Here is a 60,475-nt window from a genome sequence, read left to right as displayed (position 1 = left end):
CCATACTATTATTATATAAAATGTTCAAAAGACTTATTTAATAAAAAGAAGATCAAAACTATGAACAATGACAAAAATACATATCTATCAATAGTTGAATTTAAAAAACAAACTAAACAAACAAGAAGAACAGAGACAGAATCATGGATATGGAGAGCATTTTCATGGTTGCCAGATGGGAGGGGTGTGAGGGAATGGGTGAAGAAGTGAGAGGATTAAGAAGTACCAATAGGTAGTTACAAAACAGCCATGAGGATGTAACGTACAGTGTAGAAAATGGAGTAGTCAAATAATTTATTCACAAATGGAGTAGTCAAATAATTTATACACATGACCCATGGACATGAACAATGGTGTGGGGATTACCTGAGGGAGTGGGGGGCACTGGGTGGAGTGGGGCAAATGGGGAAACATCGGGACAACTATAATAGCATAATTAATAAAATATAATTTTTAAAAAGTCAATGACTTTCTTGGACAAGAGTAGTTATTTATAGCCATTGCCCACCTCTTCATAAAGCTGAAAAAAATTTCTTAACATAACTGGCAAGTATTAAATGCTTCTCTTAAATCTTCATGTGTAGCTCAGGTGGAAAGGGCTTTCCTATGGACAACAATGGGTGGCAGTGTTAGTTGGGGTAGATTAGACTCTGGTCTGATATCAAATAAACCCTGAAATTTCACTGATTTAAGACAAAGGGTTATTTCTCACTCAAGCAAAGTCCCATGAGATGGTTCCTGTCTGAACAACTCTGCTAGATAGGCTTCTTCTATGTGGTAAACTGAGGGGCTCAGGTTCCTTGTATTGTGCTCTGCCATTTCAGAGTCCAGCAGAGAGATTCAGCCTGAAAAATTATGAAGACAACTGTATGGGTTAGGCTGGAAGTGATAGTTATCAGTTTCACCATCATTTCATTGGCCAGAACAAAATTACATGGCCTCACTTGGCTAAAAGAAAGGCTGAAAAATACAGAGGAGAACACAGATATTGGTGTACAGTCTCTGCCATAAAGACTCTGCTTTTGGTGTAACAGCTTAAATACATGAAGCAAGCTTTCAAGTTGGATTTAACATAGCTTTAACAACTTTCCTACTTTATCTTTGTATATCACTTTCAGTCTAAATTATTCTCATCAAATCATTGATACACTTATAGTCTTTCCCTATCTCAGTTAATTGCATCACCACCCAATCATTTACTCAAGTCCAAAATTTGGGTTTATTTCTGGGTTCTCTGTTCTATTCCATTGGTCTATGTGCCTGTTTTTATGCCAGTACCAGGCTGTTTTGATTACAGTGGCCTTGTAATACAGTTTGATATCAGGTATTGTGATCCCTCCTACTTTGTTCTTCTTTCTCAACATTGCAGCTGCTATTTGGGGTCTTTTATGGTTCCATATAAATTTTTGAAGTGTTTGTTCTATGTCTGTGAAATATGCCATTGGTACTTTAATAGGGATTGCATTGAATCTGTGAATTGCTTTGGGTAGTATGGACATTTGGATGATGTTAATTCTTCCAATCCATGAACACGATATATGTTTCCATTTGTTTGTGTCTTCCTTGATTTCTTTCTTCAGTGTTGTGTAGTTTTCTGTATCATATAAAATGTTTCATTTTAATACAGCAATAGCAGAAACAAATTATTACAGTAATATCTGTTTTGCTCTTTTTGAAATCTAGTTATTCAGAAATGTGAAATGTAATATAATACCTAGTCAGCTAACACAATTTTAATTGTCTATTATATCTTCTTTTTATCCTCTTCTGTGTGATTAAAGAAATTACTTTAAAAAAATTTGGAAGTTATCCTAGTTTCCTCTACATGGAAATTAGAAAAAAAGAGAGAGTCAAAGAATTCAATGCATAGGTGATTCCAGAGCAGCTTCCATGATTGGACTTATTACAGTCCAATAAGAAGGCATATTCCTTCAATGAAAATGGATTAATACCAATACCTATAAAAAGTGTCCTAATATATTTCCCTAATTTCTCATCATAGTGTGTATTTCTCATAGCCTATTAAGATTCCCCTAAAGGAAATGTGAGTAGTTAGGTCTGCCTAGCTGTCACAACTGATAAACAGACATTCTGATTCATATATCAGTATCTTATAAGTTAGATAATTTATTCATTCATATATTCAATAAATGTTTATTGAGTGGATACTAGCCTACTATGTGTCATGACACTATTCTACATGCCTGTATAAAAAAACAGGCATGTAGAATAGTGTAAAGTATAAATATTTTGTCTGTTTTTTAAGTATAAAAAAACAGACAAAACCCATGACCTCAAGCTTATATTCTGGTGGGCTAAAGAAAGACAGTTTGTTTAAAGGAAAATATACACGGTAGAGGTTCAAAAGAGTCTCCCCAGAATGTGCCACCCTGGTAAGCAGATTATTTTAAGCTGAAGGCAATTAAAACTCAACAAACTTAAGAAGAGTGTTTTTTTTTTATCTGCCCTTTTACCTGCCTAAAGAAATTCAGATAAAAAAACCTGCTTCAGGAAAGAAATCTTAGCATATCCACCTTAGCATATATGAACTAAGTGTGGCAGACAGGGAGGGTCCAGACAAGTCTGTTTTTAAGACTCCTCTCTGTGTCCCATTGTTTGAGGGTGCCCAGGCAAAGACTTATTTACCACATGTTTTCTCTTTTGTGTCTACCTGTGAATTGCCTACTTTCCCTCTGAAGTCCCAGACGTCTACTTTTCGATCCTTAGTCCAGAATATACTTCCTCTTGCCTCATTATCTTTGTAACTTTCATGTTTATGTGAGTTCCCAGTGCACATGTATTAAAACTTGATTTTCCCCATTAATCTGTTGCGTGTAATTTTAATCATTTAACCAGCATGAAGAACTAAGAAGGGAAGGGGGAAGTTTCGCCATCTCCCACCAATAGTATGTCAGATAGTGATAAATTATATAAAGAAAATGAAAGCAGGGAAAGGGACAATGGTGGAAGCAAAAAGACCTGTTGAGAGAAAATTCCAACCATGTAAGTGAGAAGTGAGAAGTTTGAAAGAGAAAAATTAATGTCAGGCATGACCATAAGATTTTGGCCTGAGTTACCAAAAGAACCAAGTTTCCATTTACTGAGATGGGGAGGACAAGGGGAGGGGCAGATTTGGTGGGAAAGACCAGGGGTTTGGTTTGAGATGTATTAGGCTTGAGACATCCATTAAATGTCCAACAAGAGCTATTAAGGAGGCATCTAGGTATGAGAATCTAGAAGTCTAGGGCAGAATTCCAAGCTGGAAATATATATTTAAAAGTCATCAGCACATAGGTGGTATTTCAAGACATCAGACTAGATGAAATCACCATGGAAATCAGTTTAAATAGAGAAGAGGCTCAAGGACTGACCCTGGAGTACTCCAATACTTAGAGGTTGTGGAGATGCAGAAGAAGTAGCAAAAGAAACTGAGAAGGACTGACCAAGAGTCAGTGTCCTCAACCAGCTCATTGCAGGGTACACTGATAAAGCTGAATTTCTGGGTCTACAAAGCCAAGAAATAAATAGCAGGGACCCCCACTAAGGTACAGCTGTCCTGTGAAGTCTGGCTAACTAGTCAGTCTGCCTTCCTTTTGACATCTTTTAGATACAACAAGCCTCATGCAGTTTATATGCAAAATAGCAACTGAGACAGGCAATAAGCCAGGACAAGTGGAATAAGAAAACTGAAACAGATGGCTAAACAAACTGGCTGAGCAATTTACAGCCAGGTAAAGGTCACCTCCTCAGAGATAGAATCTAGGCCTCAGTTGTCTTTCAGCTCCAGGCCCAAAAAAGCAGCAAAACCAGGTGGGTGATGCCAGAACCCATTGGAAAGACTGATGACCTTCTGCCACAGCACCGACCAATCCGTGGAGGCCACGACCCTGAAAGGGCACACCTGGAGAACTGATGGATATTCTGCTGAAACTCTCCTCTAAGATTCCTGCCTTCCAGACAAAGATAAAAGCCTCCAGATAAGGGAACAGCCGGCACCATTCCCTTCCCCCACTTCTTCCCTCTCTTCTTCCTCTGCAGGCATGCATCTCCTAAACTCTAAGGTCCCCCAGGGGAACCTTAGAGTTCCCCTGAACTTAGAGTCCTCCAGGCTAACCCCCTGAAGCTGTCTCCAAGATCCCCTTATCTCTGAATTCCCAGGGAGCTAAGGAAGCCCAGCCTAGGCTCTACTGTTGCTTCTTTTATGCTGAAAAGAAGCATAGTAAACATATACTCATAGTAAACATATACTCCCCAGCTTTAGTAAACATATACTCATAGTCATCAGGCTTGTGTTGTGAAATCTTTTGTACAATCAAAAACCCACACACTGCTGGCTGGCTCTAAGCAGTTCCAATCAGGGCCAGATCTCTGTTTGGTAACAGCAATGACATGGCCATATTGTGGTAGATATGGCAAGTCTCTGGTCGGGGATGTCAAATACCAGAACTGTAGATGCCACTTTTGCAGGAGGAGCTCAGCCCTATATCCTCAAACGGACCCTCAGACCCAGTTTTGGAGAACATTCAGAAGGGACACTGAACACATTCCCAGGGCCCCAATAGCCCAGGGCTCCATGGCTCACTGCAGCCAGCTGCTACTTGCTACCTTCACTATCGCTGCCAACACCAGCTGACCTAGAAGTAAAGGAATACTTTACACTACAACACCTGGACCTTACCAGCAGGGTCCAGGGTCAGGATGAGGGTTAAGCTAGGGTTAGAGTTGGGTTAAGGTTAGAATTCCCAGTCCCTCAGGGTTTAAGTTCTAATAACCTCAGATGTTTCCTCACAAGTTCCCTCCATATCCTGCTGTAACTGACATCTTGCCTGTCTGCTGGCCCCTTTAAAGTTCAGGCTATTTTTCCTCTCATTTCCCTGCAGCTAAATAGCTTAGAGTGCAAAGAGGTGGAGCTGGAGGTCTCCTTGCTCCCCAAGGCCATTTTCTGACCTTTGCTCCTTCCCACTTTTGAGAAACTTCTGGCTCCTTCTCAGCTCACACCATTACATTGTTTCACCCTCTCCCCATCCTGGTGGTAGTCCTTTATCACTCTCCTGGTCATTGCCCTCCATGAAGGCTTTAGTTCTTAACTCACTGTCTGTCCTCTTTGTCTCAACTTCTCCCATTATTCTCAGTGATTTCAACATTCACTTGGCCAACCACCCAGTACCCATGGCCTCTTGTTTCTTCCATCAGCACATTGCCAATCATCACTGCCATTTTACAAAGCATTTCACAACCCAGAGCACCACTATGGGGCCTTGTATCCTGAAGGTCCCTGTACATCAGTGTATTTATATGACATTCTCAAAAGGCAAAACTATACAGACAGAGAACAGATCATTGGTTGCCAAGGGCTGGGGCTAGGGGAGGTCGTGACTACAAAAAGGCAGCACATGAAAATTCTGGGGGCTGATGGAGCAGTTCTGTATCCTGACTATGGTGGTAATAGTCACACAGATCTAGTGTTAAAACTCTTAGAACTCTACACTAAAGATTACAAAGTAATTTTTCCATACATAAAATGCAAAACACATACAAGTGAAGTGATTAAAATATGAAGAGTTTAGTCCTAGGTCTTCAGCTAGGTATCAGAAATGTATCATTCCTCACCTGGATCATCTCTTAGTGTTGTAAAAATATCAAAGGCAAAGAAACTAAAAGTATCATGTGAGTATCATGAAAAACCATTAAAATTTGTATGACCATAACCTGGTAATAGGAGCAAATTAAGTTCCATTAAGTGGTATATGTATCCCTAGCATAGTTCCTGATATAGAGTAAGTAATCAATAAATATTTTTGGAATGAATAAGTCAGTGAGTGAATGAAAAGACACATTTTGATATGAAATCTTCTTGTTTCGAACATCAAAAAAATTTTGAAGCAGAGTAGAAGGACATTCACGCATTGCCTAAAGTTAAATACAGTGCACCAAGGATAAAAATGAAAAAGCTATGTAAACCATATTTTATAGTGTTGTATTTAACTGCAACGGTTAGAGCTACTGAAGGCATTGTTCACACACTTGCCAAAACCGCAACTAAAGACATGGTGAAAATGATAACTGGGGACAAAGCAAATCTTTCTGTTAAAAGTCACAGTTCAGGAGGACTTCCGGCCAAGATGGAGGCATAGGTAGACACACTGTGCCTCCTCACACAATCAAAAGAAGGAGAACAACAATTTAAAAACAAACAAACAAAAAAAACAACCAGAACTGACAGAAAATTAAACTGTATGGAAGTCTGACAACAAATGATTTAAAGAAGACACATTTGTACAGACCAGTAGGAGGGGCAGAGATGGGCAGCTGGGCAGTGAGGACTTGTGTCAAGATGGTGTCTGGCCAGCGAGGCAGCGGCTGGTGGAGTGGGCAGTCCCATGTTCACATGTAAAAAAAACTGGGAGGAACAACTGGGGAACAAAACACACTGCACAACCCAGGGCTCCAGCATGGAAAAATAAAGCCTCAAACCTCTCACTGAAAATACCTGTGGGGATTGGGGCAGCAGTGGAAGAAACTCTCAGCCTCACAGGAGAGTTTGTTGGAGAGACTTACAGGGTGCTGGAAGGTACACAAGCCCACTCACCTGGGGAACCAGCACCAGAAGGGTCCACTTTGCTTGTGGGTAGTAGGGGAGGTGACTGATATCTAACAAGGAGCTGAGCAAGCACCATTGTTTCCTCTTGAACCCCTTCCCCACATACACCATCACAACACAGCCACATGGGTTACCCTGCCCTGGTGAACACCTAAGACTCCACCCTTCACTACGTAACAGGTGTGCCAAGACCAAAAAAAAAATGGCCCAAATGAAAGAATAGATCAAAGCTCCAGAAAAAAAATACAACTAAGCACTGAAGAGATAGCCAACCTATCAGATGCACAGTTCAAACACAGGTAATCAGGATGCTCACAGAATTGGTTGAATTTGGTCGTAAATTAGATGAGAAAATTAAGGCTATGCTAAGTGAAATAAAGGAAAATGCACAGGGAACCAACAGTAATGGGAAGGAAACGGGGACTCAAATCAACAGTGTAGATGAGAAGGAAGAAAGAAACATCCAACCAGAAAAGAATGAAGAAACAAGAATTCAAAAAAAAATGAGGAGAGAGACTTCCAGCCAAGATGGAGGCATAGGTGGAAATACTGTACCTCCTCACACAACCAAATTTTAGGACAACAAATATTTAGAAACAAAACACAACCACAACAGACAGAAAATTGAATTGTACCAAAGTCTGACAATGAACCATTCATCCCGACTGGTAAGAGGAGCAGAATCGGCAGCGGGAAGAGCGGGATCCCATAGGAAAAGGTGGTGGTTAGCGGACCCAAGCAGGCTTGGGGATCAAACAAGCAAACCCAGTAAGACTCACAAGGCGGCTGGCTGACCACAGACACATTCACAGGCAGATAAATGAGGCAAAAAAAAATGGGCAGTGAGACAGATTGTGCATTTTTTCTCAGATAGACTGAGACAGACTGTCCAGGGCCCCAGCGACAGGAGTTAAAGCCTAAAATCATCAATTGGAAAAACTTTCGGGGGTTGAGGTGCTGGGAGAGGCTCCCTTCCTCACTGGAGAGTTCATTGGAGAGACCCACAGGGTCCTAGAACATACACAAGCCCACATACCCAGGAATCAGCACCAGAAGGGCCCAATTTACTTGTGGAAAGTGGCAGAGGGAACCAAAATCTGAGAGAGAGTGGAACAAATGCCATTGCTCCCTCTCTGACTCCACCCCCAGCCACAACCCAGTGACTGGGTTGACCCACCCTGGTGAACACCTAAGGCTCCACCCCTCATACATAACAGGCATGAACAGACCAAAACCTTATGGCTCAAGCAGAAGAACAGCTCAAAGCCCCAGAGCCAATACTTCTAAGTGACAAAGAGATAGACAACCTATCAAATGCACAGTTCAAAACACTAGTGATCAGGATGCTCACAGAACTGGTTGATTTTAGTTGCAAATTAGATGAAAAAATGAAGGCTACACTAAGTGAAATGAAGGAGAATGCACAGGGAACCAATAGTGATGGAAAGAAAACTGGAACTGAAATCAATGGAGTGGACCAGCAGGAAGAAAGAAACATCCAACCAGAAGAGAATGAAGAAATAAGAATTCAAAAAAATGAGGAGAGGCTTAGGAACCTCCAGGACATGTTTAAATGTTTCAACAACAAAATTATAGGGGTACCAGAAAGAGAAGAGGAAGAGCAACAAGTGGAAAACTTATTTGAACAAATAATAAAGGAGAACTTCCCCAGTCTGGCACAATAAATAGACTTCCAGAAAGTCCAGGAAGCTCAGAGAATCCCAAAGAAGGTGGACCCAAGAAGGAACACACCAAGGCACATCATCATTACATTAGCCAAGATGAAAATGAAGGAGAGAATCCTAGAAGCAGCAAGAGATAAGGAGACAGTCACCTACAAAGGAGTGCCCATCAGACTGTGAGCTGATTTCTCAAAAGAAACCTTGCAGGCAAGAAGGGGCTGGAAAGAAGTATTCCAAGTCATGAAATCCAAAGACCTACAGCCAAGATTGCTTTATCCAGCAAAACTTTCATTTAGAATGGAAGGGCAGATAAAGTGCTTCTCAGATAAGATCACATTAAAGGAGTTCATCATCACCAAGCCCTTATTATATGAAATGTTAAAGGGATTTATCTAAGAAAAAGAAGTTAAAAAACATGAACAGTAAAGTGACAGCAAACTCACAATTATTAACAACCACACCTAAAACAAAAACAAAAGCAAACTAATCAAACAACTAGAACAGGAACAGAACCACAGAAATGGAGATCACATGGAGCGTTATCAACAGTGGAGTGGGCAGGGAGAGAGGTGGGAAAAGGTACAGAGAATAAGTGGCATAGAGGATAAGTAGAAAATAGACAGGGGGAGATTAAGAACAGTATAGGAAATGTAGAAGCCAAAGAACTTGTATGTATGACTCATGGACATGAACTTAAGTGGGGGAATGTGGGTGGGAGGGGGTGTGCAGGGCAGAGGGGAATAAAGGGGGGGAGAATAGAACAACTGTAATAGCATAATCAATACAATATATTTAAAAATAAAATAAAATAGAAACAATAAAAAATATAAAAAGTCACAGTTTACTTTAGAATTACAGATGTGGCTATAAACTTAACATGGCAAATATTCAATTTATGACAAGGTTAATTTTATTCAGTGTGCATTGATGAATCCACCAATTCTTTGAATTAGTTAATCTTTTGCTAGTTATCACATATGACCTAAATACAATAATTTCATGAAGACACTTGCTCTACTAATCTTTTCTAACTTGTAGAACTGAAAAGAGATTTCCTCCCTTCCTTTCTTTCTTCCATCCTTCCTTCATTCATTCGTCTAACTAATGACTGCTGAGCACTAACAAGGTGCCAGCCAGTGTTCCAGGCTCAAGGGACACAGTTGTGAACAAGAGACAAGATCCCTTCCCTTATGAATTTCACGTCCAGGTAGGTGGAAACAGACAATAAACAAAGCAAAGAAAGATAACAGAGATAAGTGCTATACAGAGAATTGAAATGGAGTGATGTGGTAGTGTGAATGGAGGCTTTGTTCGTTGGGTGGTCAGGTCAGCCCTCTGAGAAAAGATCATTGAAGCTGACCTCTGAATTACAAGAAAGAATGAGCTCTACAAACATGTGAGGAAAGAACTTTCCAACCAGGAGTGGCTAGAGCAGTGGTTCTTTAAGGAATGGCACTTGCCTCCTACGGGGCATTTTGGAAATGGGGTGGGAGCAGAGCTACAGTGATGGGGCACTGTAGTGGTGTTTAATAGGCCAGGGATGCTGCATATTTGCAATGCACAAGACTGTCCTTTAAACTTCATAGCTTTCAAAGATCCCACCAGACATCTGTGTAGATGGAAAGGCTGTTTATAATTATCAGAGCTGAGAACTTAACTCTGCTCTACTACTAAAGACAAAACATTTTTACACAAACCCCGGGTTAACTGTAGATTTTTAGCCTGGTGTCTCTGGAGTATTTCATTTTCTTTCTGTTTCACTAATGATATACAGCTTTGTGAATCTATTTTTGCTGTTTTGATTAATTTTATGAATAAAAATTGGAAATACTGCCCTGGCTGGTGTAGCTCAGTGGATTGAGCGTGGGCCTGTATGCGAACCAGAGTACCGCGGTTCGATTTCCAGTCAGGGCACATGCCTGGGTTGTAGGCCAGTTCCCAGCAGGGGACTCACAAAAGGCAACCACACATTGATATTTCTCTCCTTCTCTCATTCCTTCCCCTCTGAAAATAAATAAATAAATAATCTTTTTTTTAAAGTTTTTAAAAAATTGGAAATACTTATTAATTCCACTAAAACTATTTTTCACAGTGTTTATGGACATAGAATTGTCCAAAAATGCAAGTAGCATGCAAATAGAAATCATAATTTATTTTACTTCATTCAGAACTTCACTAAGAGTTGGTCAGCATTTCAAAACTAACATCTCCCCAATGGTAAGACCATGACACAGAAAACACTGCACCTTAATGAGAATACTTCACAGAAAATCGGTGATAGTAGAGAGATTTTTTAAAAGATTTTATTTATTTATTTTTTAGAGAGAGGGAGAGGAACATTGATTTGTGTGAGACAGATCAATTGGTTGCCTCTTTCATGCCCCCAACTGGGAACTGGCCTGCAACCCAGGCATGTGCCCTGACTGGGAATCAAACCTTGACCCTTTGGTTCGCAGGCCAGCATTCAATCCACTGAGCCACACCAGCTTTTTAACTGGAGAGATTTTTTTTTCATTGATAATATATACCTATGGTAAAAAGATAAGAGGGGGACTTCTGGCCAAGATGGAGGCGTAGGTGGAAACACTGTGCCTCCTTGCACAATCAAGTTTAAAGACAACAATGTTTATTAACAAAAATGCAACCAGAATACAGAAAACTGAACTGTATGGAAGTCTGACAACAACGAACCATTCAGCCAGACCGGTAAGAAGGACGAAGTCAGTGGCTGGTAGAGCAGAGTCAGGCAAGCAAAAGAGGCCTGACCGACCCAGAAGCACAGGCGGCAGTTGGCAGATCCCACATGTGGGTTGGCGGTGGGCAGACCCAGTGGGGGTGCAAGGTGGCTGGCTGACTGCAGTCACAAATTCGAGCACAATAAACCAGGTGAAGGAATGAGCAGTGAGACAGACTGCACAGGGTAGGGCCCCAGAACCGGAAGTTAAAGCCTGAAAGCATCAATTGGAGAAACTTTCGGGGTCGAGGTGCCAGGAGAAGCTCCCAGGCTCACAGAGAGTTTGTTGGAGAGACCCACAGGGTCCTGGAGGGTGCACAGGCCCACACACCCCGGAGCCCGCACTGGGGGTCGGGGGGCTGGTTTGCTTGCTGCAAACAGCAGAGGGGCCTGAAATCCGAGAGAGAGTGGAACAAACGCCATTCCCCCTCTCTGACCCCACCCCCACATACAGCATCACAAGCCAGAGACTGGGTCACCCCACCCTGGTGAACACCTAAAGCTCCACCCCTCCTATGTAATAGGTGCAACCTGACCAAGACATTATGGCTCAAGCAGAAAAAGAGCTCAAAGCCCCAGAGCCAATACTTTGAAGCGACCAAGAAATAGCCAACCTATCAGATGCACAGTTCAAAACACTGATGATCAGGATGCTCACAGAACTGGTTGATTTTAGTCACAAATTAGAGGAACAAATGAAGGCTAAACTAATTGAAATGAAGGGAAATGCACAGGAAACCAATAATGATGGAAAGGAAACTGGGATTCAAATCAATGTAGTGGACCAGAAGGAAGAAAAAAATGACCAAACAGAAAAGAATGAAGAATCAAGAATTCAAAAAAATGAGGAGAGGCTTAGGAACCTCCAGGACATCTTTAAACATTCCAACGTCTGAATTATAGGGGTACCAGAAGGGGAAGAGGAAGAGCGACAAGTGGAAAACTTATTTGAACAAATAATAAAGGAGAACTTCTCCAGTCTGGCACAATAAATAGACTTCCAGGAAGCCCAGGAAGCTCAGAGAATCCCAAACAAGTTGGACCCAAGAAGGAACACACCAAGGCATATCATCATTACATTATTCAAGATTCAAATGAAGGAGAGAATTGTAGAAGCAGCAAGAGATAAGGGGACTGTCACGTACAAAGGAGTTCCCATCAGACTGTGAGCGGATTTCTCAAAAGAGACCTTACAGGCAAGAAAGGGCTGGAAAGAAGGATTCCAAGTCATGAAATCCAAAGACCTACAGCCAAGATTGCTTTATCCAGCAAAACTTTCATTTAGAATGGAAGGGCAGATAAAGTGCTTCTCAGATAAGACCAAGTTAAAGGAGTTCATCATCACCAAGCCCTTATATGAAATGTTAAAGAGACTTATCTAAGAAAAAGAAGATGAAAATATGAACAGTCAAAAGGCAGCAAACTCACAGTCATTAACAATCACACCTAAAACAAAAGCAAACTAAGAGGACAGCTAAATCAGGAGCAGAACCATAGAAATTGAGATCACATGGAGGGTTAGCAACAGGGGAGTGAGAGGAGAAGAAGGGGGGAGAAAGTACAGAGAATAAGTAGCATAGACAGTACGTAGAAAATAGATAGGGGGGAGGGCAAGAATAGTAGGGGAAATATAGAATCTAAAGAACTTGTGACACATGAACAAACTAAAGGGAGAAATGGTGGGGGAGGGGTGTGCAGGGTGGAGGGGAATGAAGGGGGGAATGGGACAACTGTAATGGCATAATCAATAAAATATATTTTAAAAAAAGAAAACAGGGAAAAAAGCAAACTATACCATAGGGCACGTAGTCAAAAGTCAATCATCCTTCCACCTCTGTTCCCAAGCCTCCCAGTTTCTTTCCCTGGAAATAACCTGATTATCAGTCTTTTGACTATTCTCCCAGAGGGATTATCTAATTTTTTGTTTAAACAAAGGCAGGTATCCTGGCCAGTTTCCTCTGTTGGTTGAAGCATCGTCCCATACACTAAAAAAGGTTGTGCTTTCAATTCTCAGTCAGGGCACATACCTGGGTTGTGGGTTTGATCCCTGGTCATGGGCACATACAGGAGACAAGCAGTTAATGTTTCTTCTCTTCTCTTCTCCTCTCTTTCTCTTCTCTCTCTTCTCTCTCTCTCTCTCTCTCTCAGTGAAAGTATCCTTGGGTGAGGATTACAAATAAGTAAATAGCCCTAACTAGTATGTTTCAGTTGGCTGGGCACTGTTCTGGAAAGCAAATGGGCACTGGTTCGATTCCCACTTAGGGTACATTACCTGGGTTGCAGATTCTGTCCCTGGCTGAGATGTGTGCGAGAAGCAATGGATCAATGTTTCTTTTTCACATCAATGCTTTTCTCCCTCTCTTTCTCCCTTCCTTTTCCTCTCTCTAAAAAATAAATTAAAGAAGTAAATAAATAAATAAATAAATGGCAAGCAGGGAGGGAGGGGAGGAGGGAGAAAAGGGGGGAAAGCTATATAAATAAATATTTATTTGTCTGAACATGTCCTGGCTGGTGTAGCTCAGTGGATTGAGTGCGGGCCTGCAAACCAAAGGATCAAGGTTCGATTCCCAGTCAGGTCATATACCTGGGTTGCAGGCCAGTTCCCAGCGGGGGATGAATGAGAAGCAACTGTGCATTGATATTTCTCTTCCTCTCTCCTTCCCTTCCCCTCTAAAGATAAATGAATAAAATCTTTAAAATATATATTTATTTCTCTAAACATTTTTTTCATATGTGAGGAAGGATGTACACGTACACACCAAACTCTTAATGTTGGTTACCTCAGAGTATGTGCAGGGGAACACCCTCAATGATTGACTTCTATTTAAGATTGTGAATAAAAAGGAGGTTCTATGGAAAGTAACCTCACAGAGTTATATGATCATAAATTCCTAACTGGGTAGGTCATGTTGGGTAGTCACACTTCTTTAGTAAAAAGCTTATCTGCCTTAAGCAATCCCTGTTCATTCTTTCTGTGCATTTATGTTACACACCTTTGAAATGCCTCTTTTCAGAGTCCTCCTTCCAAAACGTGACCACCCTCAAGAGAACAAAATCTTAATGATCCTGTAATCTGATCTCTGCCTTGCTTTCCCCCATCTTCATGTAATCTTTCTGTTTGCTTTTTAACCTCAAACGCATAAAAGAAACTGGAAACTGTTATCCTCTGGAGTTTTTGAGATCTTCCTCTATGGCATATGTCCTCAGTTTGGTTCAAATAAACTCTTATATACAGGTTTGGACACATCTTACATGGACATTTATTTAAGGTAGTATGGCAAAATTCCAAAGAAGCTCACCCAGGAGCATCCCTCAGATCCAGGCCCAGTGCTAAGTACCAGCAGTGACCCACTGTGCTCCATCATCCCCCGCTTCACATCAGGTGAACCTGAGTGAGTTTTTTTCTTGGAATCCTGATCTTACCTGTTTAGGTCACAATTTCCGACTTTGAGCAGTTCCTATGTGAATGTTTTTAATTTCAACTTTTTAAAATTAGTTCAAAAGAGCCCTGGCTGGTGTAGCTCAGTGGATGGAGCGTGGGCCTGCGAACCAGAGTACCGAGGTTCGATTCCCAGTCAGGGCACATGCCTGGGTTGCAGGCCAGTTCCCGGCAGGGGACTCACGAGAGCCAACCGTACATCGATATTTCTCTCCCTCTCTCCTTCCCTTCCCCTCTAAAGAAAAATAAATAAAATCTTTAAATTTTTTTTAAAGTTAGCTCAAAAGAAAAATTAAAATTAAGATGGGAAATCATGCCACTGAGGCCAACAAACTCCACAACAGTCAGCCTCTCTTTGTTGTTCTGGCATTTCTTATGTACAATATCTACAGAGCCTCAACTGGTAAGTGTCTACAGAAATGGGGAGGTTTAACTAAAACTGATATCAGCTGACGATGGCCAAAATAGAGTTGTTTTGAGGCCTCAAAATGAATTTTTCTGCTGTGCTCAGTTGGAAAAAGCAGGCTGTAAAATTGAACGGAATAAATGGGATGCTTCCCTTGACTGGACACTAGAAGCCTCTAAAAGGAGCATAGATAAACTTTCTTCTTTTCAGGAAGTTAATAAGAAAATTTTAATGACTGTCTTTGAACTCTCAAATAGAATCTCTTCTCTTCAGGAAGTTAGTAAGAAACTTTTAGAAACTGTCTTCTGAACAAAAGAAGATTCCTGAAACTGCTCAAGGCCAATACCCCACCTCCCTGCTTCTCCAACGGCCCACTACTTTCCGAGCACCCTTTTTTGAACTCATCCTCCTTTCTACTCCTCCCCTTCTCTCATCTCCATCACCACCCTCTACTGACTTAAGGGAAACTAAGGACAGAAAGCCACACCAGGGAAGGCTAGAAATTCTGGCATGCTGCCTTTTTAGAAAAAACAGTCCCAAGACAAGAGGAATCAGCAATAATTTACTCCCCTTGGACTAAAGCAGAATTAAGGAATTGAGCTAAAAATGTTCCTGATTTTCTCCAAGACCTTGTTGGATTGGCAAAAGAATTTTATTTGTTAGAATATATGATCCTGGCTATTCTGACCTGTTCCAACAAATACATCTATTGGTTTCTGAGAGCAAAGAAGCAGAATGGCTAGGTAAGGTATGCTAGAAAACTCCTTTAGAGGATTTTTTAAAACAAAGAGAAACAGATCTAGAAAAATGCAAGGAATTAGCCTGCCAGCCTCACCAAGCCACCCCTGAAATTTTCCCCTGGAAAATACATTAGACAAAAGCCTAGCAATGAAGACAAAAACCTGATGAAACCATACTTGCTTTCTTTGATCCTTTTGAAAAATCTTTCAAACAATATTTAGGATTTTCTCTAGACACTTTAAAGAATCATCAAAATGATTATAATGCTTCACTTGGCATCTCTGGAAGGAGTAGATGAGGAGTAATTCTGATTAAATAACATGAAATAAACTGAGTAACCACACATGCTGAAAAACTAGTGACTCTGGTCACTCAATTATTTAAATCTATTCAAAAGGAAGAAATTGATTAAGCTCCTTGAAGCATTTATCTCAGTCTGTTGAGAGCTTGCTGCCACATAGTATCCTCTGTTTGGCTCAAATAAAGTCTTACAAAATTTTTCTACAGGTTTGGATATTTCTCACATTAACACCCTAATTGTTGAGAGCAAAGCAAGGCTTCTGTAATTAGAGCAAGTCCTCTGGATCTAAACCCTGCAATACCTTTTAGAAAAGGTTCCTTTACCATGTGTGTCATTAAACAGAGAACATGACCATAGAAGTCTAAAAGCAATTGTGTACCCAAAATGTCTTACACTAACAAACTGCTGACTGCCCCTGTCCTTTTTTATTCTTATTATAGATCGATTCTGGTCTCTCTGCCCTGGTCTATACCATAAAAACCACAGTTTAGAGCATCTACCACTACCCCTCACACCACCAGGGATCAATACCACCCCTGCACTCACATATGTGGCTAAAAAAAATTGGCATTGGGATAGGTGATATATAAGGAAGACACTGGGAAAATGACCAATTCTAAGTTTTACATGATGCCACACTCTTGGTGATGTTAAATGTACACAAATGTACCATGTTCTACCAAGCCAACATCACAAGATCTAAATACATGTAAAACACATTTGCAATCCCATTTATTTGCTATGTAGTCCTACGAAACATGACTTATGTTTTAATTGATATAAAAACACATTTTTAGAAATATATTCATACTGTTACCACATCACCAATGGACCAACATTAAATTCTGTATTTATTTTTTTTCAGAAGGATAAAAACTTAAAGAGACAGAGAAATTCAGAATTCATTTTTTTTTAGATTTTATTTGTTTATTTTTAGAGAGAATAGAAGGGAGAGAGAAAGATATGGAGAGAAACATCAATGCAAGAGAGGAACACCGATCAGTTGCCTCCTATACACACCCCAACCATGGGACCAAAACTGCAACCCAGGCATGTGTCCTGACTGGGAATCAAACCCGAGCCACTTCACCTTGTGGGATAACACCCCACCAACTGAGCCACACAAGTTAGGCCACAAATTCTTTTTTTAATTTATCAAAATCTGTCTTGGATTCTTGCCAACTCACTCTTAGCCCCCTTTCCCCACGACTCTCCTTTTAGCTAAGAGATCCATTAAAAATGTCATACCCGAGTTACACTCTACAGTCAGGTGGATGTATAGTGTAGCTGATAGTGGGCGTTGGCATAAAGCTGACTTAAATTTTACTCCTGACTGTGTGGTAGTAGTAGCTGTGTGACCTGGAGCAAGTGAATCTCTCTGTCTTGGTTTCCTCTGTAAAATAATATCTAATCATACTTAACATACATATATGGTGCTTACCTGTATCAGTCATTATACATTTAATCTTTGTAACACCCCCTAGAAGAAGAAACTATAGATGAAGCAACTGAGGCACTGGGAGGTTGAGTGACTTCCCCAAGGACACACTGCTGATGAACTGCAGAGCCAAGATTGTAATGCAAGTTCCAGAGTCCAGGCTCTAACCACCACATCTACAGCCTCTCCAAATGAGGGCATACCTACTATGGGCTGTAGGACTAAATGAGATGATCTATATAAAGCCCAATACCTGTACTTGACAAGTGTCTCTGATAGGTAGCAGCTGTGTGTGTGTGTTACAGACTTTTCCTTTTACACTGAGAAATCTGCGAGGCTTTATCTTGTGGTAGAAAAAAAAAAGAGGTTGGATGAAAGAGAACAAAAGCCTGGGGAGAAAGGGTGAGGCAGAATATGGAAGGGAAAAAGTGGGGTTGTGGGGGAGAAAGAAACTTCCCATTATCTTTTAAGGCTGTTTTTGACTAGTCTAATAATCAGATAGACATAAGACAAATTAGCAAGAGAAAAATGACCAAATTTAATTACATACATATGTGTGGGACCCCACACACACACACACACACATGAGGCGTCAGAGACAGAAAGGGAAAATGAGGTGTATATGACACTCAGAGCTCAGGATGAGGTAAGGCTCCTTGGGGTTTCGGAGGGGAGGAAGGTCATTCCCAGGACACTAAGATGAGCAGGTATTCAGTGATTAGACGTTTGCCCTGCCGTGTAGATACATCAAAAAAGTCATTTCTGATTAACTCAGTATGGGCAAGGGCCCTAATTTAAATTCTTTAAGGGAAAGAGAAAAGTTTCTCACGAGCCTGCAGGATCCGGTTTAGCCTTTATCTTAAAATAATCTGCACACCACAGAGGAACATTTTAGGGTGACTGGTTCTGAACCCCTACTGGATTCGCAAGAAGACAGGAAGGGGTGAATACTTAGGAAACAAGAAGTCTAGCTGGCTGGGCCTGGAAAGAGCACAGTGACTCTTTCTTCAACAGCAAACAGAAACTTGCCAGCTGCAGAGCAGATGGCAAATCCGGGAGGCCTTGGGCTGTGGCGGCCTCCTCCGCTCCACCCACCGCACCCCACCCCGCCTAAGGCCGCCGGGGCGGGATAGGCTTCCCGGGTCGGCCGCGCGTCCGTCCCCCTGCGGGAGGGATTCGTCGGCCCCCTCTGCCGAGAGCCCGGGAGCCCCAGGCCCGAGACACTCCAAGTCCCGCTGTCCCGGGCCGGGGCTCGGCCTGCGGGGCGCGATGGCGACGTGGCGGCGTGACGGCCGGCTGACCGGCAGCCAGAGGCTGCTGTGCGCGGGGCTGGCTGGGGCGCTCAGCTTGAGTCTCACCGCACCACTGGAGCTCGTGACAGTGCTAGCCCAGGTTGGCGTGGTGCGAGGTCGCCACCGAGGGCCATGGACCACAGGGCTCGCCGTGTGGCGGGCCGAGGGGCCCCGGGCCCTATGGAAGGGGAACACGGTGGCCTGCCTGCGCCTCTTCCCTTACAGCGCCTTGCAGCTCACTGCCTACCGCAAGTAAGGGCCGGGCCGTGCGGGGCGGGTGGGCCGGGAGCCGGGACCATCGCAGTTCCCGGGGTCAGGGCCCTGCCGTAGGCCCCGGCCGTTTTCTTGATCGCATGGGAGACCCTTGGGGCACTTTGGCCGACAAGAAACATCTACAGCCCCCAAAGCGCAGCCTCCAAGTTTGTCACGTACTCTTGGGATTTCTTCCCGGCCAGAGGCAGTTTTGTGGAGACAGCCCTAACCCAGAGAGGCTCACCGGGTAGGACAGGTGAGGGGGTGGCATGTGGCAAAAGGGGATTTGGGGGATGGAATGAAGAGACCTCCAGAAAGATGGCTCCTAACCATTCCCACCGTCCATCGACTTGGAAACTGTCTTGACTAGCCTAGGAGAGACAGACCCGTTTGAAGTGTGTATGCAACTGTACCTGTCTGACTAAAGCCCCCAGAAAAAAAGTGTTTGGTAGAACCAGAGGACTCTCTCCATTGCCACAAAACAGGCTACAGGTTTCTACACACGCACGCACACACACACCCCTAAACGAAGCTTGCCTTTAGGGTCCAACACCTCCCCATGCTGTACTGCTTACTCCACACTCACTGCCCACCAGCTTTGGGCTTACTTCAACAGCTGCTTCTTAAGACTGGATAATGCCAGATGAGTTTTCAAGCTTCCTCAAAACTCACAGATATTTATTTTAGCTGGAAACAAAGCCTAAAACAGTGATGGAATTTCAGGAAGAGGAGATGTTTGTATGCTTGGAAGGATGGTCCCTGTGTTCCTCAGTGGGGATCACAGTGCAAACTCTAAAGACTGGCCTTGGCTCTGAATTAGATCAACAGCCCACAGCCTTGACCACATTGTTCAGCCTTGAAGGCTAACAGTCAGAGAACTTTGCCTCTGACTCTGGGAGGCTAGAGCTGGAAGGCTCCTCTGGCAGCTGACAAGCAAGATGGAATCAACCTTGTCACTGAGTCCTGCAGGCTAGTAGAACTCATTCCGCTTATCTCCTGGGAATAGTCTACATCGTCTTCCTCTGAGAAGGGAAGGTACTGAGATCACCAGGCATTTCCATCAGGCTCTCTTTCCTCACTAGCATCCCCTGGCCCTCATCAACTTCTGGCCTAAAGTCTGTGTAGACAGCTCTCTGAATTTTAATGACCCAACTTCTCCCCACTTCACTCTCTGCTCCACCAAGCCGGTATGGATATCTTCCTTTGGAATGTGTACCAGAGGAAGGAGACAACTTCAAAGGCTGGTTGAAGTATCGTGGCTTTTCTCGTAACCACCTAATATATACATCATTAGATTTTTAAAACACCGTTATTGAGAAATAATTGACATAAAAATTGTATATATTTAAGGTGTACAACTGGATATGTTCATATACATTGTGAAATAATTATCTCAATCAAGCTAATTGATGTATCTATCACCTCCATATAGTCATTTTATCTGTGTGTACATCAATGAAGTTTTAAAACTACTGCCTCCTACCCTGTAAGGTTCATAGGGTGGGAAATATGTCCATTTTACAGATGCAGAATGGGACATAGACTGGCCATACCATTCATCAATGACAGAGCTAAGCGCCACCACCTGGCTTTCTGATATCAAATCTCATACTCTATTACAGCATGCTTCCTTTCTCTCTGCCTCTATCTGATTTTAATGTACTGAGTCTTAATTAAGTACCCACTGTATGCATGATGCTGGGGATGAGGTAAGGATGAAAGGCACATGGTCCCTGTGCCCCGAGCTTACAAAGTAATAGAAGAATAAGACCAATGTGTCCATGTGTGTGATTTCCATGGTTAAAGTGCTATAGAAATAAACACTTCTGATGAGGGATGAGGAGGAAGAGAAGTGAAGACTTCTCAGGGGGAAAAAAAACCATCCGAGTTTGGTCTTAGGAGAATGAGTAGGAGTTTGCTGGCAAAGATGGAGAGAAAGATATTGCAGATAATGTCAAACACAGGGGTGGAAAGCATGCAGCGTGATTGGAGCATAAGGTGTGTCTACAACTGTAATGGGAAATACAGCCAGAAAAACAGGTTGGGATCAGATGTTGGAGGGCGGGGTTAAGGAGTTTGGACTTGACTTGGTATGCAAGGATAGCTGTGGGAGATTTTTGGTGGTGGGGGGAAGTGCTGTGATTAAAGCCATTTAACAGTAATAATTGTCACCTGGAAGCAGGGTAGGATGACTACAGAGGCAGAAGACTGGGGATGGATGGCAGGACCAGTTAGGAATCTATTGCACTTGTCTATGGGATAGCTGAGGGCACCTGAAATAGACTGGTGACAATGGGAGTGGAGCAGATTTGATCCATGGGAGAGGAAGAAGAGATAGTTACTCGGGCCAGGTTTGCTCATTTTTTTCCCTGCAAGATTATTTTTTTCTGGAAGCTAAAAGGAAGTATTTCAGTGAATGGCTGGGTATAGATAGAAAGCAAAGTGGTTGATTAATCATGGTGCCATCCTTCCTATGTATAGACGACACCTTTGGTCCGTCATTATACTGATTCATCTCTACTCTTTCCTGACCATGAATTTGCAAAATCATTGCGTGGGGCTTATGATCATGGATTTCAGCAAACAATAAACATCTGCATGTTCAGAGAATGGAATGCAGTGGTTAAATAACTTGTCTACAAACACAATTAATGACAGACCTGGAGCTTGAAACCAGATCTTCTGGCTCCACAGTCCAGGACTATACTCACCATTGTGATATTGAAATGTGTGCTTACTTGGGTTAACAATCAAAAGAGTACACTTGGGAGAGTCTATTAGGCACTAGGTACTTGTAATAAATAAATAAATACCTAACACAATGCATGGCTTTCAAATATATCAAATAGCCCTCAACCAGCTTTATACCACAACTGCTTGTTTAACTGTATAAGCACTGGTTTGGGTCCCTGCAGCTCTGAAATTGTTCATAAGCAACACCAACTCCTTATTGTGTAACTACTTCATGAGCTTGTGTTTGGCTGCTAACTTGTATTAGGTTGAAGTGTTGGCAGTTTTAACTACATACATCCAGAGTGTGTGCAGTATTCATGTGGTTGAAAGGAATGGGTCACTGCTGTTCACCAGCTTATCCAGTCTCACTGGAAAAAACTAGCACAAATGTGTGAGGTGGCGGGGGGAAGAGCAGAAAGGGGAACACTGGTGCCCCAGCCAATCAAACAGGAACTTAAGATGTGGGGACCAGGGTGAGATCAATGGCCTATTAGGGTCGCCTGCCTTGACTCTGTGATTCTAAGGCGAATGATAAGTGGTCATTGTCTCTGTATGAGGTGGTTGGTGTCTAAGAAGGGACTTCCTTTGGTTCTTTTTAAATTTTGTGTATTTGATAGGAAGAACTGACTTCATAAGACAATCTGATATAAGACAGTTCTTCTTCCTAGCTCATTAAGTTAACCAGAAGCATATTTCCTCTCCCATTGCCCTTACCAGTCATTTCTCTTTTTTGTTTAAGATTTTATTTATTTATCTTTAGAAGGGAAGGGAAGGAGAGAAGAAGAGAAATATCAATGTATGGTTGCCTCTCATGCGTCCCCTGCTAGGAACTGGCCTGCAACCCAGGCATGTGCCCTGACTAGGAATCAAACTGCAATCTTTTGGTTTGCAGGCCCGCGCTCAATCCACTGAGCTACACCAGCCAGGCCAGTCATTTCTTTAGGAGGACTGTTGAACTCTCTTCTCATCTATGCTGAGTTTTTGCACAGTATCTGGCACATTGTGGACATTCAATAAATGGATAATGAATTAATTAATGCCCCAGAAGTGGCCAAGTGGGATAGGGAATAAGGGTGAGGCAATGAGAATGAATGGTGTTTCCTTTGGCATTTCAAACTCCATGTTTTTCTAGATTGTTCTGCCTTACTGTGGACCATTCCTCCAGTCAAGCATATTCATTTCCTCAATCTTCCCTTCCTCTTCTAAGGTTCCCCCACCACCAACTTGACTGGCTAGAGGAGAGAGGAGGGAGAAACCAGAAATTATGCAGGCAATGAAACTGAGGCAAACGGCCCATTGGTGGTAGCCAGATCTAGTTACCTGGATCTTTACAAGGTAGATGGTTAACTCAGAGCACTGTTTCAGTCAGCGCAGTTAAGGCACATTAACAAAATGAAGTCAAGATTTTCCTACAGCTTGAAGGAGATGCTTTTTTTTTTTACACAAGAAATCATTGAGTTTACTTGAGAACAAGGAGGCATCCTAGAACCCCTTAAATAACTGCACCTGCACACCCATTCATCTTACTTAGAGCCCTGGTTTGCTGCCAAACTGAAGGAGCAGGAAAGGCACCTCTTCACTGGCGGTTTGAAAGTCAAAGCACTAGGCATAGTCTGTTTTTTAAAGATACAGTACTTTTATTTTAGCCTAGTTCTGTTCACTTTCCTTTTATTCAAACCCTTGCTATCGCTCTCCCTCTCTCCCTCCCCACTCTCTGGGACAAAATATTTTATTTCCTGGTTTCCAGGTAATTTTTGATCTTAGCCTCATCAGCAAGATGGAGTAAAATTCCTTTGCTTCCTGTTCCTGACCAGGGAACATATGTCATGTAAACGTCCCCTTATAAGAATTTCTGCCCAGGTAGGCCCTCATGCCTGGGGATGTGCTGCTCCCCAAAAGAGGGTTTGTCACAGAATAACTTTCTATTTTGCATTTGGAAAAGTCCACCCAAAGCCATTTTTACTACATTGTAAAACAGCAGAGAAACACAAAAAATAATATAGTAAACACCACCATTCAGAATTGACAGCAAGATAATTAGTATAAAAGATACTTCGACGTCTTTTTAATACAAGAAATAAAATATCGCCTTGGCTAGTGGCTCACTGGATTGAGTGCTGGCCTGCAAACCAAAGGGTTGCCAGTTCTAATCCCAGTCAGGGCACGTGCCTGGGCTGCAGGCCTGGTCCCTGGTGGGCGTGCCAAGGGGCAACCACACATTAATGTTTCTTCCCCTCTCTTTCTCCCTTCCTTCCACTCTCTCTAAAAAGAAATACATACAATCTTTAAAAAAGAAAAGAAGTAAAACATCATAGATCAAACTGCTGTCCCCTTCATTCTCTTTCCCAGTCCATCCCCTCTTCCACCTTCAAGGAGGTCTATTTTACACTTTTTTATATGTATCTGCAACTATCCATCAGTAATATAAGGTATGATTTTGTGGGTGTGTTTCTTAATTTATTTATCTTTATTTTTTTAAGATTTATTTTTATTTATTTATTTAAAGATTTTTTTTTTTTAAATATAATTTTTATTTAATTCTTGTTCAAGTACAGGTTTCTGTCTTATAATCCCAACCCTGCCCGCCCCCCACCCCATGCTCCCCGCCTCCCTCCCCTTTCCACCCCCCACCCTTAGTTATTGTCCATGTGTCTTTTATACTTGTTCATGTGAGTCCATTCCCTTTTCCCCTATGATTCTCTCCCCTCTCCCCTCTGGGCCCTGACAGCCTGTTCCATATTTGAGTGTCATTGGTTGTATTTTGCTTGCTTGTTTGGTTTGTTTAGATTCCTGTTAATGGTGAGATCATATGATATTTGTCTTTCACCGCCTGGCTTATTTCGCTCAGCATAATGCTTTCCAGTTCCATCCATGATGTTGCAAAGGGTAGTAGTTCCTTCTTCCTTTCTGCAGCATAGAATTCCATTGTGTAAATGTACCATAGTTTTTTGATCCAGTCATTTACCGATGGGCATCTAGGCTGCTTCCAACTCTTGGCTATCGTAAATTGTGCTGCTATGAACATCGGGGTGCATAGGTTCTTTTGGATTGGTGTTTCAGGGTTCTTAGGATATACTCCCAAGAGTGGAATTGCTGGGTCAAAAGGTACGTTCATTTTTAGTTTTCTTAGAAAATTCCATACTGTTTTCCATAGTGGTTGTACCAGTCTGCAATCCCACCAACAGTGAACTAGAGTCCCCTTTTCCCCACAACCTCTCCAGCACTTGTTGTTTGTTTCTTTGTTTATGATAGCCAATCTGACTGGTGTTAAGTGGTATCTCATTGCGGTTTTAATTTGCATCTCTCTGATAGCTAGTGATATCGAGCATCTTTTCATGTGTCTCTGGATTCTCTGTATGTCCTCCTTGGAGAAATGTCTGTTCAAGTCCTCTGCCCATTTTTTGATTGGGTTGCTTGTCTTCTTTGAGTGGAGCCGAATGAGTTCTTTGTATATTTTGGAGATTAAACCCTTATCTGAGGTATCATTGGCAAATATGTTTTCCCAAGCTGTTGCTTCTCTTTGTATCTTGATACTGTTTTCCTTAGCCATGCAGAAGCTTTTAATTTTGATGAGATCCCATTTGTTTATTCTTTCCTTTATGTTCCTTGCTCTAGGGGACGTATCAGTAAAAATATTGCTGCGTGGAATATCTGAGATTTTCTTGCCAAGGCTCTCCTCTAGGGTTTTAATGGTTTCACGGCTTATATTTAAGTCTTTTATCCACCTTGAATTTATTTTGGTGTATGGTGTAAGTTGGTGCTCAAGTTTCATTTTTTTGCATGTAGCTGTCCAGTTCTCCCAACACCATTTGTTGAAAAGGCTGTCTTTACTCCATTTTATGTTATTGCCCCCTTTGTCGAATATTAATTGACTGTAGAGAGTTGGGTTTATTTCTGGGCTCTCTGTTCTATTCCATTGGTCTATGTGCCTGTTTTTGTGCCAGTACCAGGCTGTTTTGATTACAGTGGCCTTGTAATACAGTTTGATATCAGGTATTGTGATCCCTCCTACTTTGTTCTTCTTTCTCAAAATTGCAGCAGCTATTCGGGGTCTTTTCTGGTTCCATATAAATTTTTGAAGTGTTTGTTCTATGTCTGTGAAATACGCCATTGGTACTTTAATAGGTATTGCATTGAATCTGTAAATTGCTTTGGGTAGTATGGACATTTTGATGATGTTAATTCTTCCAATCCATGAACACGGTATATGTTTCCATTTATTTGTGTCTTCCTTGATTTCTTTCTTCAGTGTTGTGTAGTTTTCTGCATACAGGTCTTTTACCTCCTTGGTTAGGTTTATTCCCAGATATTTTATTTTTCTTTTTGCTATATCGAATGGGATTTTTTTCCTGATTTCTGCTTCTGCTGCTTCATTGTTGGTATACAAAAATGCCTTTGATTTCTGGATATTAACTTTGTATCCCGCTGTTATGCCAAATTCATTTATTAGTTCCAGCAGTTTTTTGGTAGAGGCTATAGGGTTTTCCATGTACACTATCATGTCATCTGCAAACAATGCCAGTTTTGTTTCCTCCTTTCCGATTTGGATGCCTTTTATTTCCTTTTCTTGTCTGATCGCTGCAGCTAGAACTTCTAATACTATATTGAATAGAAGTGGTGAAAGTGGGCAACCTTGTCTTGTACCTGATCTTAGTGGAAAAGCTTTTAGTTTTTGCCCATTGAGTATGATGTTGGCTGTAGGTCTTTCATATATGGCCTTTATTATATTGAGGAATGTTCCCTCTATTCCCACCTTGCTGAGTACCTTTATCATAAATGGGTGTTGTACCTTATCAAAAGCTTTTTCCGCATCTATTGATATGACCATGTGGTTTTTGTCTTTGCTTTTGTTTATTTCGTGTATTACATTTATTGATTTGCGTATATTGAACCATCCTTGCATCCCCGGGATGAATCCCACTTGGTCATGGTGTATGATCTTTTTGATGTATTGTTGGATGCGATTTGCCAATATTTTGTTGAGGATTTTAGCATCTATGTTCATCAGTGATATTGGTCTGTAATTTTCTTTCTTTGTTGTGTCTCTATCTGGCTTTGGGATTAGGGTGATGCTGGCTTCATAGAAAGAGTTGGGGAGTTTTCCCTCCTTTTGGATTTTTTGGAATAGTCTGTGAAGAATAGGGGTTAGCTCTTCCTTAAAAGCTTTGTAGAATTCTCCTGTGAAACCATCTGGCCCAGGGCTTTTGTGTGATGGGAGTTTTTTGATTACTTCTTCAATTTCATTTGCTGTTATTGGCCTGTTCAGGTTTTCTGCTTCTTTTTCATTGAGTTTTGGAAGATTATATTTTTCTAGAAATTTGTCCATTTCACCCAGGTTTTCAAATTTCTTGGCATACAGTTCCGCATAGTAATTTCTTACAATCCTTTCTATTTCTGTGGTATCAGTTGTAATCTCTCCTCTTTCATTTCTGATTGTGTTTATTTGTGTCCTCTCTCTTCTTTTCTTAATGAGCCTACTTAAAGGTTTGTCTATTTTGTTTATCTTTTCAAAAAACCAACTCCTGGATTCATTGATCTTTAGAATTGTGCTTTTAGTCTCTATGTCATTTAATTCTGCTTTGATCTTGGTTATTTCCTTCCTTCTACTTGCTCTGGGCTGTCTTTGTTGTTGTTCCTCGAGTTCTTGCAGGCGTTGGGTTAGGTTGTTTGTTTGAAATGTTTCTATCCTCTTTAGGTGAGCCTGTATCGCTATGAACTTCCCTCTCAGGACTGCCTTCACTGTGTCCCATAAATTTTGGGTTGTGGTGAGTTCATTTTCATTTGTTTCAAGGAGTTTTTTGATTTCCTCCCTAATTTCAATCTTGACCCATTCATTGTTCAATAGCCTACCATTCAGTCTCCATGATTTTGGGTGTTTTGGGTTTTTTCCTGTGGGGTTGGTTTCCAATTTCAGTCCCTTGTGATCAGAGAAGATGCTTGGTATGATTTCTATTTTCCTGAAGTTGTTGAGACTGGTTTTGTGTCCTATCATGTGATCTATCTTTGAAAATGTTCCATGTGCGTTTGAAAAGAAAGTGTATTTAGTTTCTTTGGGATGGATGGCTCTATATATATCAATTAGGTCCATTTCTTCTAGAGTGTCGTTTAATGCTGCTATATCTTTGTTGATATTTTGTTTGGAAGATCTGTCCATTTTTGACAGTGGGGTGTTAAAATCCCCTACTATAATTGTGTTGCTGTCAATATCTTTCTTGAGGTCCTCTAGGATTTTCTTTATATATTTGGGTGCTCCTGTGTTGGGTGCATATATATTTATGATGTTAATGTCTTCTTGGTGGATTCTTCCCTTGAGTATTATGAAGTGACCTTCTGGGTCTCTCTTTATAGCCTTTTTTTTGAAGTCTATTTTGTCTGATATGAGGATTGCTACCCCGGCTTTTTTTTCATGTCCATTTGCTTGGAAAATTTGTTTCCATCCTTTCACTTTCAGTCTGTGGTGGTCTTTTGTCCTCAGGTGAGTCTCTTGTAGGCAGCATATGTGTGGGTCATGCTTTCTTATCCATTCAGCTATTCTATGTCTCTTAATTGGTGCATTTAATCCATTTACGTTTAAAGTTATTATCGAAAGGTACTTATTCATTGCCATTTATGTACCTGTGTTCCTCTCTGTCTCTCTCTTTTCCTTCCTTTCCTTAAAGCAGCCCTTTTAGTAATTCTTGTAGAGCAGGTTTTGTGGAGGCGTATTCTTTTAGACTTCTTTTGTCTTGGAAGCTCTTTATTTGGCCTTCTATCTTGATTGAGAGCCTTGCTGGATAAAGCAGTCTCGGTTGTAGGCCTCTGTTTCTCATTACTTGGAATATTTCCTGCCATTCTTTTCTTGCTTGGAATGTTTCCGTTGAGAAGTCATTAGCCAACCTTATTGGGACCCCCTTGTATGTTACTTCCTTTTTCTCCCTTGCTGCCTTTAGGATTCTCTCTTTGTCCTGGAGTTTTGCCATTTTAATGATGATGTGTCTTGCAGTAGGCCTCTTTGGGTTCCACCTGCCTGGGACTCTCTGCGATTCCTGGATTCGTGTGACTTTCTCTCCCCTCATCTTAGGAAAATTTTCTGTTATTACTCTTTCAAGTAGGTTTTCTATCCCTTGTTCTTCTTCTTCCCCTTCTGGTATTCCTATTATTCGGATATTATTACGTTTCATATTGTCTTGTATTTCTCTTAGACTCTCCTCATTTTTTCTGATTCTCTTTTCCATTACCTCGTCTGTCTGGGAGATTCTTTCCACCTTGTCTTCGAGCTCGCTTATGCGGTCCTCCGCCTCATCAATCCTACTCTTCATACCTTCTACTGTGTTCTTCAATTCAGAAATTGTATTTTTCATTTCCTCTTGGCCTTTGCTGATGGCTTCTATTTCCTTTTTCATGCTGGTATAGTTTGTGGAGAGTTCATTGTAGCTCCCCTGTAGTTTCTGGTAGTTCGTTGTAAGCTCTTTGAATTTCCTGATAACCAGTGCTTTGAATTCCACATCTGATAGTTGACTGGCCTCTATTTCATCTAACATTCTTTCTGTGGCTTCCTCCTTTTCTTTCATTTGGGGATTGTTTCTTTGTCTCCCCATTGTTTGTGCTGCTCTTCTCGTTGGCCTCAGCTTCTTAGATTGATCTGTTCTGGTACCCTGAGTTTATGGCGTGATCTCCTATGGTAGGATACCTGTGGAATTCAGTGGTGCAGTCTCCTGTAGGTATCTTGGTCTTCTCTGCTCTCTCTACTCCTCCGGTTGTTGTCCAGCGAGTCAACCCGTTTGGTCTCACTAACTGCAGCAGCCTGAGGGGCTGTTATTGTGGCTCTTCTCGCGCCTTGGTACACTCAACTGGTCTTGCCAGTACCCCCCAAGATCCAGACTGGCGCCTCTCACCCGCACCCTACTGAGAGCAGATTTTCTCCCGGGCTTCCCAGCCCTGGTCTGACATGAGGGTGCAAGCTCCCAGCCTGGCTTTCTTGTTCTCGTAGGCTTGGGTGTGGACCTTTCCCTGTGTTGTGACTGAATACACAGGGCAACTCACAATTCTCCCACACCCAACAGCAACAGCCCGACTCCCTGTGTTTCCCTGTCTGCGCGGACTGAGTAGGGGTGAAGCTGGTGACTGGCTCTCTTCCAGGGGCCCAGCCAGCAGCCAGAGACTCCCCGAATTTATTCGCCAGCCAGTGCAGGTCCTGTGCCACAGGGATCACCTGGGCGACTCTCAATTCCCCAAGCCGAGGGTCGGCGCAGACCCCGCCCCACCGGAAAAGCACGGGCGACTGGCAGTTCCCCGAGGCCCCTCGGGACGGGGAGGTGCGCACTACCCGCGGTCCAGGAAACCAGGGCGCGCGCGCAGCTGTAGGAGCCCTCGCCCGCGATGGCGCAGGTCGCGAGGGTCGCCCGGAGCACGGGCGACTGGCAGTTCCCCGAGGCCCCTCGGGACGGGGAGGTGCGCACTACCCGCGGTCCAGGAAACCAGGGCGCGCGCGCAGCTGTAGGATTTTAAATAGATTTAAAATCTTTAAATCTATTTAAAGATTTTATTTCTTTATCTTTAGACGGGAAGGGAAGGAGAGAAGAAGCGAAATATCAATGTATGGTTGCCTCTCGTGAATCCCCTGCTGGGAACCGGCCTGCAACCCAGGCATGTGCCCTGACTGGGAATTGAACCTCGATCCTTTGGCTCACAGCCCATACTCAATCCACTGAGCTACACCAGCCAGGGCTGTTTCTTAATTTAAATAGATTATTGTCATAGACTATAGGTCACTCTGCAACTTTCTTTTTTTCCCCACAACTTTATGATTTATTTATGTTAATGCGTAGTTCTAAGCTCATTCATTTAAACTACACAGTGTCCGTGTATGTCTATACTATAATTTATCCATTTCCCTACCAATGGCCATTTAAGTGGTTTGACTTTTTTGCACTTACAGATCCTGTTTGTGTCTTCATATGTACATGTGCAAGAATTTCTCTAGGTTATGCATCTAGAAAGGGGATTGTTGAGGTAAAAGTATGCATTTTACTAGATACTACAAAACGGCCTTCCCAATGTGCACTTGTACAAGCTACTGCTTGGTGAGAGATCCTGTTTCCACTCATCCTCACCATCACTTAATATTATCCAACTTTTTCATCCTTGTCAATCTGCTAGGTGAGAAATGGTATCTTGTTATTGTCTTTATTTGTCATTTCCCTGACAACTAGTGGGGTAGCACATCTTCTAATTAACCCAGTATATTTTTAAAACTCAATTTCTGGGGATGCTCAAAGTCATCATTTCCAGCAACTTCATTTCTTTTAAGCTTCAACAGAAGCAAAGGAGTACACTACACTTTAGTATTTACCAAGTACTTCTGCAAATTTACACCACACAGGCAAGCCAGAGTTGACAGTTACGTGGATAAAAGGGGGAAATACTTAAAGTGAAGTGGGAAGGACGTAAGGGTAGCTATAAATAAGAGGGCTGGGCATCTCTTCCTTACAGCTAACTAGAAGTATACAAATATAGTGGAGTTGATGTGTTATTCATGAATCCTAATTCATTAGTAGGGTAGTTCTCATTTTGTAAATCCTTTCCAAATGCTGGAAGGTGTTTCAAGAAGTGTAGAGCACTCTAGTACAATCCATAGCTGACTCCCTTGGGCTTTCCCCCTGTTTTCTCCCAGGTTTGTTGTACTCTTCATGGATGACCTGGGCCACATTTCCCAGTGGAGTGCCATCATGGCTGGAAGTCTTGCAGGCATGGTTTCCACCATTGTGACATATCCCACAGACCTCATCAAAACCCGCTTGATTGTGCAGAATATGCTGGAACCATCGTATAGGGGGATCCTCCATGCATTTTCTACTGTTTATCAACAGGAAGGATTCCTGGCTCTTTATCGAGGGGTTTCCCTTACAGTTTTAGGTAAGAGAAATTTTCACCTTGTCCAAGGAAAGGCTGCATTCTTTGACATATATGAATGTACTGTGTACCTTTATAGCTGGTTAAATCCATTTTATGGAGGTCGAGAGCATATGGATTTAGTCCATATAGAGCCACTTAGCTTCATTCGATTCCATAGCTATACAGCCCACTCCTGACTTTGGCTTGTCACATCCCAGAGAGGGGTGGAGGATAGAGTATACGGGTGGCTATACCCAAACTGATTGGAAGTCGATACCGTACATTCCCCATCTGACCGTGGGAAGGAGTCTCAGTATGCATATGTGCATGCATGAGCACAACCAGGGTAGCAGTTATAGCTTCTATGATCTTTGGAGCCTGTGCCAAGGCTACACACACACAGGTCACCCAGGACCTCCAATGGCCAAGACAGTAGACGTTTGCCCTTTATCTGACCTTTGTTGCAACATATGATGAGGTTGACCACCCCTTCTTTTGGAAACTTGGATTCTCAGACCCTACTGTCTTCTGGATATCTTTCCCATCTCTCTGGCAGCTATCTCTTATCTCACTCATCTGGCTCATCTGACACTGCCAGCCCCCTAACACATAGCTACCCGCCCCCAGCTCCTTCCTTAACTCTTCTTTCACTCTCCATACGCTCCCTAGGTGGCCTCATCTAAGCTGTGGCTTAAACAAGCATCATTGGACTCTAATGAACCCCATAATAATGTCTTTGTTTTAAAGATTTTATTCATTTTTAGAGAGAGGAAAATGGAGGAAGAAAGAGAGGGAGACAAACAGCAGTGTGAGAGAAGAACATTGATCAGCTGTCTCTCCTATGCATTGCTTCTCATACACATCCTGACGGGGGACAGAGCCCGTAACCCAGGCATATGCCCTTAACTGGGAATCCAACCAGCAACCTTTTTTCTTTTTTTTAAGATTTTATTTATTTATCTTTAGAGGGGAAGGGAAGGAGAGAGGAGAGAAATATCAATGTATGGTTGCCTCTCATGCATCCCCTGCTGGGAACTGGCCCACAACCCAGGCATGTGGCCTGACTGGGATTCGAACCGAGATTGTGTGGTTCACAGGCCCACGCTCAATCCACTGAGCTACACCAGCCAGGCATCAACCTTTTTTCTTTGTGGGACAATGCCCAGTCGCCTAAGCCATGCCGGTCAGGGCCCAATATCATTTCTGTAGTAACATTTATAGGTGCTTACTATGTACCAGACAATGTGCTAAATGCTTGCCGTACAAGTTTTCATTTAAGCGTTATTTTACAGATGAGGAAATAGATGCTTAGGGAAGCTAAGTGACTTCCCCATGACCACATGGATAGAAAGTGGAAGAACCTAGCAATATAACACCAGAGCCCTCTTTCTTAACCACTGACTGCTACCAATTCCCTGTGGTAGTACGAATACCTACTATTAGACACCCTCGCCTGATGCTTCCTTGGCTCATAAAACTCAAGATTAAACCCAGTGTCCTCATTAATCTCACACCTGCTCTCCTCTTTGTGGTCCCTAATGAATGAGACATCTTTCTTTCACCTAGAGGCCCAAGCCAGAAGAAACCTAGGCTCACTTCAACTCTTCCTCTCATTCCACTCACTTTAGTCAGCAAATGCTGTCAAGTTGAACTCTAAACTCACCAGTCTATCCCCCTTCTCCATCCCCATCTCCTCTGCCCTAGGTCACACTCGCATCACTATCTTTCCCATAGACACTTACAAGAAGCTCCTCCTGCTTGTTCCCAGTCTCGGGTCTCTCCGGCCCCGGTCTTCCCTGTGCACTGCAGCCAGGGTATGGTGATCTCTCTAAACACAAGATGATTGGTTCACCACCATCACTCCACTGCCCCGCTCAAAAGCCTTCACTGCTTCTTAAGCTACAGGGAAAAAGCCCCAATTCTTTATAGCCTCCCAGACCCTTCAGAACAGTCCGTCCTACCTCCTCTCCGGTCATGCCCCCACCTGCACTGATGCTCTAGCCATACAGAAATACTTGCATTTCCCGGAAGTGCTACTTACTCCCTTTGTTCATGCTGTTCCCTCTGCCTGGACTGCCTGTCCACTCTTTGTCTGATGAGCTCCCACTCATTCCTTGAGACTCAGTTGAGAAGTTCTCTCTTCTGCAAAGTCCTTCCTGATTCCCCCTCCAGCAAAAGTAACCCCTCGGATCCTAGCATGCCTAAAGCACTTTGTTTAGCACCCTCCACCCCACCCTTAATGCCACCTATCAGGGGCCTCACCACTAGATGGTGAGCTTCTCCAGGAATTAGCCTACCCTTTTTCTGTATTCCTGCACCTGACCTAGGTCCCAGCACATGGCATAAACTGCATGAATGTTTTCTGAATGAAGGTAAATGGTTCATCATTTTTAATGTGTTTATTAAATATAAATATTATATTATTCTAAGGACAATTAACCCCTCTGTGTTATCCGCTATTTTAAATCTCTTTTTGAAGGAGACACTTAGTTCTTCTGTAAAATTAACATGATTCCCAAGTTTCTGGAAGTTTGTGAATGTGCTATCTACTATACTCTCCTTACTCACCATATTTTCCTAGAAAGCTGAGGATGCCATACAGTGCACGGTGCCCACTGGACCCTGATATGGCCACATCATTTCCAAAGACAAGGTCAAATGACCTCCCTCACCACTTGAGGGAAGTCACTCTCCAGTTTTCACAGAATGTTTCCTTCCCAGCTATAGACCAGTCCTTCTTTGTCTCCAGAAGTTGATTAAGTGTAGCCCACTTTTTCTTATGAGACTGATTTTCTTCGAACATTTTGTTTTTTACAATTTCAAACACCCAGAAAAGTTTAATAAAATAGGAAACACCCAGCTCTGGCTGGTGTGGCTCAGTAGACTGAGCACCAGCCGAGGACCAAAGGGTCACAGGTTCGCTTCCCAGTTGGGGCACATGCCTGGGTTGTGGGCTGGGTCCCTGGCTGGGGATGTGTGAGAAGCAACTGATTGATGTATTTCTCACACATCGGTATTTTTCTCCCTCTCTTTCTGGCGGTCTAAAATAAATTTTAAAAATGGAAACACCCATGTACTCACCACCTAGATGCTACAATTAATATTTGGCTTTAATGGGAGGGAGATGGGGAGCACTGGGGGGGGTGGGCAGGGCTGGGAATATGAGACAGAAAACTGTACTTGAACAAGAATAAAATACAAAATTTGGCTTTATCATATATATGTCCATCTATCCATCCCTCCAGCACTCATCAGTCCATCATATATATATAAAGATTTTATATTTTTGGAGAGAAGGGAAGGGAGAGAGAAAGAGAGGAAGAGAAACATCAATGTGTGGTTGCCTCTTGCATGCCCCCAACTGGGGACCTGGCCCGCAACATAGGCATGTGCCATGACTGGGGATTAAACAATGACGTTCTGGTTTGTGGGTCAATGCTCAACCCACTGGGCTATACCAGTCCAAGCTATTTTTGATGATTTCCATGTAACTTGCAAACATCAATATACGTGACCCCTCAACTCTTTAACATGTATATCATGAACAAGATTAGAGTTCAATATTTGTTTATGGTTTGTTTTAAAGTAAAATTTAGCCCTGGCTGGTGTAGCTCAGTGGATTGAGGGCAGGCCTGCGAACCACACGATCGCTGTTCGATTCCCAGTCAGGGCACATGCCTGGGTTGCAGGCCAGTTCCCAGCAGGGGACTCATGAGAGGCAACCATACATTGATATTTCTCTCCTTCTCCCCTTTCCCTCTAAAGATAAATAAAATCTTTAAAAAAACATTATGAAAAAAGTAAAATTTACATAGAGTAAAAGTACCCAAACCTTTTGCAAATCATTTCATGCATTTTGAAAAATGACCCAACCCCTATCGAAACAGAGCACGTTGTTATTACCCAAGGAAGTTTCTTCCCGCTGCTTCAGCTAGAGTGATTTTAACAAGCCCAGAGAGGGTCTTGTTTACTTGCCCTGGATTCCCCATAGGCATTTATGTTCTAAGCCAGTGTTTCCCTATACCTCAGCAGCGTCTTCCTGGCCTTGTTTTGCAGGTGCTCTCCCTTTCTCTGCTGGCTCCCTTCTAGTTTACATGAACCTAGAGAAAATCTGGAATGAACCCCGAGATCGCTTCTCTCTCCTCCAGAACTTTGCCAATGTCTGCCTGGCTGCTGCGGTGACTCAGACCCTCTCCTTTCCCTTTGACACGGTGAAGAGGAAGGTGCAGGTGAGGAGTGATTTTGGAGGGGGTAGTGGGGGGATACCTTGTAATGTTGGTGGGTGGATCACGACAGTAGAGAACACTGACCCCGAGCTATGCAGGTTTCCAAGGAGATTGCGACTGCTCACACGGGTACTGTGCAAATCCCCACTCCGGGCCAGTTCCACTGCTAACCTCAGGGCTATTGCCTCCAGCCCAAGCTGCTATTTCATTCCCATGCTCCACTTTTTTTTTAGGGCTTTTATTACTCCTTTAGATGAGGCCCAATTTTCTTTTCTCTCTTCCTCTTAGCTGCTGTCTCCTGTGACATCATTGAAACCCCCTGGCTCCCTCCCCCTGGGGCCTCCACAGTGAGGAGGAGAGGGCACTCTTTCATAACCACCCCTTACCTCAGTGAAACAGAATGGAAAGAGTGAAAATTAGCCAGGAGCTAATGATGACCAAGCTCCAATAGTACCTGAGTCCCTTACTAAGGAAGTAACTATGTTTGAAAAGGATCGGTGTCTTAGTGGGATTGGCCCTGTGTTTTCCTAATTGCTACCTGGGAAACTCGCATTTGCTCTATAGGCTACAGAGGCAACGGCCTGGTATCTGAGAGCCCAAAGGGAGTAACTGGCTTATCCTAGAATCAGCCAGTTTTGATTAAAAAAAAATCAGTGGGCCAAGTAAGGTTGGGGGTTACAAGCAGGTCTGCACAGTGAGGGTGGGCTCAGAATGGAGAACTCTGAGGCTTTGCATCTGCCTTTAACCCTGCTTGCTCTCTGATAGCCTCCCTAAAACTCCAGTCCACAGACTTGCCTGACTCCCTGGCCTCTTCTGGGCAAATATTGTTTTATACGATTAATATATGTTCCTGAAGAGCTGCTTGGATATTAATGTGGGGTCAGTTGAGTCCAGTTTTAAATGATTGATCCCAGCTGAATTCATTTTTCCACACGTCTGTAACTTGTTCCTCTGCAATCTCAGTGGCCCCTGGCTTCCCTTAGTGGCCTTCTTGGCTGGGCTGGACCCCACTTACCTCAGCACTAAAAAGCCTGAAAGAGCTTGACTGGGTAGCTCAGTTGGTTAGAGTGTCATTCTGATTCACCAACATTGCCCATTCCATCCCTGGTCAGGGCACATACAAGAGGCAACCAATGAATGCATGAATAAGTGGAGCGATGAATCAATGTTTTTGTCTCTCTCTCCCCCTTCCTCTCTCTCTCTAAAATCAATAAATGAAAAAATATGTACTCTGAAAAGTGTGAAGGTACTTATCTCAACCTATAAAGAAAAGCTGCCTTCAGAATCACACACATCACGATGACATTCAGTTCTGCTGCTTCAGTCCATCAGCCTTTTCCTCTGCCTGGGTTGTGTTCCTTTCCTGTCCTCTGTCAAGACAAATAAATAATTGTCACACTGCTCTAATTGTAATGTAGATGCAAGTTCAGAGTTGCTCAGTGCATGCTTATTTGTAATTCAACATTCCTAATTTTAAAACGACTGTACATAATAAGCTTAAAAAAGGTTAAAATGGTCAATTTTGTGCTATGTGTTACACAGACTATAGAAAGGTATGAAAAAGAAAACAGTAATTACTTACAAGCCCAACGAGTGTGTGCTATAATAATTAATAGTTTTTCTTTTGTGTATATTTATACGTGTGTGCATGTGCATACATGTGGGTGTGCATAAATATAAATATATGTAATACATGTATATGGAAGGTGTTTTCACAACACTGTGTTCCTACTGTATATAAAAAATTAGTATCGCCCTAGCTGGTGTAGCTCAGTGGATTGAGCGCGGGCCTGTGATCCAAAGGATCACGGTTCAATTCCCAGTCAGGGCACGTGCCTGGGTTGCAGGCCAGTTCCCAGCGGGGGACGCATGAGAGGCAACCACACATTGATATTTCTCTCCCTCTCTCCTTCCCTTCCCCTCTAAAGATAAATAAATAAAATCTTTAAAAAAAATTAGTATCTTGCTCGTTTCACTTCTTATATAATAGATATTACCCTAGGCTATCAGATGTTGAGAACTTCTTTTTAAATTACCACATAATTTTCCACCCTATAGATGTGCTACAAATATTTTTTTAAAACAACAAATATTTATTCTCAAAGGTGTGGAGGCTGGAAGCGTAATATCAAGGCGTTGGCGAGGCCATGTCCCTTCTGAATGCTTTAGGGGAGGATCCTTCCTGTCTTTTCCAGCCTCCGGTAGCCCTCACAGTCCCTTGGTTTGTGGCGACAGAACTTCCACCTCTGCCTCTATCATGCCGTGAATAGCAATTTCTCAGTGTTTTTAATATTTAGGCTGTTTCTGATTCTTCAGTGAAAACCCTTGTATTTTTTCACACTTGTGATAACACCTTTCAGCTGTATTCCTAGAAATCAACTTACAGGTCACAACAGAAAAATAATTCTAAGGTTCCTAATGAAGTTTGCACCCCAGCAAGGTTGTAAGTTTACACTTGCACCAGCAGTAAGAGTGGCCCACCTCAACTCTCGTCAACAGTGACTACTATGACTTTCTAAAGCCTTGGGAACCTAATAGCTGATAAATGCCATTACATTGTTTTAATTAGAATTTCATTGATTATTTAAACAAATTGCACATTTTTCATATATAAATAAGGCCTTTGTATTTGGGGGGGGGGAATATTCTCTTTGTGTCTATCATCGATTTGTCTAGGATATTCAGCTTTTTCTACTGATTGGTAAGAAGTCTTTATATATTAAAGATATTAACCCTTTGCCATACATTACACGTATTTTTCCCAGTGAGACATTTGGCTTTTGATGCTATTTATATACTATTGTCGTTATACATGTTTTTTAGATTTCTATGCACTTATATCTATTACTGTTTTTTGTTTCTACCTGCGCTTTTCTGCATGAAAGACCTACCCTATCCCACAATGATAGGATTATTCATTGATATATATATCTTTTTTTAAAAAGATTTTGGTTATTTACTTCTAGAGAGAGGGGAAGGAAGGGAGAAAGAGTGAGAAAAGCAGCAGTGTGCAAGAGATACATCCATCAGTCGCCTCTTGCGTGCCCCCTACTGGGGACCTGGCCCACAGCCCAGGCATGTGCCCTGACTGGGAATCAAACAGGTGATCCTTTGGTTCACAGGCTGGTGCTTGATCCACCGAGCCACACCAGCCAGGGCTATATACTGCATTTTTCGGACTATAAGACTCAGTTTTCTCCCCAATTTGGGAGGAATAATGGTTGTTAATGCTGCTGTTGAGTTCTGTTTACATTTACATTGGTGAAATATTATGTTATTTATGTTATTAAATATTTTACCACATTTTTTGCATCAAAAATTTTTTTCCTATTTTCCCCCTCTAAAACCTAGGTATGTCTTACAGGCTGAAAAATACGATAGTTCTTTAAATACTTTTTTATTATAGGTTTTACACTTAACACTTTAATGTATTTTAAATTAACCGGAGATACGATATGCGTTAATCATCTGACTTTTATAAAAGCAGTTTGCCGATTGTTTAAGGATATGTTAACTTAAAAATAAAAATGCCTTTGAAGTTATTTGGGATGCACTGATTCAGGCAGAAGACAGAGTAGTATTCTGCTTAGGAGACAAAGGTAGTGATTATTTGTGAGAAACAGAAGAGGACAATTACATCAACAGAAGGAAGGCATTTCTGTTGGTTATAACATAATAATAATATTAATTCCAAACAATGTTTAATTTTCAATGTGGTAGTCATCAGTCCTGTAGTCATATGTGTTGTCTTGTTATCTTTGCAAACAGTCCTTTGGGGCATAAGGTTTCTTAGGCCCAGCCCAGAGGTTATTTTTTCCCTGTGGAAACATTCCAAAGCTGGAGGCATAAGATGTGCAAAGCCATGTTTCTGGAATGACAGCTCTGGTTCCATTTTAAAGTGGCTCTGTTTATGTCAATTTTCTTAACATACCTTTTTTTTTTATCTTTAGAAGGGAAGGGAAGGGAAGAGGGAGAGAATATCAATGTATGGGTGCCTCTCATGCGTCCCCTGCTGGGAACTGGCCTGCAACCCAGGCATGTGCCCTGACTGGGAATCGAACCGCAATCGAGTGGTTCGCAGGCCCGCACTCAATCCACTGAGCTACACCAGACAGGACCTTAACGTACCATTTTTGAAATAATATTTCTTTTTCCCTCTATTCTGTGATGCAACTTTTACCACATCCTAGATATTTACATATTCTAGGGTCTAACTTCGGCTATGCGTCATGTTCTGTTGGTCTGTCAGTCTATTCTTGTGCTGGTACCACACTCAATTCCTCTAGCTCCATAATATTTGTTTTTATTAAAATTTTTATTTATTTATTTTCAGAGAGAGTGGAAGGGAGGGAGAAAGAGAGGGAGAGAAACACTGATGTGTGATAAAAGCATCAATCAGCTGCCTCTTACATGTCCCCATTTGGGGGACCTGGCCTGCAACCCAGGCATGTGCCTTGACTGGGAATTGAACCAGTGAACTTTCAGTCTGGGGGATGATGCCCAACCCACTGAGCCACACCAGTCAGGGCTGTAATACTTTTTTTTTTAAGATTGTATTTATTTATCTTTAGAGAGGAAGGGAAGGAGAGAAGGAGAGAAATATCAATCAATGTATGGTTGCCTCTTGTGAGTCCCCTGCTGGGAACCGGCCTTGAACCAAGGCATGTGCCCTGACTGGGAATCAAACAGCGATTGTGTGGATCGTGTGGTTCGCAGGCCCTTGCTCAATCCACTGAGCTACACCAGCCAGGGCTCAGGGCTGTAATACCTTTTAACAGGTGGCAGAACACCTCCCTTCTCATTGCTCTTCTTTTCAGCATTTCCTTAATTATTCTCCGTCATTGGTTTCTCCTGATGAACTTTAGAATTACCTTGTGATTATGAATGGAGTTATGTCAGACCTACAAACTTGGAATAATTCATGTAAGATATTTTCTCTTTTACTTAGGAATGCCATGTATTTCTTTTAGTTTCAGTCATCTTTCTTTAAATTGAACTACATAAAATTGCCAACATTCTACCATTTTAAAATAATTTTAAAAAAATGTATTGATTTGAGAGAAAGAGAGAGATTTATTTCACTCATTTATGTATTCATTTGTTGATTCTTATATGTGCCCTGACTGGGGATCGAACCTACATCCTTGGCATACTGAGATGATGCTCTAGCCAACTAAATTACCCAGCCAGGGCTAATATTCTACCTTTACCTTTTTGACACACTCAAATGGTAATTTCATATGGTTCAACCCTTAGAAAAATTGATTTCTTCATGTGGTAATTGTGTTTTCTTTTCTTTAGAAAAAAACAGCTTTTTAAAAACAATGTCAGGGAAAGGTTTGGTAGGAAAGATTTATGATATACTAGAAGCTTTTTTAAAAAGATTTTATTTATTTATCTTTAGAGAGGAAGAGAAGGAGAGAAATATCAATGTATGGTTGCCTCTCATGAGTCCCCTGCTGGGAACTGGCCTGCAACCCAGGCATGTGCCCTGACTGGGAATCGAACCGCAATCAAGTGGTTCGCAGGCCGGCACTCAATCCACCGAGCTACACCAGCCAGGGTACTAGAAGCTTTTAATTCATTTTTAGAAAACCCTGGCCCTAAGAATTTCTTTTACTGTCAGGAGTGAGGATAGGCTGTCACTGTTTGAGCATCAGAAGCTGAATGAAACAAAAGCTATTTATAGCACTGGCTGCCGTGCTTTGAGGATCACTTTTTGAAATAGTAGAGCCAGTCTATGACCATACCACCCTGAACATGCCTGAGCTCATCTGAAATAGTAAAGCCAGAGGCATCTCTCCAATACTTTCTGCAACCTCTTATAATTTAGTGTTCCTTATACAAAGTTTAAGGCCTTGAGCCTAGTGGTAGGGGTAGTCAGTGGAAAAGGTAAAATTCTGGGACCAGTTCCAATGTATGAGGTTTTCCCCCCCACATCAAGCAGTTCTCCAACACCAGCTGGATGTCCTACAATGGAACTCAGTTTTGTTTTGTTTTTAAGATCTTTTATTTATTTATTTCCAGAGAGAGGGGAAGGAAGGGAGAGAGGGAGAGAAACGTCGATATGGAGAGAAACATTGATTGGCTGCCTCTTTCACACCCCCCAACCCAGAACCTGGCCTACAACCCAGGCATGTGCCCTAACTGAGAATCAATGGGTGACCTTTCGGTTCAGGATGACACCCCATCCACTGAGCCATACCAGTCAGGGCTCAACTCAATTCTGACACTGTCTACCTAAAGATCACATCAGATCACAGGGTAAGAGCTTAATTCCACAAGACAGCCACCCACCTTCAGATGCCAGTCTCAAGTCCAGGTGCTTCTGACTGGCTATAAATCAGAGGTTCCCAGGACCCCATCCTTGGGTTGACTTAATTCGCTAGAGCAGCTAATAGAACTCAGGAAACCAGATTACTCACTAGATTACCAGTTTATTACAAAGGATATTAAAGGATATGAATCAACAGTCAGATGACGAGATTTGCAGAGCACAGTCCCAAACAAAGGAGCTTCTGTCCCCATGAAATTTGGGACTTGGCACTGTGGCACCTGAATGTGTTCTGCTTCACCAACCTGGAATCTCTCTGAGCCCTGTGCTTTGGGGGTTTTATGGAGGTTTCATTACACAGGTGCGATTGACTAAATCACTGGCCATTGGTGACTGATCCACACTCCAGCCGCTCATCCCTCCCAGGAGGTCAGGGAAGCAGGACTGAAAGTTCAGCCTTCAATCACATGATTGCTTCCCCTGGCAACCAGCCTCCATCCTTTGGTGTACTCCAATAGTCAACTCATTCACAGAAGCTTAGGTGTGGTTGAAAGGAGATTGTTATGAATATCAAGACATCTTTATCACTCTCATCACTTAGGAAATTGCAAGAGTTTCAGGAGCTCTGAGCCAGAAACGGGGATGAAGGCCAAATATATATATTTCTCATTATAAATCATAGTATCACAGAGGGCTTTAGACAAAATTCAATGACATCTAAATGTGGGAGTGGGGTTCCAGTCTTCTCTATAAACTTTTAGTTTTCCTTTATCCCCCTGAGAGGTAGAACAATGATCTCTTCTGGGGGAATCTAGCCACTACTACATTCTACTCTGGAATATTTATATACATACAACAATGTATATACATAAACCAGAGCGAGGTATATGAGAGGTGGGTATTTGGGGGTAAACTTGCTAATCTTTCCCCTTGTATAGAAACACTCTAAATAATGCATATGCAGAGTTTCAACAAGAAGCTTTAAAATAAATGCAAAGTCATAATGATTGTGTAAAAAAAAAAAATCCAAAGAAGCAATTGCTGTTTTCAAAAAGTATGATCAGCATCCAGTTATGAATAACATCATAAATGACATCCAAAGATATAGGAAATGAATTCTTAGGATTTTAGTTAAAGTGTTATTTAACAGGGGTGGACATTCTTGTCCGCTCTACTTTTTTAAAAAAGTAATCCCCAAGACAGAACCAGAGGTTTTTAAATGTAAACGTGCACTACTTTCTCTGGCCATTAGATGTCGCTGCAGTAAATGAAGCGTACCTGAGCACTATCTGAGGGTATAAGAGCCAGGGCACTAGTGATGTCTGTCTAGTTAAAACCTCCTAATCCCTGCTTGAAATTCATATTCAGTTTGGAGGATAAGGGGCCTAGAAACAACAGTCAAACTCTAAATTCTGCTGTAGTTGTTGTTTTTTTCTGCAAAGCACACAATCCAAATTCTCGAAGAAGAGAGAGCTTTCATACCAATCTCCCCTGTGGGGAGTAGGCAGAGTTTGCCCGCAGAATTTGTAAGGAGGGAGCTTTGCAGGGCAGCCATGTGCTCTGACCCGAGCACACTTAGCGATAACATTTAAATTCCATTGGCTGTCCTTGTTGCACTGCCTGTCAGGAAGCAAATCCAGGTCAAGTGTCTTACCCCACACTGACTGGCTACTTTGTCTAAATGTCTCCTTCTAATATGTTTTTATACACACAGAGAACACACTGCCTGTTCAATGCCACATCAGGTTGAAACTCTCTTGAACATTAATGACAATAATCAATAATCAGAAGTCTTGTTGAACCAGCTGGGCCCTTCCTTCACGGTGCTTACTCTCATTTTATTCCTTTTTCTTTTTCTTTTCCTGGCTCCTGGCTGGCATGCTAGAGAATGGAGAGGTAAATAAATTATGCATGTGCATGTTTTGATGGTGTGGTTTCTGGCGGGAAGGGGGTGGAGCCGCCCTCTGTTCAAATGGAATGAGGTACCCCCCACCTGGTGCGCTTTCACAGACGCCAAGACCGCCCTGCCTAAAATCTCTGTGGCCACACTTCAGTGCCTTTCAGTTCAAACTCTTCCACATACGACTTGGCCTTTCCACCTTCTTATCTCCCACACCTGACCCAGAGCCTGGGCCTGAGGAGGTTAGCAGCATTATTGTATTGAGAAAGTAGAAAGGGTAAAAATTGATGGAGATTACTTAATCTCACTAATCTGTGGGCTCCTAATAAGGATTTGGGATTCCTAAGCAAATAATTCTCTGGACAGGCACCTGTGGAGGAGAGAGGGTGACAGGCTGCCCTGAACATCCAAGGAGCAGCTGAGAACATGAGACCTCCTGAGAGCAGCAGGAAGGAGGCACCAGGCACAAGCTTGATTCCCCTATAGCTCTACCTCCCACCCTCCCATGTTGCCCATATTAGGTGTGTCCATTTCATCAAATATAAAACTGAGTGTCAGCCTGTTGCTTTATACCCCGGGGACTTTGACCCCATCAAGCTCACAAGGTAAGCAGGATTGGGCCAGGTCAGCATTTGAACTGAAAACACATAAGATGAAGGACAAAGGTAGTGTCCAACTGGCACAGCTGACAAAGCAAAGTACACAACACGGTACCTGAGTGAAGGGAGGCCCTGACCTGTTCAAACAGAGATGCTGAGCCTGACCGAGATGCTTAACACCTCGGCTGCTTTTAGTCAACTGGACACCGTTGCTTCGCCAGTCCCTCCCAGAGTCTCCCTCCCCCACACAGTTTCTCACGCTCAATTCCACATCTTCATCCCCAGTCCCACATTGTGGACTTTACCATTTAGCTATCACCTCTCCACTGGCACCTCTAACTGAATATGTACTAAGCGGACGTCTTCCTCTGAAATGTTCTGCCTGAGAGTTTTCCATTTCAGTGCCACCATTCCCCCAGTTACCCAGGCTGGAAATCCACAGTTTATCTTTGAGTTTCCTCTTCCCCTATCCCCAGTCAATCTTGAGGCCAATTGGTTCTTCATTGCCAACATTCCCAATGCTCCCACACTGGTCTTTCTTTTTGTCACTGTCCCTGTCCTAACCTGGGACCTTAACATGTCATACCTAGGCCATTGCAGCAATCCTGTAACCGGCCTCCAGGATTAATTCTAAAAATGATCCTGGAACACCAATGTACCTGGCACTGTGCAAAGCGCCTTAAGCTCTTATTTAATCCTTACAACAACCCTATGCGGTGGGTACTGTTCCTATCAAGCCCATTTTACAGATGAGAAAACCGAGGCACTGAAATGTTCTGTAGCCTGCCCAAGTTCACCCACCCAGTAACTGAGCTGAAATTTAAGACCAGAGAGTGTGTCTCCAGCGGCAATACTCATTTAAGTCCCTCCAGTCCAGCTCATAGCTTCTTCCAGACTCACTTTCTTAAGATCTACCTGTGTTTTGTTTTTCTTTGTCACCCCTAGAGAATAAAGGCTGTTCCTATCTGCCATGCTGCCCTTACCAATTTTGCCACCCTCGTTGGCACAGAGGCCCTCTATATCAGGAGTTGCAAAAATCAAACAGCAGGAACTTGGAAGTAATGTGAAAGAGAGTAAATAGGAAAATGCAGATAATATACAGTTGCCCCCTAAAGAATAAGCTTTCAAATGTGTCCTGGGCCATCAAGGTTTTTGGCTTTCAAAAGCATTCTGGAGAATGAACTGCACTGTGCTCACCACATGTGATTAGCATCCAAATGTGAATAGCAGAGAAGAAAGTGAGCAGAGGCTGAGGCAGGCAAGCGCCCCTTTTCCAAAGGATGGATGCCATTTAGAAATGTGGGCCCAGTTTTTCAAGGGAGCCTAAAATCCAGATTTTTATGTAAAATCACCCCATTTGTCAATGTTGGCAAATAAAATTAGGTAAATACTGCCTGGGCTAAACAAAACACCCCTTTTTATAACCTCTGCTCTATTCAAGCCTCCACTTCCATCAAAATGATCTTAGTCCACCTCCCACCTCCCTCAGCTTATGAGGCACCTCTGCCTGGAGCATCTGTCTCTATCTCCATAAAGGCTCAAATGAGGTTTGCGTCAGTGATGGCTGTCTCTTCTGACCTAAAATAGCACATACCTGTTCCTTTTGTTTGACAAATGAGCTGGCTTTTCCCACTTCCTAAAGAGCATCCCATCCTGATGGGTGCTCTAGCAATCATTGAAGATGCTATGTTTTCACTGTCACCCCACCCCACCCCCAAGGGCACTGTTATTTTGTGGCAGTTTTGTGGGTGAATAAACCCTTTGAAATGGTGCTGTTAGTCTGTGCATGCCCTCTGACCCAGCTGATTGAATTTTCAAAGCATTTTTCTACATGCTTCCACTTCTCCCATCTCTACACCATTGCTCTGTCTCTCCATGCTGTCAAAGCCACATCCTAATGTCTTCTGTCACCTGCAGCAGAGTTTCCTTCTTCCGAATGCACGTAGTGTGCACTCACTATAGCTCTCTTAGGCCCGTGTAACATGCTTCCCTGTGCTATAATTGTATGTGTCATTATTCCCTCTAGACTATGAGCTCTTCGCCTTTGGGATATATATCTAACTCATTTGTACATCCCCACAACACATAGCCTCGTGTAGCAGACACTTGATACTTGTTTAAAAATGAATGAAGTTCAGGGCCGGCTTATGGTATCTCACTGTCTGTGAGTACAGAATCGAACCTTAGCTGCCACTGGGTGAGCTCCAACTCTGTGTGCTTGTCCCTACCCGTGCAGAAGGTAAGAACAGCCTGCTCTAAGGACACCCCTGTTTTGTCCCCTGCCTATAATAATCCTCACTTTGATAATGAACTATCTTCTTCCTGCCTTGCCAGTCAGGTTCTATTTCATCCCAGCCCAAACACCTGTTAATATTTCAAGACAGGCAAATATGCTGACAGGACAGAGTAAAATAATTGTAGCACCATCTGTATGTATACCCCCGCTTGGATGCAACCTCCCACCACTGTGTATGGTGCCTGGAAATGCTTGACAAACCATAGCATCATAGAGCATATATTTGTTAGTTTTTCTATTTCCCTAAAAGTGACCCGATGTAAATGAATGTGTCTAAATCTATGCTCTTCTTTGCCACGGCACTTTTGTCAGGGGTAAGGATGGGGACAAATTATGTCAGGAGGAGGTAAGGAAAGGATAGTGTTCCCTGGGATTAAAAATGATAATATTATGCCTACCATTTATTGGTCACGTAATATGCACAAGGCCATTTAACATCCCATTCCACCCTGTTTATAGACCCTATGAAATAAGTGCCAATTTGATTCCTATTTTCTTTTTCTGTAACTTTTAAAAAAGATTTTTATTTATTTATTTTTAGACAGAAGGGAAGGGAGGGAGAAAGAGAGGGAGAGAAACATCCATGTGTGGTTGCCTCTCATGCGCCCCCTACTGGGGACCTGGCCCGCAACCCAGGCACATGCCCTGACTGGGAATCTACTCGGTAACCCTTTGGTTCACAGGCCACCACTCAAGCGCCTGAGTCACACCAGCCAGGGTTGATGCCTATTTTCTAGATGAAGAAATGAGACACAGAGAAGGTCAATAATTTGCCTAACAGTCACATAGCTAACAAGTGATAGGGGTAGGATGGAACGCAGGTCTCTCCTTCAGGCCCATGCTTTATCCACCAGAAGTACAGGAGCTCGTTCCTAGGTGCTAGGCAGTCAGTTCATTTTTTTTTTTCAGTTCCTCTGCCCCAGGCTTGGCAGTAGTGGAAGAAGGAGAAGAAAACCCAACCTTGAGAACTGGGCGCTCACAGTGTGGGACAGAAAAATAACTTTCCTTCTACTCTTCTAAGTTCTTCTGATTGGACCAAAAGTAAAATGAGCACAAGGCAGAGTAACAGGAGAAAATGTATTGCATAGCTACAAGTAATAACTGTAGGTGCATATAGTAAATGAAGTCCTAAGAGTGTGGAACTTCAAAGGGCAAGTAGGCAGTTCACAGGTAGGTGAGAAGGAGCAAACATTGTGGTGAACAAATTATTGCCTGGTCATGCAGAAACAATGGGACCTCGAGGGCAGTCTAACAGACTATTAGATTGCTAGGGTCCCACTGTCGGAACATGTCGTTCCTATTATGATGATAGGGTAATAGCTCCCTTCCTTTAAGCAGCCTTTTCTATCTGAATTCCTTTAGGCTTGTTGGGGGGTGGGTCAAAGTTTCTTTCTGAGTCTCATTCCTTAATAACCAGCTTAAAATAATCAAATCCAAAAAAGCATATTTGGGGGTAGCAAACTATGCTTCCCCTCCCAGTTGCAAGAGCAGTTGAAAAAAAACAACCCACAATAGTGTACAAGCTCAGAAACAGGCAAGAGCCTGGCTTTGGCCAGGGAATGGTTAACTCAAGTTAGAGGGGAGGGGAAATCTTTGGAAAAGCGGGCTGGCAAGGGCTTGCCTTAGTCTCTGGCAGTCTGACAATGGAAGGCTTGAAGCCGGCAGACAGAATGAGGAGCATAGATCATTCAGTAGCCACAGACCTTTGGCCAGCTACAAACTGATCAAGCTTCTCAGAGGGACTGGGGAGAAAGCCCCACTGGCTCTCTGAGCTCCTGGGAGAGCAGACACAAAGCCCCACGAAAGGAAAGGAAGTCATGATCATCATACCTGCTAGGAGCTGCTAACAGTTCTCAAGTTTTCAGCCTGGTTCAAGGTTTCTTGGTTGACATAGCATCCATTCTCAGTAGGAACAGAGGTCTGTTTTTCCAACAGAGCCAGCTCACCTGTCCTGAAGTGCAAGCACTGCTGGGCTCTAAGCTGCTGTGGTAGTGGGAGAAGATAGGAACATTACCTTTAGTTTGCTGCGTTTTCAGCTCCTTGCTTTCCTCTCCCTTTGGGGCCTGGCCCCTTTGGGGACTGACTACTTCTCCCAAAGTCAGCAGCACTGCCTTGGCAGTCTGGCATAAAAGGCCAGTTTGGGGCTCCAGGTAGATGTCTGGATATCCCTTAGGCGTGGTGGATTTGAGCATCATTGTTAAGGTGTAGGGAAAGGAAAACATTCTTCTTTGGTTTTTTTCCCCCCAAAAGGGATAGGGTGCGGTAGATACCTGAGTGGTGGCAGTTGTTGATCATGGAAACAACTGTCCCTAGAGGTCAGGCAAGCAGGGTGTGTGGAGGAACCACTCTGCTCTTTTCTCCTGACCTGAGCTGGCCAACTCCTTTGAAGAGATAAAGTCTGGGAATCAAAATGACCTAAGCAGGCTTCTTTGCACTCCAGCTAAACAGTAATAGCAACTAAAATGGGAGTTGACCCGCCCCCTCCTCGCTCATCCCACCCCCAGAGTGTGGGAGAAGGGAGAGGGAAGGGAGAGGGAAACAAACATCCCAGAAAAGGACTTACGTCAGCCAAGACCTGAAGCTGTGAGCAGTCCTCTGCGCCTCCTGCTGTCAGGAGATGAGGAGAGCTTGCTGGCCTCGATGGCACTGGCCCCTCCCCCACTGGCCTCAAGCCACTTCTAGAAATGGGATGAAGAGTACCTTGTGGGTGGGCCCTGCCCACAAAGCGGCCTACACCTACTTTTGTGGAATCCCTACTGGGCCTTTAGAAGTCGGTTTTCACCTCCTTTTCCCATGTAGCTGTTGCTTGTTTGTTTGTTTTTTAAGATTTGATTTATTTATCTTTAGAGGGGAAGGGAAGGAGAGAGGGAGAGAAACATCAATGTATGGTTGCCTCTCCTGTGTCCCCTGCTGGGAACTGGCCTGCAACCCAGGCATGTGCCCTGACTGGGAATTGAACCGCGATCGTCTGGTTTGCAGGCCCGCGCTCAATCCACTGAGCTACAACAGCCAGGGCCTGCTTGTTTGTTTTTGATGGCTGTGTTCATCTTAAAGCTTCAATGGGCAGAATGGCTCCGTGGTCAGGAGTGTGGACTTTGGACACCAGCTCTCCCCTTGCTCCTGCATGAACGTGGGCAAGCCATGAGCCCTCTCTGAGCCTCATCTTCCTCACCTGTAAAACATGGGCAGAAGCATAGTGCCCAGCTCATATATGGAGAGAGGAGATTGAATTGGGTTAATGCAGATACAGAGCCAGGCACGTGATAAATATTCAATAAAGCCAGTGTGCTATTTTTATTGTTCTTGAAGCATCTCTTCAGAATCTACGTAGGGTATTGAAGGCCTGATTACAACTATAAAAGCTGGTCCAGGTGTGTTTTTATGTTTCCTATGATTGCTGTAAATACACAAATGAGTTAGCATCACAAAACTGCAAAAGACCCTCTATAGATAATGACAAGCAGGGATGGTTGGAGCATTAATTATTCACTTGTTCGGTTCTTTTAACAGGCATTTACCTAGGTCCTAGGGGCTACCATGCGCAAGTCTGTATGTTCCCAGACTTCTGAAAACTCATCTTCTAAATCATTTCCCTCACCCTTCCTACCAGATCTCACTGCTTATCAAGGTGACATTAAAAGTTGGTGCTCCCAGCTGCTGCTGCGTGCACTGCCCGGGCCCCATCCCGGGCAGCTCGAGCAGCTCTGCTCACTTGCATCTCAATTGCTTTCTCTAGCCTGACCCAGCTGCACTTTTGGTTTCCCCACCCCATCCCCCATCACTACACAGGAACTGGTTCTCTTCTCTCCTTCCAAGCGGAATACTAACCTGCTGTCTATTTGCTTGCTCCCCCGGCTGTTATCCCATTATCCTGGGCTTTGTGAGCAGCTGATCAGTCCCCCAGCCTGCTGCTGAACCATGAGGTGGGCACCTCAGCCAGAATGGAGGGTGTCTTCTAGGTGGGCCACGCTGGGGGCAGCTGTCTGCACCTACTTTTGTGGACATCCCTACTGCAGAGCCACAGTGTGTCCCAGTTCTGGGGACCTGGCTCTGCCAAGAGAAACTTGGGCCAGGTGGTTCACGGGACAGAAAGGTCTTTTTACTTCAATACGATTGGCCTTACTTGTCGTTTGATTACTGTGGACTTGCCAGATGACAAAAGCCTCCCACCACAACTGCCTTCCAGGCAGGTGTGTCCTCAGAGGGTTTGGAAATGGGACAGCTTGGTCTCCAGCTTGTGTCCGATGTGTCTAAGGAAGATAGAGTCATTTCCAACCAACAGGAAACGGGTTCTAAGTTCCTGTTTGCTCTAACTAGCAGGCCCATCTTCTTTTTTTTTTTTCTCTCTCTTTTGTCTCTCTTTTTAGATGTTGACTTTATGTTTTTAGAAAAGTTTTAAATTGACAACAAAATTGACAGGGAAGGGTGGAGGATGGGTGAGCGAATAAGAGGAACAGCTTTCAGTTATAAAATAAACAGGCTACGGAGATGTAGTGTACAGATGGGAGGTAGTCAGCAATATTGTAATAACTTTGCACAGTGATAGATGGTTACTAGACTTACCACGGTGATCATATCATAAGGTATATAAATGTCAAGTCACTATGTTGTACACCTGAAACTAATCCAATATTGTATTCCAACTTACTTTAATTAAAAAATTAATTGAAAGGAAGGTAGAGAGACTTTTCATGTACTCGCTGCCTGCACAATGTATTACCAACTTCCCCAGCCAGAATGGTTACATGTTAAAATTCAGGAACCTACACAGACACATCATCGCCTGGAGTCCACGGTTTATCTTAGAGCCCACTCTCGGTGTTGTACATTCTGTGGGTGTGAACGAGTGCATAATGACGTGCATCTGTCATTGTATCATCATACAGAGTATTTCCAATGCCCTAAAAATCCTCTTCTCTGCCTATTCACCCCTCATCTCTCCCCCAAACCCTGGCAAACACTGACCTTTTTACTGTTTCCATAGTTTTCTAGAATGTCAGATAGTTGGAATCACACAGTATGTAGCCTTCTCAGATTGACTGGCTTCCTTCCTCCCTCCCTTCCTCCCTTCCTTCTTTCCTTCCTTCCTTCCTATCACTCTTTTTACATAGAATTTATTATGGTGACATTGGTTAATAAAACTATATAGGTTTCAGGTATACAGTTTTATAATACATCATCTGTGTGTTGTATTGTATGTTCACCATCCCAAGTCAAGTCTCCTTCCATCACTATTTATCCTCGATTTTCTATTTTCTACCTTCCCCACCCCCCTTTCCCTCTGGCAATCACCATACTGTTGTCTGTGTCTGTGAGGGTTCTTTTTTCCTTAATCCCCTCACCTTTCTCGCCCAGCCTCCTAACCCCCCTCCTCTCTGGCAGCTGTCCGTCTGTTTCTATTTTGCTTATTAGTTCAGTTTGTTCATTAGATTCCACGTATAAGTGAAATCATGTGGTGCTTGTCTTTCTCTGACTGGCTTATTTCACCTGGAATAATGTTCTCCAGGTCCATCCATGCTATCTTAAAAGGTAAGATTTCTTTCTTTTTACACCCAAGTGCTATTCCACTGTATAAATGTCCCATAGTTGAGCTATCCACTCATCTACTGATGGACACTTGGGCTCTTTCCATATCTTGGCGATTGTAAATAACACTGCAATGAACACAGGGGAACATATATTCTTTCAAATTAGTATTTCAGGTTTCTTTGGATATATACCCAGAAGTGGGATCACTGGGTCACAAGGCAGACCCATTTTTAATTTTTTGACATAACTCCATACTGCTCTCCCAGTGGCTGCACTCAGATTGTTTTTTTTTCTTAGTAATATGCATTTAAGGACTCCTTATGTCTTTTCGTGGCTTGACAGCTCACTTCTTTTTCATGCTGAATAATATTCCATTGTCTGGATGTACCACAGTTTATTTATCCATTTACCTAAGGACACCTTGGCTGTCTCCAAGCTTTGGCAATTAGGAACAAAACTGTTGTAAAAACATCCATGTGCAGGTTTTGGGTGGACCTAAGTTTTCTTTTTTAAAAAATATTTTATTTATTTATCTTTAGAGGGGAAGGGAAGGAGAGAAATATCAATGTATGGTTGCCTCTCATGCGTCCCCCACTGGGGACCGGCCCGCAACCCAGGCATGTGCCCTGACTGGGAGTCGAACCCCGATCGTGTGGTTCGCAGGCCCGCGCTCAATCCACTGAGCTACACCAGCCAGGGATAAGTTTTCAACTTATTTGGGTAAATACCAAGATCTAGCCTAATCTAATCATCAGAATTGCTGGATCATATGTTAAGAGCACGTTTAGTTGTGTAAGAAACCAGCCAACTGTCTTCCAAAATGACGGTACCATGTTGCATTCCCACCAGCAATGAGTGAGAGCTCCTGTTGCTCCCCATGCTGCCAGCATTTGGTGGTTTCAGTGTTCTGGATACTGGCCACTCAGACAGGTGTGCAATAATATCTCATGGTTGTTTTCATTTGCATTTCCCCGATGACATATGATGTGCAGCATCTATTCATATGCTTATTTACCATCTGTATATATTCTTTGGTGAGGTGTCTGTTAAAGTCTTTGGCCCAATTTTTAGTTATTTTCTTTTTGCTAAGTTTCAAGTGTTTTTGTATATTTTAGAGAACAGTCATTCATCAGATGTGTCTCTTGCAAATATCATTTCCCAGTCTGTGGTTTGTCTTCTCATTTTCTTGATTATACTCTTTTAAAATTATGTACTCTGCCTTTTGCATCACTAGCATATTCATATGATATAATACAAGTTTCCAGTCTACAGTCCAGTGATTAGACCTTTATATAATTTATAAAGGGATCACCCTGATAAATGTAGTGTCCTGTCCACCTGACACCACACATAGTTTTTCATATTATTGACTGTCTTCCTTATGTTGTATTTTACATCCCTGGGACTGTTCTGTAACTACCAGTTTATACTTCTTAAATCCCCCCCATTTTCACCCATACCCCCAATCCCCTCCCATCTGGCAACCATCAAAGTGTTCTCTATATCTATGCATTTGTTTCTGTTTTGTTTGTTCATTTATTTTGTTTTTTTAGATTCCACATCTAAGTGAAACCATATGGTATTTGTCTTTCTCTGTCTGACTTATTTCACTCAGCATAATAGATATACCCTTTCTTTAACCACCCCCTATTGGTAGACATTTAAATTATTTCCAATTTTCTGCTGTTACTAACAATGCTGCAACAGAAATCCCTATAAAATATATCAGTTCTCACACAGGTAAATACATCTGTAGAACAAATTCTTAGAAGTAGGATTGCTTTGGTCAAAGGGTGTGACTTTTATATATTTATACAACATTGTTTATTTCATGGAAATAATTAACATCCTGAAGTGTTGCCTCTTTGGAGTTTATCACAGAAACCATCAAGTGCTTGGCTTTGAAATACTTGTCTTTTATCTTGATCTACCACAAGTTTGTTCCTTCTTTTCCCCAGTACCTATTAGGCAAATACTGAATACCAGGCATGTTGGGAGGCTTTGGGGTTAAAACCACAAACAAGGGAGAGATGGTCGCTACCCTCATGATACTGATAGTCCGGGAGGTCAGGGTTGTGGGGGGAGAAAGAAAGAAATAATTAACACCAAAGAAATGAACACATGAAAGAAATAATTATACACCCAATCATTACAAAGTGTGTCAAATGCCATGAAGGAGAAGTAGAATGTGACCAAAGGTGTTTACGAGGCTCCTGACTTTGGGGATCTGAGAAGGCTTCCTGGAGGAAGTGATGTGTATTCTGATCAATGAGAGATCCAGCTAGGCAGAGGAAATGGTAGGTTTGAAGGCTTGGAGTCAGAAAGAAGTGTACAGCGGGGCCAGCAGCATGGATTATAGGATCAAGAAAGGGCTTTCAAGGTCATTTAGCTCCAATCTCCTCAATTGACCTGTGAACAAACTTAGGTTCAAAGAACTAAATGACTTGGTCAAGGTGATACAGATAGCAGCAGAGCCAGGACTAGCACCTGGCTCCTCTGGTGTTTTTCAGATGGCACTGTGCTACAAAATGCAGCATGCCCATCCTGGGGTCCAGACACCCATGAGACAATTGCCTAGCTTCATGTGGAGGGAGTGTTTAAGTTCAGGTCCTGTGACTAGCAGCCTGACATGTTTGTTTCTCTTTATTAGTAAGATACAGTTTGGGCAAATGGCAGTGTAGCATTCCAGTCTAGTGGGTTGGTTTAGTCCTCAGCATACTTGTCTCTTCTCCACGTTTAGATAATAAATAATAATGATATTAATAATGGTGGTTATTTATATAGTGCTTGCTATATGTCAAATGCTGTTCTAAGCATTTTATATGTATTTCATTTAATCGTGACAATAACCCTACAAGGTAGGTATTTTTATCACCTCATTTTACAGATGAGGGAATCGAAGCTCTGAAGGTCAAGGCATTTGCTCAAGGTCACAGAGCTAGTGAGTGGCAAAGCATGGACTTGGTCCAAGCAATCTGGCTCTAGGGCCCACATACTTTTCCCAATCACTCTCAGTGTCAGCAGCAAGGTACTAGGCTCAGGTCTGGGCCCTGAGCAGCTTTGTGCTTTAGAGGGCCTAAACAACCCTAGCTGCACATCAGAACCACTTGAGGAGCTTGCCAAAAATGCCCATGCCCGGGCCTCACCCTAGGTCAGTGAAATCACAGTCTCTAGGGGTAGATTCCAATCATTGATGGTTTTGAAAAGCTTCCCTAGTTAGTCCAATACGCAGCTAAGGTTGAGAAGCACTGGAATATAGCCTTACCATTCCTTCTTCATTTGGATGTGTTTTAGTTCAAGATGGTGCAACAAAATACTGTAGGCTGGGGGGCTTAAACAACACTTCTCACAGTTCTGTAGGCTGGTAAGTCCAAGGTCAAGGTGGCAGTAGATTCAGTGTCTGGTGAGAACTTACTTCCTGGTTTGCAGGCAGCCACCTTTCTTGTTGTGTCCTCCTCACATGGTTGAGTAAGAGAGATCATCTCTCTAAATCTCTCATTATAAGGGCACTAATCCCATTCGTGAGGGCTGTGGATAATACACTGAGGATCAGGCCTTCAACATATGAATTGTGAAGGCACACATTCCGTCCCTAGCAGGATGCAACCAGCAATACATGTTTTCCTTTGTGTTCTGAATATCAGCTTAGTATGACACTTGTAGAGGCATTGATTCATACCACGCCATGAGCTCCAGTTTTAGCATAAGGAATTCATTCATCCTTGGCTGGTGTGGCTCAATGGTTTGAGCACCAGCCTGCGAACCACAGGGTTGCCGGTTTGATTCCCAGTCAGCGCACATGCCTGGGCTGCAGGCCAGGTCCCTGGTTGGGGGGGTGTGAGAGGCAGCCAGTTGATGTATCTCTCACACATCGATGTTTCTCTCCCTCCCTTCCCATCTCTCTAAAAATAAATAAAATATTTTTTAAAGATTATTTATTTATTTATTTATCTTTAGAGGGGAAGGAGAGAGGGAGAGAAACATCAATGTATGGTTGCCTTTCGTGCGTCCCCTGCTGGGAGTTAGCCTGCAAGGAACCAGCCTGCAACCCAGGCATGTGCCCTGACTGGGAATCGAACCGCGATCGTCTGGTTCGCAGGCCCGCGCTCAATCCACTGAGCTACGCCAGCCAGGGCGAAATAAAATATTTTTTAAAAAAGGAACGAATTCAGTGCCCTGGCTGGTGTTGCTCAGTTGGTTGGAGCATAGTCCCATAAACTGGAAGATTCCCGGTTAGGGCTCATGCCTAAGTTGTGGGTTTGGTCCTCTGTCTGGATGCATAGAAAAACTGTCCATATACAAGAACGGTACCCAGTCAGGGCACGTATGGGAAGTAACTAATGTTTCTCTCTCACATCAAGGTTTCTCTCCTGCTGTCTCTCCCTCCCTTCCCCTCTCTCTAAAATCAATGAGTATGTTCTTGGGTAAGGATTTAAAGAAAAAAAAATTCATTCAGTGCACAAGCTGTGGTAGCCATATTCAACACTGATGTGTGTTAATAAGCATACCAAGGGCTAAGATAAGACAGCATTCTCAGTGCTGGGCATTAGGAGACAGTGTAGCTGAGTGTTATAGAGCTTCATTCTGCATCAAACACACCCAAATTCAAGTGGATGCTTTGTCTCTCATGTTCTGTAATTTTGAGATTCATCCTTTTACCAACTCCATCGTGTCATCTATAAAATCTGGCTAATAAGATAATAGTACCCATTTCATGAGGTTTTTATGAAGATTAAATGAGCCAGAACATGTAAACGACTCAGTGTAATAGCCTGACACCTAACACTTGGTAAATATCGGCCTTTTTTTTTTTTAACTTCATGACAATTCATTTAGTTTATTTGAGCCTCGTCACAAGCAAACAGTTGTATTTGAGAAAAGCTGCTAGTGACGCTGATACTGAAGGAAATTTAGTTTGACATTTCCTGAGTGCCTGATATATGCAGTGAAGGGTGCTAGGCCCTGAAGAGCTAGGACAGGGAGGAAGGCCCAGTGCCTGCTCCCCTAAGCTGGCTGGCCGCCAGCCCAGATATTGCACCCAGATAACTCTTACCAGATAGGCCATGCCACAGCAAAAGTCTAAACAAGGGGAGGAATCAGTTAAGACAAGAAGATGGGGGACTTAAACAAGGTTAAGGGCATGGGAGTGTGTGTTGATCCTGTCCAGAGGGCATAGGCTGAGAAAGAATGTTAAGTGTGAGGTTGAGGCGGTCCCAAATGGCTGCGTCCTTCCAGGCAAAAGAAGCCACACATTTGTGAGTGACGTCATGACTTTACTGCATGTTAATATTCATTCTAAGCCCATGGAACAAGAAGAGCCCTGTGATAGCCATTCCCTGCCATCATCTTGGCCAGGAGCATGGCATCCAGAGTCCAGACTTGAAAGTCTGGCTCCTTTGACTGGAACATGTATTTCCTGGAGACTAAATCACCTCATCCCATCTTCTACTTTCAGGCTCAAAGCCCCTACCTTCCCCACTGTGGAGGAGTAGACGTTCATTTCTCAGGAGTCATGGACTGTTTCCGGCAGATAGTGAGGGCCCAAGGGGTGCTGGGGCTCTGGAATGGATTGGCAGCCAACTCACTGAAGGTGAGAAGAGTCGTCAGTCTCTACTGTTTCTCTCCCTCTTCCAGTTCCTTTGCCCCTCCACCTATAGTTTGCATGGAAATGCCCCCTCTAATATTGATTGTAACCAGAGACTCACAAGTACAGCCTGGCTGTCAACCCTGAAGAGAGAAGACCTTGTGCAACGTTGGGGCATCTGATACCCCATCCCGGAGGAGCTGATCATTTAATGTAGAGGTTCCTACCATGAGGGTTCATGGACTTCCAAGGGGAACCTAACCCCCATCCTAAAATTGTATGCAAAAAATGTGGATGTGTGTGCCTGTGTGCCCCTCTCTGGGGAAAGGAGTCATAGATTTCATCATATTCCCAAGAAACTCCATGACCAAAAAAAAAACAATGGTTAAGAACTCTAGATTACGCTGACCAGTGTGGCTCAGTTAGTTGGGCATCATGCTGCAAAGCAGAAGGTCAGCCATTCAATCCCTGGTCAGGGCACATGCCTGGGTTTTGGGTTCGGTCCTGGTTGGGGCACATACGAGAAGTAACCAATCAATGTTTCTCTCCCTCTCTTTCTTCCTCCCTTCCCTTCTCTCTAAAAATAAATAAAATCCTTTTTTAGAAAGCACAGGTCTGGATTAACCTTGCATTAGTTGATACATAAATAGGTCCAATCAAGATAGGCATATGATGACAGGAAGGATCAGAGTGTCTATGTGTATATTAATCCAGACCTGTGCTTCCCCGGAGCCATTCAACTGCTCTGCCATCCCTCACCCCACACCTGCCATCTTCCCTCACTCCAAAAAGAATTACCACGTTGTATTATCCACAGCCTTGAACTCAGTTTACCCTGACTCAAGTTGTTTGCAGACACATTAACACTTGAAGACTTTAACATGATTTTTATTTTATTTTTAAACAGATAGTTCCATATTTTGGAGTTATGTTTGGTACCTTTGAGTTCTGCAAGAGAATCTGTCTTTACCAAAATGGTTACATTGTGTCACCTCTGAGCTATAAATTGACCCCAGGGGTGGATCAGAGTTTGAAGCCCCAGGAATTACGAGAAGTAAAGAAGTTCTTCAAAACTGGAAAGCTCGACTCTAGAAAACCTACTCTTTAAAACTGAATGAAAAAAAAAACTGAATGGAACTAGAAGTGCACTGAATGAAGGGGTGTTGCAATCACAGACAAATGTAGCCTCATAATTGCACACATGTGGAGTGGTAAGAGGGTACTCTGGTCTGCTGTTCTTGGAAATGAGAAGATTCAGCCGTATGCAACCTCTGAGCTCCAAACTGATGTTCCTGGGAACACTGGCACCATGGGAAAGTTTCCCAACAGGACCTTCTCCTGGATAGCATTTCACCAGATTTTACAACAAAAGCTAGTAGTAATGATATGAGCTATTTACACAATACCAAAGAAAGGGCATTGTTATGACACCTCAAAGCAACATGCAGTTGAAGTGGCTGAGCAGAGACCATGTCATGCACCCAAGTCACAAGGTCACTAACCCATATTGGCCTAGTTTTGTTCAGTTTGACCTGAGACTTCCTACTATAATCATTCTGGAATTTATAATCTTTGCTGACTTCTGAGTGCACACATCGCAGTGTAAACTATGCCTTATCAGAAGCTAAATGAAAGTGTTTAACATTTGAAAGTGATGACTATCATAGTAGAATCATCCTTTATTAGAATTTGAAGTATCCCACACTTAGAATCTGCTGTCTTAAGGAAGGCAGTTTTTAGCATGATTGCTTATTCATGCCCCGGAAGACCTTCTTCCAGTTCAAGTCATGTACAGTTTAAGTGGCCTGAATTCTCTGCCTTTTTAACTTGCTTTGCAAGCCTACCTTGAAAATAAATGATTTACTCAACTTATGTTATTTTCACAAGACATCCCAGTCGCCTAAACAGGATCAAGTACAGCATTTTACACACATACCAAAAAAATATATATCTGACAACAGTTTAGGCTAATTATCTCTATTAGATTTTTAAAAAGTCAAAGTTTGGATTGTTTCACTTGGGGATTTTGTGTCAAGTTTATATAACTGTACTTTCAAATAGTGTCTATCCATGCATTAAACACATCTGATATTATGATACTAACTTATACACACACAAGTTTTCAGTATGTTGAAAATAGTTTCCCGATTAAATTCATTTTCCAAATAAAAATGATGTGTTGGTCATTTCTTACTAATCTGAGTTACAAAACTATGGGTAAATATATACTGACCAAAATGTTTAAATTCTCAGAACCTTGTCCTATTGAAATATACCAAAATAACTCACTTTTCCACTTGTCGAGGCAGATTGCGTTTTACGGGGAATGGCAGTTAGTACACACGTGAAAACCTCATCTGTAGCCCCATCTGTTAGAGTCTGGAGCTTGGCAGACTCTTTACCCAGCGTGAGTAGTTCACATTTGTTACTCTTTCTTTCCCTTGAGGTGAACAATTTTTTTAATTTCCGAAAACTGCAAAAATTTTGTCTTACTAAATCTAAAATCACAACGGTTACTTCCCTCCTATCAGCATCTTTACATTTTTTTTAATTTATTGATTTTTAGAGAGAGGAA

The 60,475-nt window shown here is 42.7% G+C and overlaps 1 protein-coding gene across 1 annotated transcript; it reads left to right on the top strand.

Annotated features, from left to right (window-relative positions):
* The first annotated feature begins 18,369 nt into the window (after nt 1-18,369).
* On the top strand, nt 18,370-59,827 carry SLC25A43 (solute carrier family 25 member 43). Its single transcript, XM_037069131.1, has 5 exons — nt 18,370-18,886; nt 31,272-31,513; nt 35,549-35,721; nt 57,772-57,906; nt 58,808-59,827. Exons 1-5 carry the CDS (start codon nt 18,612-18,614, stop codon nt 59,006-59,008), a joined length of 1,026 nt encoding a protein of 341 aa, XP_036925026.1. The 5' UTR covers nt 18,370-18,611; the 3' UTR covers nt 59,009-59,827.
* Nucleotides 59,828-60,475: the final 648 nt, after the last annotated feature.

This window comes from Sturnira hondurensis, unplaced genomic scaffold (assembly GCF_014824575.4).
Source record: "Sturnira hondurensis isolate 20B ecotype Veracruz unplaced genomic scaffold, ASM1482457v3 Scaffold0018484, whole genome shotgun sequence".
Lineage (NCBI taxonomy): Eukaryota > Metazoa > Chordata > Mammalia > Chiroptera > Phyllostomidae > Sturnira > Sturnira hondurensis.
Note: the sequence above shows the minus strand (reverse complement) of the source record. Positions and strands in the feature narration are given on the sequence as shown.

What these genes read in the sequence shown, in the direction of transcription:
- SLC25A43 (XM_037069131.1), top strand. Translation starts at nt 18,612, where the DNA reads ATGGCGACGTGGCGGCGTGACGGCCGGCTGACCGGCAGCCAGAGGCTG. An exon ending in CGGTGAAGAGGAAGGTGCAG is followed by an intron (nt 35,722 to 57,771) that starts GTGAGGAGTGAT and finishes TTCTACTTTCAG; the next exon opens with GCTCAAAGCCCCTACCTTCC. An exon ending in TGGCAGCCAACTCACTGAAG is followed by an intron (nt 57,907 to 58,807) that starts GTGAGAAGAGTC and finishes ATTTTTAAACAG; the next exon opens with ATAGTTCCATATTTTGGAGT.